The sequence below is a fragment of the Octodon degus genome, unplaced genomic scaffold (genome assembly GCF_000260255.1).
Source record: "Octodon degus isolate 3935 unplaced genomic scaffold, OctDeg1.0 scaffold00003, whole genome shotgun sequence".
Lineage (NCBI taxonomy): Eukaryota > Metazoa > Chordata > Mammalia > Rodentia > Octodontidae > Octodon > Octodon degus.
The window spans coordinates 20,096,982-20,151,710 of NW_004524579.1; the positions used below are offsets into that span (position 1 = coordinate 20,096,982).

General features: G+C 36.0%; 1 protein-coding gene across 2 annotated transcripts; it reads right to left on the reverse strand.

Annotated features, from left to right (window-relative positions):
- Nucleotides 1-6,914: 6,914 nt before the first annotated feature.
- Syt4 (synaptotagmin 4) lies at nucleotides 6,915-14,422 on the reverse strand. Of its 2 annotated transcripts, none has more exons than XM_012514797.1 (4): nucleotides 14,179-14,422; nucleotides 10,578-11,338; nucleotides 8,769-8,889; nucleotides 6,915-7,516 (listed from the first exon to the last, which is right to left on the reverse strand). In XM_012514797.1, the coding sequence occupies exons 1-4, from the start codon at nucleotides 14,210-14,212 to the stop codon at nucleotides 7,209-7,211; spliced, it is 1,224 nt and encodes a 407-aa protein (XP_012370251.1). In that variant the 5' UTR covers nucleotides 14,213-14,422; the 3' UTR covers nucleotides 6,915-7,208. The 2 variants fall into 2 exon arrangements, with proteins under 2 accessions (XP_012370251.1, XP_004623672.1); XM_004623615.1 differs by having other exon boundaries at nucleotides 6,917-7,516; nucleotides 10,578-11,392.
- Nucleotides 14,423-54,729: the final 40,307 nt, after the last annotated feature.

Sequence of the window (54,729 nt, forward strand, 5' to 3'; positions counted from 1 at the left end):
AAAAAAATAAATAAATAAAAAATAAAATAAAATAAAAAAATTAAAAAAAGAAAAGGTAATGCTATCTCTTTTTTTAATCTTTATTTATTCAGTACAAGGTCTCACTATGTAGCTCAGACAGGCATGCCCACAATTCTAGGGATTGAACCTGGGTCCTAGTGCTTGCCAGGCAGGCACTTAGACCACTGAGCTATCTCCCCAAGGTATAGTACTAGGAATTACCTTGGGTAACTACCTTGGGTACTCCAAGGTAATGCTACCTTGGAATAAAAAGGTAGTAGTGGAAATGGAGATTTGTTTTTATATAGAGGATGTTTGGATAGATCTGGCATCATAGAAGGAGCAATTTTGATTGGGTGTGTTAAATTTGAGATAGTAATTAAATATCCAACAGGAAATCCATAGTAGACAGAAGAAAATGCTAATTGAACACATTATATTTCTCAGAGAATGAGAAGGAAATTACTTACATGTCAAATAATGTTTTAAAAAATCTTCATCTGCAAAGTGTACTTAAAATGTTTATTCAATAGTCCAAATAGTAATTTTGAAAGATATAATTAATTACAATTATATTAATATGATTAAAAGTTGCTGTGTATCAAAACTTCATGATAGGATTATATATTTACTTTTGTGATTTTGTCTGTTGTATATTTCTATGTTTGTTCTTAAAACTCATTATAGAGTCCTATATGAAGTCTTCTAAGACAGAACCCTATGGAATGTGACTTCTTAATCCATCATGCTAACAATAGAAGACCCACAACTTTTTCATATCCTTCCAGTTTTGAAACTAGTTTCACTTGTCCTTGGGCCCATCCTTCATATCAGAGCACCCTGTCTTGTTGTTCAAAGTAAACTCATCAAATTATATTAATTCATTTCAATTCTTAACTATATAATGCTTATCAAAGAATCTTAGTTGGTCTTAAGTAATGAAGCAGTTCGTCCTAAAGTAGCCGTTTTGAAGAAAGAATGACCTCTATTTTTATTTTTTATTTTTTTGTATTTTAGGGAAGAGACTACAGGGTGTTTAGGGTTTCACTACTAGATCAAACTCATAGTGATTTGCCTGTTTGCAGCCTCCCAAGAGCTAGGATTACAGGGTCGCGCCACCACGCCCAGTCTCAATTGCTGTCTCAGCCCACCCTAGGGGCGGGGCTGTCATGGCAGGACCAGGGATTGAACCCCTGGTCCCTGTGCCTGCTTGCAGGTGATTTAATCCACTGAGCTATTTGGCCGGCCCTCAGAATGATCTTTAAATATTGAAGAATATGTAGGAAAATCTGAAATCGTTCCAGATGGACACTGATTGGCTAGAAGGCACTTTAAAAAAAAATAGTGTTTTGAAAGTTACACTCTGCTACAAGAAAAGTAGCCCCTTTTGCCCTCAGAAAAGATCAGCCCCAATCTGAAGAACCTGACTAAGGGAACCTGGAAAAGCAGATGTCTCAGTCAACCCTACAATAAGGCACTTGATGCTTTTAGGTTTTACGTGTCTTGAAAGTTAAGCAAGAATAAATTTTGAAAGAGGAAAAGAAGGTCCATATTAACCAAATGTAGATCTGAACTGCAATAATTATTTGAAATGCATCTTCTTTTTTTCAGATTGTTCTTCACAGAACTATGAAACAGATAAACAGACCTTATTCACTTAGTTGCTGTTTGATGTCAAAATAGAATTCACTTATCTAACTTATCTTACCCAGAATCAGAGCCTTCAAATAGTAGAAAGATCTGGACTTATTAACGCTCATAGGTAGTGTAGACTGGAGCCGCGATGTCCTCACTGCCAGGTCTACCTCAGTGAGGCACTGAGTCACACTGCCTGTTAGTATTCTCCTTATTATTACTTCTTATTCATGTATTTGGTACAGAGTCTCACTATGCAGCTTGGACTCATGGAAATCCTCCCTTCTCAGCCTCCCCAGTACTGGAATTACAGGAATGCACCACCACACATGGTTTTGGGACCTGCAAATGCACTTGGAGTTGCAGGGCCAGCACAGCATGGGGTGCAGGGTATCAAACTTGGGTTCTTGTGCTTGCCAGATAGGTGCTTAGACCACTGAGCTAGCTCCCCAGTCTGCCTCTTCATATTTCTGGAGGATAAATTCCTTTGAGAGTTAACATGATAGTATTGAGAAATTTATTTTTTGATGCTTTATAGCTGATTTATTTTTATTTTTAATTCATGAAAAGAATGTTTTGTTCTTAATAGTAATGAAAAAGTCAATTACATATACTAGTATAGTATTTGTGTCTCCTTTTCTATTTCAATAAGCCTATCATTGATATTAAGAATAATTTCAATAATAGTTATAGTTATATACATATATAGTTATATACATATGTTTATATGAAATATCACAAAATATGTTTTTAAAATAATGTTATAATGTGTATACATCTTTATTTTAGTAAGCTTGACTGTCCATGTGGATGGATTGTGGAGTAAGGAAAAATTTTGCTTTCCCTGTACATCAAGAGAAGCAACAAATAGAATAAGAAAAATCTTGGTACCAAGATTTGAAAAAGTTCTACAAGGTAATGCTCGGAAGTTTTGTTTCACATACTGTATAAAGCAGCATTCCCATATCGATAGATGGAATAACTTTATCTGCTATGAGGTAACTTGTGTCCTGCCAAAATGAATGTATTATTGATCTCCTGACCCTACTATCTAACACTGTGACTCTATGTAATAAATACTAAAATATAATTGCTGGATAATGAGGTCAAATATGTGCTGAATCTAAAGTAACTGATGTCTGTATTAAAAGAGGACACCACGATGCAAGCATACACAAAGCAGATCATCTGTAGATATCAGCTACAGCCCAGGTAAGAAGTCAGAACAAACCAGCCCCACGGACAGTTCAATCTCAGACCGCTTGCCCGAAACCAGGTTTACCTTGTTCAACCCACTTCAGGGTATGACATGTGTTTGAAAACCCTACAAAATTATAACATCTATGGTACATTTCTCAGAGCGCAAGCATGTTTGTTTTTTCACATTGTCATTTCTTGTTTTTTACGTGGTTTCTGTGTACTTTCATGATAATTATTTAAATAAAATTATATAAATGATACTTGATGTACATCTTTACAAACCTACTGGAAACATGTTACTTAGCATATTATTTTCACAGCTTTTTAAAATATATTGAAATTCTGTTTTACAATATTTGATGTTTCTTTTTAAGAAAGCATCTAGGATACTGTATATATCTATTAATATGCATTTATAAAGGAAGAAAGACATCAACACAGAAATAAAAAAGGTTAAACAAAAGTATGGGTTTCAATGCAATGAAAGCAAAGCATATTTATAAATGTAATAATATCTACTTCCTTTCTAAACTCCTGTGTCATTCTGGCTAGGGCATCATTACTAGTTTGCAGGTTTTCTAATTCAATAAGTTTTTCTCTCTTTTCCGGGTATTTTTACTGTGTCCTAATTTAAAACTATACTTTTTCTGAAATTCTTGCTTCCCATAGCTCTATCCATCCTTTCCCATTCCCCAGTTGTCTCTACTGATAAACTGCAAATGCTAACCTCTAATTAATCCCTATCTCTCAAATGATAAAAACGAATATTTTTCTACCACTTTCATAGATATTTTTCTGGTGGAGTTTAAATATTAAAATGTATACACACTATGACGGGAATTGTAGCCTTAGACTTCTAGAAGAAGTTGGAATAGGAAATGATATCAATACCCATTTAAAAAGCCTCACAGTTTAATTTACTGGATTTTCTTTTTTGCTTCTTTAGATCCAAAGAAATTCAATACACATTTTCTGAAAACCAATCTCCATAAAGAACTAATGACTTTCATTCCCATCCCTCTGTGCAACTGGGACATTTTGCTATGGTAAAATTATTATCAGTCCTTTTAAAGAGGAAGTCAAGAGACACACATAATGTTTAATAATAACAGAGCTTAAACAGCTAGTAGCGATGAATGCAATGATTTACACTAAAGAGTCTAAATGTGGAGGTCATATAGTTTTTTCACAAAGGCATAGTATTATTTTAATTAGAGAAATTGGTTTAACAAAATGATTTAATCAATTTTCATTTTGCCAACATAAAAATCAAGATATATATATATATATAATTTTACCTAACGAAAAACAAATAGAAATGTTTCTAGTGAGTTGGAAAAGCCCTTCCCAATTCATAGATAATAGGGTTCATTACATAACTATTATGCTGTGATTTAGACACATAATCTATTTCAACACTAAGTTTGATGTAGTTATGTATAACCTAGTAGTACTACTAGGTTAGCACTGATATTTAAGCTGGTACGGAGGGGTCATTTCAGCACAAACCCGCCAAATATGTGCGTTCACTGAAGTAGATGATAGTTCTTGAAAACCTTTGGTGGAAAACCAATAAGCATTCAATTCCTGGTTATATTGCTTCCTTTTTAAATATCTTGAAATAAATAGACAAACTCCAACAGCATGCTACACTGACTTCTTAGAATAGCACTGTACAGTTCAGTATACAAGCAGGTACCTGACATTCAGAGAGACCTAGACCCATTCATTGAAGGTTTCAAATAAATCCCATTCTGAGTTTTATCTTTTCCACAATACAATCTGGGGAATACTACCTACATGCTATGCTGTACTGTGAATTAAGGTGACAAAGATTGGAAAAAAATGCTTGGTCCTTAGCTAGTCACTGTCAAGTGGTCAATTGAGAAAACTTGAATGTTCAGAGGGCAGCAAGAGAAGGCTTTGTTCAGAGTCCACTGACAGAAATTCTGAGGTTCAACGGGTTGGCCAAAAGCAGCGGTTTATTCATGTTTTACAAACGTGGTCTTACAAACATCATACAGAGCTGGCACAAAAGAACAGACACCATCGCGTACACCATGCTTCCTTCCAAGTCACTTCTACGGAGCTATGACATCAGAACAAGTTGGTCACTGAGTTACAGAGTTCTTCAAACGTGGATAACCCCCATTCGGGTGCTTAGATAGACTAATCAAACAAATAGTTAATTTACATGTTTAATACAGTGCAGAATTTGCAACAGAATTCAAGATATTCACACTGATATTGTCATAGATTATAAACAGTACAATTTTCAGAAATGATAAGATCATGTATCTCCCTGCCTGTTTTAGTTCCTTTCTCACTTTTCTCCTTTTTTGTAAAAACTGATTTGAAACAGCTTTACTTCACTTTTTACACTCGAAACACTTGAAATATTAAAACGAAGTAACTATTTACAAATTATCCATTGTAATTTTAAAAGAACATGTTGTTGGTTTTGTTGTTCCACTTTAAAAAGCAAAATCATCCCTTCCAATAAACATAGCACAGCTGGTATCAGCATTAGCCTCTGGCTGTTATGCAGGATGTTTACAACCGAGTCCTTGTATCTTTACAGAGCCCTAAAATACATTATTTCTATGGCCTGTGATACCAAGCATACATACATAAAAAGGCCATTTGGCTTCCCCAAGGTCCACACTGACTGCAGTTCATTTGTGTCACTTTCACGGAAATTCTGAGTGAACCAAGATGATGTGAGATGACTTCATAGTGGAATGAAGATCACGATTGGGGAATATTCAGTTTTTAATCCCAAAGTCATCATAAAGCACAAAAAGAAGTTGATTTTCAAACTTTATACACATAGAATGTAATACATTTTCATTACACTAGGCATAGTCATAAAAAGCATGTTAGGAAAATGCATTTTCATAGAATTTACAAACACTGTGATATCAAACACATTCTCAAAAACTGTTAAAGTACTGACACAAAACCTGACTTGAAATGTAAATTTTTCAGTAGACTTTAATCTTGCATATTTAATAATTCAGCTGTACCCGAGTTTTACTCATACTTCTCTAAAAACCCAAATATAGTGACATCATCGTTAGGTTCATAATTTTCAAATAATCACAGGCTACTGCTTTCCTCTAGTAGGTATAGTGAACCTTGGCACTGGAAAACAGAACAACACACAAGTCTTAACTGTCTTATATTCAACAGCTCAAGACAAGTGAGCCAAGAAAAGCGAGTGAAAAACACACTTTCTTGTACAAATTTCACAGTCTGCAGTACCGGTATACTGTTGTGAACATATGTAAATTATTATAGGTTTACTCTTTAATATTCAGTCTTTTTTGGTTGGTTTCAATTTGGCATTATACAACACATCAGGGGATTTTTTTTCTTTTCTTTCTTTCTTTTTTTTAATTTTTTTTTGTCTTTTTCAAACCATTTAATTCTTTCTTGAGGAATGTAAATTAAAGACTAACTTGGCCATACCCACTGCAGGTACAAAGGATGGCCTTGAAATTATGCTTGCACACTGTACATACTTCCTACAAGAAAACTGTTTTCCTACCTGACTTTCTAGCTGAAATGTATTTCTTTATCAACTAGCTAATTCAACAACTTCACAAAGGTAAACAAGGGTTTCTTAGGCCACACTGAGACTTGTGATAGGCAGTGAAGAATACAAGGCCATGGGTTTTATGTGAGGTTATATTTTACATTTTGACTCACATGTAACCTTAAAGGGAAGAAAATCAAATTTCAGCCACAGTGTTCTCAGCTCAGCCCTTTGAGAAAAGTATTTCTCCTCCTATTCACTGTCCTTTTGAAATGACCCTAAGTTTCTCCTCTTACGATAAAATTGTATCAAAGAATTACAGACAAAAGAAAAATGATCAGATATTTTATATGCAGAAAACCATTTGCACATGACATCATAATAAAAACATACTGGAAAACATTTCTCTTTATCTTTGGGTTTAAAGAAAACTAGTTCCCCAACCTGAAGAAAGATGGATTAATTTTCATAAGCATGATTTTCCTCTTTAACTACTAATCCCTTAGACTTCCAGTAACATACTCATTTCTGAAGTATTATCATAATTTGGATTATGGTACAAGGTTCATAAAAAGTTGATCTGTTCCTCTTCATATCACTGGTAATCTGTAATAGAAATTGAATATCTTATGAAAATTTATCCAACTTCTCTAATAAAGGGGGAAATTATCGTGATACACACTCATAGTTACTTTCTGGTCTACAAAGTCAATGCACCTCTAAACAAACAAAAAAAAAGTAGCTTGCTATGGCACAAGCTTACAATCACATTTAAGAAATAAAAAAACCTCCTTGCCTAGGAAAAACCCTTAAGCTCCAGCTCCTGGCTGGGTTGCTAACCATCACAGAGCATATGCCACTTGGCAATCTGTCTCCTGGGGAAGTCGCAAATCTCCTTCCAGTGCTCCCCAGCGGTTCCTTCTGCTGTTGCACCCAGGACCAACCGCCCAATTATCTCATTTTGGGACCCCCTTTCAGAATCCAAAACCAGAAATTCAACACTAATATCTTCAAGACCCTCACAAGGAATATCAAAAACAAACAGTTCATTGAATACTGCATTGGGGGTGCACTTCTTCACGTGTGTCTTCTTTTTGGAGATCCTCTTTTTGGCATGGTACAGGTTCACTTTGACGTAAGGATCTGCAATGGTAGGTGAGAGTCATTACAACGGCAAAGCCTGACAATGTTGGAGAGGCGTCCTCAGGATAGCTAAGCCCTTTGAGGTTATGGCAGACAGTACAATGTAGTTACAGTGGGAACAAGTGAGAACAGATGGTAAGGATGGGTAAAGTTTGGCTTTTTTATTAACAAAAGCAAAAATAAGAAAAAATAACAGACAAGAGAGGACAAAGTAGTTCTAAACCAAAGGCTACAGGAGAAATTGTAGTGGTAGAAAAAGATAAAATAAAAAAATATGAATAGAAAATTTTATGATAATTCTCTAATTATCAGAAAATTAGAACTGTAAGATTCGGGGTAGGTCTATGTCTGAACACAGGCTATTGTTTTGTTTTGTTTGCTTGTGTGTTTGTTTTCTGTTGAAAGATTTGCAATCACTGTCAAAGTCTTTGGATTTAGCTTTTCTGTGGTTCTTACGTCACTTGCTAGATTAGCTTTCTATTTCCCAGTAAGACATTTTCTATATCATTGTTAGTGTGAAGATTTAATATTCATGCTTATTATGTATTTAGTGATTTTACTTTGCCTTTCTTATTGTAATATGTATTTTCAACTTCATCATCAAATAGCTAAAGTACCAATAGGTAATTTTCAAATGAAGCACCTATTTCTAGCTTTCATCATGAAAAAGTCAGTATAACTATGTTCCATTCTTATAGCATTTTTAAACAATACACAGAAAAGTATTATGCTGTAAAACAAAAGCCTTAGGATTTCAATTTAGAATTCATACATCATGTTCTTTCTCACCTTACTCTGCAAAGAGGATGTGATGTCTTTTGTGAAGTTATTCACAAAATTGAAAACCTCTCTTTAAAATATTTCTATAATATATTAGAGAAAAAATAATAGAAGAATAAGTGTAAGTGAGGTTTTTAGAAACACTAAAATTTAAAGAATCTTCTAGGACTTAATTTTATTTTCTCCTCTGTGCTTCTGCCAGTGCTCTTTCAGGTACTCGTGCGTCACTCTCCTTTCCAACCTGTTTGATCAGCTACTTGCCATGTAGTGCTTTGTTTTAGCTCTTAGGACTAAGCAGATGCCAGCTATTGCACGTAGCTTTGATGAGCACTATTATTTTCAAAAGTGAAAGAGAAATAATTGCATAACTTGTGATTAAATATAGAGGTAAAACAAGAGTAGTCGTTCCCCATTGTTTTCTGTACACTAACCATTTAAATACTGCAGGTAAGTATTTCAAAAGCGTTCTTACCTGAAAGTCCAGACACGTCGGACTTAGGCAGGTGTCGCGCTTTCAGGACAACCACAGTGAGGGTATTCGTAGTGGACTGGTAGCAGAGAGAGATCAACAGCTCGCCCCGTCCTGAGGACTTCTAAACAAAGAGAAAAGCAGTATAATTACTTTTATTATTACTAGTTTTAGTTTTGAAATTTGTTCTTTCATCAAAAGCTTTATGATAATGTGATATTGTTGCTACTTAATTTTTTAAAAATTGCATTCTTATTTTTATATGGTAAGTAATCTAAGTAAGGGAAGGCTGCTTTGCGGCTTGGTCATGCCTCAAAGTGCTTCTTGCCATCTTGTGGTGCTTTTAGGTATTGCAGGATTTAAAATTGGAAGTGAACTGGCCACACCCATTTGTTACCAATGTTTTATTCCACGCAAGGATTTTTTTTTTTTTCATTTTGATACCATCTCTACTCTTTGAAACTATTAATAATAAAAAAACTTAACACTTGAATGGGTGGGTATAGATTGAGTGCCACACTTTAAATTTGATTTGATTTCAAATCCTTTACCACTGACAATTTGAGTTCAGGAAAAATTAGATTAACTCTGACCTCTGCTATACTCCCGGCTCAGTGATATAATAAAATTAAAGTTCTTTTTCTCTTCCTTACTTTCATGTCTCTAACCTAAGGAAAAATCTGAGTTTCAATGCTAGACAAGATTAGGAATTTTTTTTTTTAATATATTGGTTTTGGACAACACGATAAGGTCCTTTTGGTGTGATTCATACATTTAATTTATACTTAAAGACACCAGGTAAGAGGAATAAGAGCTCAAATTATAAATCTTAGTTGAAAGTATTTTAAGTTAGAACTTAGAAGTAAAAGGGATGACTTGGACAGAACTCAAAGCTGAAGTATATGTCCACAAACCTGACACAGACTTGTTGTATAAATTAGCACCTCAAGGGGAGTAACAGTGAGAGATAGTTACTTACTCCCACTCGTCATCTGACTTCTCAGAGAAGCTATATAATGTCTCCAGAATTTAACTGTAATTAATTTTATCATTTCAAGTGAAGAAGAGATCGTCAACCAACAGTCTAAAGTTATCTTCTGACTTAAAATAGCATGAGTTTTAAAGGAAACACAAATTACTACATATATTCTGTTCATTGAACTATGAAACTCAAACATACTTTATTCTAAAATACCAGCATTAAATCAAGTATGTTCTGCATTTAAAGTGGAAAAAGATTAAATATTTTAATTAATGTTATCAGTTTGCAATAATTCCCGAGTACCAAGTATTATAAATACAAAAGAGAGCAAGTCACTTGCTTTTATGTAACACCAAAAGGGGAGTTTATAATTCAATATTATGTGATGTTACCTCCTCAAAAAGCAATTTCTTATAAAGAATACAACTTTCAAATGCTCAAAAGGAATTGATTTAAATTTAAATTTAATTTTAAATTAATTCATGCCACCTTTGAAAACATTTGTTTGCTTGTTTATGATTAAAAAATGTTCATGTATGTTTTAAGTCAAATAATTCCTGCCACAACACTCACAAATCGAGTTAACAAAAAATTGAAATGAATGATATTTAGATATCTATAAAGAATGCCTGTATATTTCCTATCATTGTAATGCTTTCATTATTTCTGTTGTGGGATAAATTTATCTTCAATTGCACTACTTTGTTCCTATTTGATTATAATTAGTAATAATTAACAGAGGGTATACATAAAATTATCATTCTAATAAAAATCTTAGACACAAAAGATCACATTAAAGTAAAATAATTAAAACACTCAAAAATAATTACCCTAACATTTCTCTTGACAATCTCTCTGTTCATTAACATTTTTCCATCAGACAATTCGATTCCTGCAAGAGGAATAAGGACTTCTCCAATGGTGTCATCTCTTGAAAACCTATCAAAGCTCAAGACGGTGAAGTGCAAGGCCAACTCTTGGATCTGGGTGTAGGGGATCCCGTAGAATGTGAACGTCTCATCAAATGCTGGATCCAGGGTCTTTCTCAGCACTCTGGTTTTCACTTTGTGCTTCTTCTCTGGGAGGATTGTCATTTTGATGTATGGGTCAGAGGTCATAGACTGCTCATCCATGGCCGGCAGCCCGCGGGCCTCCTTGATATTCACCACAAATGCTTTCTTCTCAAAGTTGTACTCTAAGGAGAAAAAGAGAGTGCCCAGCTTCTCTTCTTTCTCTTCTAAAGTAAGGGAAGTGCTAGACTTTAAGCTATCAGGAGAAATTGCTTCTTTCTCTCCTTCTGGGAAGAACTTTGAGGTCCCGTTCTCCAGCTCAGAAGTAGTGCCAGCTTTGAGGTTTGTTTTGGGAAAATTGCCATTGAGATCTCTCTTCTCTAGATCAAGATGCAGTGAACTCTTTGGCACAGCAGGCTTATTCTTCACTTCATGTTTGTCATCTCCTCCAAACTTCTTTTTGCTATTTAGGTTTTCTGGATAAATATCAACTCCTTTGAGCACATGCACAAACTTGTAAGGAGGTGTCTTGTTAGATTTGGATGATTTTCTCTGACAGCAAATCCATGCAAAGAGAGAGACTGTGAAGACAAGGCCAAATGCACTGAAGATCCCCACCACTGCAGGGATTTCATCTGAAAAATAAAGTGACCAGTAACATACATTAAAGAGGAAGAGTAGACATATGAGCCTATTGGAAAACTATAATAGAACTAATAAGTTCTGCAGGTTGGATGGATTAAATTACTTCCCAACAGGTCTGGGAATAACTTCTGTTCACCTTTCACATTTATATTTAAGGTATACATATAAACAAGAAAGAAACTGATAGAAACTCCTTCATTTTGGTAGTTTTTCATAAATGAAATGAAAAGACTAAACTGGGCCTCTATCTGACATAGTGGTATGCTTAATAACCTTGATTTATCTTTGTTTTCTCATGTAATATGAGATAACTACAACGTGAAAGGTTGGATTAATTTCTTCTTTTTTCACAAATATTTTGAGGTTTTGTAATATATCACTTCATTCTAAATGTAGAACATTAAGTGCATATTCTTCAAACACTGAGAAATTTTACAGTGTTTATACTATGTTGTTTACTCAAGTTTTAAGCAGATAATGACTCACTGGATCACACAATTTTTTAAAACATGAGCTATCATCCCTCATTGTCACCTATTCATTAACATTTTCTATCCTTACTATGGAACAGTTATAAAAGAAATGCACATATAGTAGGGGAAAAAAGAACAAAAACCAAATCAAGCAGGTTGATAATATTAAATAATTTTTAATATTATAGTACTTTGTGTATAAGCTCAACATTTCTCAAATACTGTGTTATGCAAAATACAATGTAATTTAAATAGAACCAAAGCAGAACAATGATTATAAATAAATCTTTCCCTAACATGTAGTATGAACACTGAGTGGAGATAATCTAGAATTCATTTCTGTTCATATCTAAATTCCCCTAGCATATTTCCACGTGCAAGTAGTAAGCAAGTTGAAATTGGCATTGTTTTCTTGACTAAGGACACATTAAATCACGGACATTAAGTGATATTGATTGTACATTAAGTTTGTCATATTTCAGGTGTAAGCATATTTCTCAAGCCAAAGATTAACATTGTATAAGTAAAGCAGCATTGCTTCATCTGGGCCGAGTACAGCAGTGAGTAATATTTAACATAAAGTAAACACAACTAATGTAATAGTACCTACACTTCATTCTATTTTCACTCATTTTATTTTATTTTGGTACCAGGGATCAAACTCAGGACCTTGTGCTTGCCAGGCAGGCACTTCTGCCACTGAGCTATCTTCCCAGGACCTAACTCATTTTATTTTAAATAGTGCATAAAAATGTTAAAAGTCAGAGTCACCCAAGAGTTAAGACTTGTTTAACTTTGAGAAGATCAATCTTTTGTTGCCTCTACTTCCCTATTCTCTGAAAGATTTTGCCTAGCTACTTTGTAATTGCAAAAACTGACTTCAAAGAATACAGAATTAAATGAACAATAAATATATAAATGAGATCAAAAGCAAAAAAATTACAATAAAATTTCTGTAGATTGATGATAGCAAATAACTGAAACATCTAAAGATAAAATAAACAGGAAAAAATATATATATACATATAGTCAGTTAAACTGAGTATTACCTCCTCAGTTTTCCCTTTAATTTAAGTCTTTGTGGGAAAACATGTATGCTCCCTTTCTGGACTCTGATCATGTACAGTTAGGAAGCACAAGCTGTCATGAACAGTAGCAATTTTGTGGGAAATGTGAGAAGAACAATAAAAGCAACTGAAAATTAATCTCATCTAAGTATGCTAATAGTACACGCTAAACCGTGTTTTCACTAGCACAGTCTCTGGATATGTCTAAGTACCTAAATTTTTCTGATTTCAAATTAAGAACTGAATTAAGTATCAAGGAAATCAGCCCAATCACATAAATGAAAGGAGGTGAAAACAACACACTTAATACATATAAGATAACAAATTCCTTCTGCTTAATACCTACATCAGATGAAAGAAAACATTCAAAGTATCATGGGATGAACTGCAACTACCGTGTTTCCTATCAATAAGAGCTTAAGCTTTTGAGAGTAAAGATCATAGTCACTGTATTTATTTTAATAGCACTCATTTTAATAATCATTATTACTCATCTATATATATATAACTATGAAGAATAATCTGCTTTTAAAAGATACTTGTGAGATCAAGCCTTTGACACATAATTGGACCTAAAATATTTTTTATTTATTCTACAAAGTGCATGCAATTTGAAATATAGATAGAGATCTCTGGATTCAAGCATTAAGTATAAGAAAAGGAAAACTACATTGGGAAACAGGAGCCTTAGCTCAAGTTTCCAGTGGTTTTCAGTTAGCTGTGTATCCTGCGATGCTTCCTTCCTTCTCCGGCTTCTGTCGTCTCAACAGAGTGAAATACATGGTACATTCTCTAATAAAGTATATCTTTCAAATCCTCAGTATAGAAGTTATTTCGTGCCAGACTAAACTCTTATGTAACCACAGACATACTTCCCTCCTCCTAATAAAACAGAGATTTCCTACAAATCAGAACCGCCTACAAATTTCATGAAACCAGCATGCGAACAACAGACGCTTTTTCCTTAATTCACCTCATGCTGCAATTTACAGAGCTACCTGCACGTAGAGGAACTTCTGCAGGGAAAAAATCGCCTAACAGAAGGCAATTTAAAGAGAAAGATAGCAAGAAAAGGAGAGAACACAGAACTAAGCCCTGATAAACTGTTTACTGTTCGGACTTTTCTTTCAAATTAACTACCTTAAATCTGTATTCAACGTCTAATGGGGGGGGGGCACAGTTCGCCTTGGAGTAATCAAGGAACAACCGCAGCTGTAAGTTGAGTAACTTGCTTACCGAAATCTTCCCGGCTGGTAGAGATCGGAGCCATTTTTTTGCTGCGTGCTCTGTCCGAGGTGCTGAATGGAAAACTCCCTGGCTTGATTCACTTGCCTGGATCTGAAGCGCAGCTTTTCGGAGTGCTGAAAACAACAGCGCAGAGCCCAGGGGACCTGCGTCTGGAGCAGGGAGGAGGCAGAGAGGGAGGTCCACTCGCCCTCGCACAGTGATTTGCCACTGCTGTTCCTGTTTTGGGTCTTCTGAAAAGCTCGTCTCTCAGACTCCAGACGTGGCTGAAACCCGAATTGACGCAATCCTGACGCTACAGGGCTGAAATCAGCACCCCCACCCACCCAGTTAAGCCTCTCCTCCTCGCCCTCCGAGCTTCCTCCCTCCTCTTTTGAGGATTCAGCACACACTCATCAATTATTTTAACTATTGGACTACTAGATATTAGCTTGGCTATCCTAGGGGTCTCAGAGACACATAGAGATACACCCTGAAATTGATCCTTCTCAGTTCCTAGTACAAAAATCCCCTGATGATCTAGATGAGAAAAAAAAAGAAAAAAAAAACATGAATAATACAATTTGAGGAGGTAATTTTAAAAAATAATTAAAAATTCTGTATCATATGACCCATTATAAAACGTGAAAATGTGTTTTCTTGTCTCCTAAAATATTCTTTAAAATATTTTATGTATATTATAATAGTTATAGAAAATTCACTTAAAATTATCTATTTGAAATGATATAACCAAATGCTACCATAATGCTTTACATTCTAGTAACCATTAGGATAAATACTTTGCAAATGCTGTGCTCATACTGGTATCTACTCGAAATCTGACATATGACCAGCTGAAGTACTTAGGAAGAGATGGGCAGAATCCCTTCTGTGTTCAGAGTAATAAGACTAGTTCTGGAATGATACTTATGATTCAAGGCCCTGACTTCTAAAAGATCTATGAAAAACAATTACAAGAATCAGGCCAAAAATCTAAAATAACATTGTTTATTATTGGCTGCTGTAAAGGAAAACATTCCTTTTTTTCTGATTGACACTCTCTGGAGTGATGACCAAAGAGTATGCCTCTCAAAAACGTTGGGAAATTTATAAAGAAGAGAACTCAGGCTGTGACTCCAACTGTCACTTACTGCTCCACAAAGAACTCCATTGCTCTACCTCAACGAGGAAATGACATTCAGAGTGTGTTATGATAAGGGAGGAGGGGACCCTAGGGAAGTCTCTGAAAGCTACTGTACGAGTGGCAGCTTCCTGCACATTGGCAAGCAGCCACCCTGGGCGTCAGCACTGTGTCTGGGGAGAAATTGGCTTGAGTCCTTTGCATCATGGAAAATTTTATAAACCACAGTCTCTCCTTTCCCTTCCCTTTCTGCTTGCTCCCACACACTTGGCATTTTAGCATTCTTCTAACAGATTTTTTTTATCCCTTACATCTTTGTGCTATGAAAACACATAAACTAATTTGCTGCATTTAATCTTTCCACTGGCAGAGTCTGTGATCGCATCTTTATCACTCTGCCTCATTTAGATCACCTGCTCACTCAGTTGTGCATGCACCTGGTAGTATTTGTCCCAAGGAGTAAGCATTCATTAGAGGAAAGACAGAGTGTCATTTATGTGTGATGCCTTTTAAGGGAGACCAAATATATAGTGTGTGCTTTGTGCCTGTGTGTTTTCTAGTTGTGGTTGCTAACATATGGTTGAACGTTTTTATTATAAACATCAGTGTATTACATATATGTTATATATACATTAACATCTCATTAATTATACCTTCAGATGGCAAAATGCTGTCTCAAACCTGCCCTGATTATTTAGACTATGGTTTCCCAAAACTCCAAACTGCTGTTAATTGTCTCATTTTTGAGGACATATTGTGATAAGATTACTTCTTGCACAGAGCTAGTACAACTATAGTAACTGCTTCATTACATGCTTTATAAACTGAAATAAATGTTATTACTCAAAACTTTAATTTTCCTCATTTTCTTAAGATGAACAACTCTTTAACCATTATTCACTTATTTAGATAAGCTTCTAATATCCTCAGATGAAAAGTGGACCCCATACATAGAAAACCTTGCAAGTTTCTTATGGTTGAGAATCATGCCCTACCACAATATCGCATTGTTCTTTTTTTGATCCTGCAAACTAGAAATCAATTTGCTGACGTATCCATCTGATTCTTGAAGCAAGAGACTTAGGAGGAGGGATTGTTGCTAGGTAACCATCTTTTGGCCACCCAAGCCCCACAGCCTCAAACAAGTTCTTGGCCTGTGCAATACAGACTTCCCTAAATACAGTACTTCCCCCAGATACAGTAATTCATGCTGTTTCTTTCACTGCTGAATTAGTGCTGCTTTTTGTCTTCTTTTATTCTCAGATTGAAAACAACTAGAAAGATAGATAAATAGATAAACTTAGAAACAGTATACAGAATTCTTGAAATCAATTTTATGAAACCTAGTTAAATTTAAAAATATTGATAACTCATATACTTGTCAATTCTACTTTATTCATTGAATTTATTTGCACTAGTTCAGTAGATAATTTGATTTATAAAATGCATTTGTATATAATAATGTATTTTCATTTATTAGTTATATGACTTACTCTATATTTTAAACATAGCCGTGACTCATCCACATGGCTGACACTGACAAAGGATCTACAATCTGAGGTACAGGGTCTCAGGATAAACCCTGAGGGGATTTGACTGACCTTATCAGATCCAAAAGCTACAATTCTTGTTACATAGGTCTTGCTTTATCTTGGTCTTAACCATCCAGCAGAAAAGTATAAAAATGAAGTACAAGAAATAAAGCCATGTTGTTATGTTGAGCTGAAGGGGACTCAGGTCAACAACTTCTGACATTGCCAGTCAAGTGGAAGATCCAATACTATTATGGACTACTGGACTCTTAGAATATTTTGCTGAGTTCACACACCTATAATATTTAAATGATGGAACTAAACAGACTATGGGGATATAGATGAATGACCATTTTGTATCTATATGTTCAAAATGGTTAGGACAGATATATAGCTACATTCTCTTAATTCAAGGAATAGAGGGATTTCTTCTAATAGGGTTTGTAAATAGGGTACCATACCTGCATCTTGTACAACAAATAACCACTAGGAAGGCAGTATGCAAAGTGTTAATTATTGGAACTGTCTTACCAATTTGATTTGAAACTGTCTCATTGCTATTTATTTCTCAATAAAATTATGGAAAAAAGTATATCAAAACAACATTTTTTCTGAAACATGTTATTAATAAATATATTGAGAACTTTCTGCTAACCAAAAAGGTTTTTCAAAAGATTTGGAAATGTTAACATGTTGTTCAGTAACCTTTACTAATACCCAGACAAGTATTACAATATCATTTTGATAGTATGAAGGTGGAGAAGACTGAAGTATCTGTAAATGAAAATAGATAATTTTTTAATGTTTCTTGCATTCTATTAAGATTGCTGGCTTTAAGGTTAATGGAATAGATTTAGAATTCAAGCATATTCATGTTTACATTTTGCAAGGCAAGCTTTTCTTGTTCATGTCACAGAAATTCCACTACAATTCACTAGACCTGCATTTGTTTCTCTTACATTTACTGGGCACTTCAGTGTTTTGTGAATTACAGGATGTTTTTTATCTCAATTTTTTTTCTTTTTTTTTTTCAGAATCGGGGATTGAACTCAGACCCTTGTGCTTGCCAGGGAAGCGCTTATTCTACTGAGCAATCTTCCCAACCCTTAGCTCAAATTTTAAAAAGAAAATAACTTATACTATTTTTTTCTGTCTTCTTTCTTTCAATGCATACTTACTGTACTTCTCTTAATTTCTTGCCAAATGAATGAAAGTTTACATTTATATTAGTCCAGATGTGGAGTGCACTGACCACAGCTGCAATTGATACACTTTCCTATAGAACTGCAGAAAATTTTATTAGATCATAATTTACACCTAAGTTTTTCTACAGGGCTGGAAATATTTTATTGGATCTTAATTTGCCTTTATTATTTTTTGGCTAGTATTATCTTTTTTTCTTTTTTCTTTTTTCTTTCTTCTTTCTTTCTTTCTTTCTTTCTTTCTTTCTTTCTTTCTTTCTTTCTTCCTTTATTGTATTTTAGGACAGGGCTTATAGGGTCTACAAGGTCTCACTGCATAGATAGGACTCATAGTGATTCCCCTGTTTACAGCCTCCCAAATGCTGGAATTGCAGGCACACCACACCATACTCAGTCTCAATGGCCATCTCAGAAAGCTCTGGGGATGGGGCCAGCACAGCAAGCCTGGGGATTGAACTCCTGGCTCCTGAGTCTGCCTAAGCAGGAATATATTTTCTTCAGTGGAACAGAATCAATGCAAGATATATGATTTGTTAATTAGGTGGGAATAAAAAAATCATATGTTCACTAATTGACAAAGTCTCTGTGCCCACTGAAGAGCTGGAGGATCAAGTAGTTGATGAATCCAAGGAGATGGAAGTCACAGAAGAGGGGTCAAGAATATAGACACAGTGTAAGGTCAGAGGAAGGCCTGTAAGTTCACTAGAGAGGTTCACGTGTGAGTCTGCCCTGCAAGGCCTAAGGAACTGGAAACATGGAGGCTGACATCTATGACAACAGATTGCAACAAAGGATATCTTGCAGTCTGAACAACTACTCTGCAGATAACAATGTGCAGTCTAATAACCATTGTTAATCTACTCTCATCTTGTTTGGAAATTCTGTATCCATTTAATTGTTTTCTTTTTGTCATCTCTTTTAAAAACCAGACAGATTCCTTTCTTCTTTTCTTTGTTTTATTCTATTCTCACCCAGGAATACACGAGTTTCCAAGCCCAAGTCATCTTACTGGCTTACAAATCTATCACTCACGGAAACACCTAGAACTGTGCTTTACTAATCCACTAAGTGTTATTTTTCCTCAGTCATGTTGGCACTTCATAAATAACAGTCACGGCCCACACTTATCATCTTGGCAAACAGACATAGTTCCTTAAACCATACTTAATCTTCAAATAAAATAGCAAGCTCATATTTAGGGAAAACATGAAACAATAGTCCTGTGTACAAATGGAAATTTAATAGTTCCCTCCCCAGAATAAAAGACAAATTTTTTCTTTCTGTGATGCTTATTTTTTCCTAATATTCTGCCTTAAGTGTTATAAAATAGATTTAACATTATGTACATATTGATGCTAAATTTATCAATATTATGTTATACAAAACAATACCTGCTTAATATTTGTATTAACAAAAGAAGTAATATTCTGACAGTCAAAATTCTCATTGCTGTAAATGATCATGTAATCATAGTATTAATAACTACCTTTTTTAAACTACCAATTCATTATTCCCTTCACTTTGAGCAAACGCATCAGCTGGTCTTGATTTTTACCTGCAAAGTGATCATACCTTTCTTACTGAAACTTCTTGGCTGTTGTCATTCTCCCTTGGTTGAGTTGTTTTACTTTTCCTTTGACCTTAATAACAGGGCATACATTACTAAAATGCACACTAAGCCATATCCTTCACTCCAAAGATTTATTTATCACCTGCTTTGCAGAATGGTGATACAATTTCCATTGGTACTCAGGATCATTCACAGACTCCAATGCCATAGCTCCCTTCTTAGGAGCCAAAAAATCTAAGAGTTTTGGTGTGTGGGAGTCCATGTTGCTGAACATAACTGTCATCCCTGCTACCATGAGCATTTTGTGCATGAGCTTTTTGGCCACTGACAAAGTTGGCTGAGAAAATAAACTGATGACAATGAACATAATGGACCATTTTATCCACTTGATTATTAATTTAAGTCCTCTAATGAGGATACCTTTTAGTGAGTATTTATGTATGACTGTATCTTCATCTTTTGCCCACATATGGAAGTTTCTTCCACATACTTATTTTTCAAATATCTTTGTTATCTATGTGCCATTCATATTTCTTTCAAGTCTCAGACTACCTAACCAGACCATTGGTGATGGTCCATGAGTCACTACAGACTCTGTATTTGACCATTTCTTCTTTGTGTCAAAATGTCAGACCAGGTCAACTGCTGTGATCTACAAACTGTGAAGCTTTTCCTTCAGCACAGCCCATCATAGATGTACTGGAAAGAGGTGGTTGCTCATTCAGTAAATGGGATGGAGCAACACATCCAAGTGAGGAGTATTTTATCTTCAAAATATCAATAAACCTAGGTATGGCACTTATTCTTGATTGTAGGAAGGACCAGATGCAACAATTCATCTTTCATTTGAGAAAAGGCATTACTGCATACCTTGTACCAGTAGACTCCCACAAATTTCAATGAAAGTGATGTCTTAGAATTTTATTTGCACTTAATTTTTGTCCTCTAGTACACAAATATTTTACCAAATATCCAATACCTCTTGCTTTCTTGGTCGAGTTAATATAATATCATCAATGTAATGGGTCAGTGTGAGATCATATGGAAGAGAAATAAAATTAAGACCCCTGTAAACTAGCTTGTGCCATAGGACTGGAGAGTTGATATACCAAAGAGAGGGCAGTGGAGGTATATTACTGCATTTTCTAACTGAAAGAAAATTGTTCTGGTGCACTTTATGAATAAGACACCTTCCAAAACAACGGCTGCGTAGCAGGTATCATGAGACGGGTTAAGCTGCTCAAGCAAGGAACCCACATCTGGAAAATCAGACACAATTAGTGTCACCACTTGATTAAGCTAATGGAAATCAACCAGAATTCTCTAAGATCCATCTGCTTTATGAACAGGCCAAATAAGTGAGTTAGATGTAATGTTGTGGTATTCTAGTCAATTTTCCCATTCCTGGGATATAACACCTGAAACCCACAAGTAAATGAGGGGAAGTTTAGTTCAACTCACATTTTTAAGGAGTTTCAGTCAATGAGCAGGCAGTTCCATGACTGAGGAAAACTGCTTAGTTCATTCTCACTGGGAAGCAAAGCAGGGGAACTGTATCAAAAAAAGAATGACTTAAAGACAACTTTTAGTATCCAAGCCAAACCTCCATAATCTACCCAGGAAAATCCAGAATTATGTGCTCTTACTTGTGTCCACATTTTTTAATCCAATGAAGCTAATATATCAAGAATAACAGTCACAGTTCAGTAATTGTCAACCTCACACACACGCATGCCTCCTTAAATCATGATTGTTCTCTGAAAAAAGAACAGCAAGGCAAAAGTCACAACTTAACATATAATCATCGCACATAACACAAGAAGAGCAATACTTCCTTTCCTAAAATACCAACAGTTATATTAGTTTTCAAAAGGACAAATTCAAGTCTCCTCTGATGCTCCAGGTAAACTCAGCTGTTGACCTTTGTAAAAAGTTGTAGAGAAGATAAGTAATCTCATGGAAAAATGGCACAAAGTAAAAAATTATTATTCTAAAATTGAAAAATAAGGAAATAGAAAACAATCAAACCAATGACATACTTAAAGGCAAATATTAAGTCCTGAAGGGCCATAGCTGGTATCCAGGGCATAAAATGCTAACATATGAGTTCTCCAGGGCTTTGAGTAACAGTTCTTATAGTGTTGCTTACTTCAGCCTACACAACCTCTAACTTTAATTGGCCTTAAGCATGACCTACAGTTTCTTCTGTGACATTCCACAATGCTGGCATTTGGGATCTCCAACTTCTTGGGATCTCCACTGTACCTTTGGCTTTTCCCCCATCATTTCATGCACTTACCTGGCCTCCTATTCCTTTCTTTGAAACCTGGATGAAAGCCTCACTGACTCTACAACTTTTTCGTTATGCATGCAGATAAAACCTGCATCATGTACATGAAGCCAAGGTCTGCTACCAGTGGAAGCAGTAGCTAGGCCTCCTTGGAACATGACCTCAGCACACTCCAGGTGCCTGGATGGCTGAACAGAGTAACATGATACCTAGGGAGACATTTTCTAGAGATTCTTCTTGAGAAGTCATTCCAGAAACTATTATCAAATGAAAAATTGACACTTTAGCACAGATGAGGCTGAATTGGTGACATCTTTCTGATTCTTGACATGCCCCCACCTTTCTTTTTTGTCCCAGTACAAAGTACTTGATTTCCTTTTAATATTGCTATTTTCTTTAGCAAACAAACTTTCTTTGTCCACAATTTTACACATAGCTCATTCTAGTCCAAAATTCAAGTTTTCCAAATTTGTACTCCTTACACTTGCCTTCAATTTTCACCATAAATCTTGCTAAATCTGGCCAGTAGTTCGAATGACTTAGGCTGAATGTTTGGCTTTCTTGGAATATTCTCTGCCAGATTAATTCATGTGCCATACTAAATCTCAATTCCTTCTAAGTTTCAGGACATGGACAAACATGTTCAGAGTGCAAAAAACACATCTCTCATACAAATTCCAGAGGAGTACATATTCCCACGGGAAACCTTGTGGGCCAGGCCATCACTGTACACATTTCAATCAATATTTTTGTCTTCGGAATTCTAATCAGAAGCACCCACTGGACTCTCATTATAGTATTGTGGTGTTTTTCTAACCCGTATCTTTAAACATTTTCAATCTCTCCTACAAATTTGTTTCAGGCATCAAAGGAAACATGGTCAGGTACAATCACAGCAACCACCCAACTCTTGCTACCAGTTTTCTGGACTAGTCAGCTTCTCATTTCTGGCACACACAATGCAACAAAAGAGAAGTTTAAGTTAGCTTACATTTTAAGGAGATTTGCTCCATATTAAGTAGGCTTCAGGGATGAAGCATCTGGATGAAAGGGCACACTGGAGCAAATGTACGTACTTGATGGCCACTGGAAGGAAGAACAGAGGCACAATGTTGGGACGAAATGGGCAAAGTATCACACACAGAAACTACGCCTCGTGGCTCCTCAGACTCACTCAGAAATATGCTCTACTGATCTGATATGCATTTCACAAGCAAACAAAATTGACATATTAAAATTATTTGTCACAGTGGGAATCACAAGGCTACACATTTCAAATCCTTGGTGGTAATAAACTTCAAACCTTCTGGGGATGAAATACTGGTTTGGATTTACTGTTTTCCTGGGAAAAGGCAATGCTAATATTTCCATTTGGGTTTTTTTTTACCATAATATTCTTCACTGCACAGGCCAGTGGACTAACATTGGTTTTATTCCAATTATTAATTATATCTGTTCCTATTATGGGTTCTGGAACAGGAAAGCTTAGCATGAGTTGCATTCAGAGATGTACTGGATTCACTTTTAGTTAGAACATAGACACCTATTCTTACAGGAGAATCAGAATTTTCTAGAATCACAGTTGAGCCCAGAAGTAGCATACAGTAGTCTACAAAGTGCTTAGTGATTTCATTTTCCATGACACATAGGACTCTGGAAGAAAATCTATCTGAGAAGGATAGGAGGAATAAGTACAGTATAATTTTTCTTAGTACCCATGGTCTTCTCCTCCCTCCTCTTTTTGCAGGTGTCCTGAATCTGTAACCAGGCTCAAGTCTGAAAATGATTGTGGCACCATCTTCTGTTTCTAGAATTTGAGGTAGAATTGTGTTCATTTCCCCTAAACTTTTTCTGTTCATATAAATTCAATAAAATTTTAATAGGCTCCCTTTCTATTTAACTTCTGGAAACAATGATTATTTGAGAAGTTCCATAAATCTGCACTTGTCACACCAGTCTGATCGTGTCTTTGCTTTTAGTGTCCTACAAGGTAAATGCACCAATATTGCCTTTGACTGGTGGTGGAATATTGCCACTTGTTCTCTGCCATCCTGGGACCAAATTATAGGCATCGTATCTAAATTTCCCAAGTGAGGGACTGTGGCTGTCATTTAAGGTCTTGTACACAGAGAAGAGCAGGGAGGGAATTCTTTAGAGATTCTGTTCTTCCCATCACTGATCTGATTCTTAATGCATTAGTGCATTATATGGATCCTTCTATTAAGGAGGAGTGGGTTTTATCTGGCAAATCCATTCCAGCATTTCCATTTTGGTGACTGAATGCTCTCATTAATTATAAACTAAGGAATATCTAGTATATACAACTGATTCAGATTGAGCTTTCTTTTGATCCATATTTTAACCAGCAAACCAAATAAAGTATTAACTAAATTATTAACATTTTTTGTAAATCAGGAACTGTGACATTGTACCAAGAATCTCTGCTTAATGGACCCCCAAAATTCAGTCTAATCAATATTCATTTGTTTTTTACTATTATACCATACTCTTAAAATCTTCCAATGCCTTCCCCAGACCTCTGATTGTAAGCACTTGAAAATTCATTAAATTCTTTTGGAGTATTCGTACTTCCTCATGAGTCACTCTGTGTACTGTACCTTCGGAAGCATTGTGAAATTTGACTTGATTTATATAGGCCTAAAGGCAAAAGGTGAGTGGTGGAGGTGACTCCTGAGGAGAATCAGTATTGTTTTTCTTGGAAATTCCATCAGTGAAGATCATTAATCTTTCCAGAGGGAACACAGGATTAGTTTCTTCAGGCAGAGGTGGACAGGCTCACATCATAGGGTGGGGGTGGAATGTCACTGCCACTAAGTGTGGACAAATCTCTCCCTCTGGTGAAATAGCATCATCGGAATTTAGGAGTTCAATGTCTTAAACCTTTTCAGATTCCTGCTAAGTGTCTCCATCCCAAATTACTGGATCTCATTCTCTTCTGATTAGCACCCTCAATTTAATTGCAAGGATGGTGTTGTATATTTCTTTAAAAACTTTAAATTCCTTTCACAAAACCTGAGGCTGTACAGCAGGTTTATTTGCTTCTTCTTTCCCTTTTCATTCAATCCAGGTTACAAGTCTGTTGGTTGGTGTCCAACGAATGGGATGGGTCTTTCTTCCTCAGGTTTTTGGACTGAGTCTCAACTCTCCATTGACAGACCAAGAACTCCTTGCTTTACTAATGTACAAAGCATTTTCTTACTCCAATTTGATATATCACAATTATGCTATCATTATACTAATCCAGTTAAGAATTAGTACTTTTTAAATATATGAGATAATATTTTTCACTTGCTTGAGAAATTTCATTAGTTTCTCTTTTATTCACTCAGATCACGTTGTCTTTCCTTTACTTCCTAGTTTCCAAATAGCACTTTTCATCTTTCACCTTATCTCGTGTATCTTTTAAGCTCTTTCCTAAAATTTCAAACATTTAGGAAGTCTGTGCTTTTTGCTTGACATTGTCTATTCATTTTCTTCTGCTTCACTAATCCCTTCTTCAACTATTTTATTCAGTTTTTCTTTTCTTATAACCACTTGTTCCTTGCGGTGCTTACTCATAATAATGAGCACCAATACACCAAGCCACTGCAACGCTTGGAGTGTTGGAATATGCAGGATGAATAAAAATAGTGGCAGCCCAATGTCTTCTTGTCTGATTTAAACTACTTTTGTTATTATGAATCTTTTGGAAAAAGTGTTGGCAGTAGCTATTAAAAGAAAGCATGTACATATATGATGGTCTGGTAATTCTATACTGCTAAAGCCTAAATTACATAAATCTGTATATATGTTAATGATAGTATTATGTACAGTTGTAAAAATTGGAAATAATCAAAATAATTTTCATGTGAATACCAGATTGGGAAAATAAGTGTATATGATAAAATACGTAAGAATGAAAATCAAAACCAAAAGGCCATTCTATATAACACATGTGCATTTAATTAAATTGATTAAATAGAAGAAAACGCCAGGATATATATATTGTCTGATTCAAAACACAAGAAAATCTGATCAACATTGATACAAAGCACATAGAAATTGCATTTATAAGAAGTGTTAGTTAGAATTTATCACCTAAAATACTTCTGGGGTATTAAGCTTCTATGGATTTGGGCTGGCCAAATAGCTCAGCAGATTAAAACACCTGCTTAGGCAGACACAGGGGCCTGGAGTTCGATCCCGGGGCTGCTGTGCTGGCCCTTCCCACAGGGCACACTGAGACAGTAATTGAGAATGGGCATGGTGGCAGGTGCCTCTAATCCCAGCTTTTGGGAGATTATAAACAGGAGGCTCACTACAACTCTGATTTACACAGTGAGACCCTGAAGACCCTGTAGACCCTGCCCTAAAACTACAAAAAAAAGAAATCTTCTATGGCATGAACTAAGCAATACTATATTTACTAGTGTTTTTGTTGGTGTTTTTGAATTCATTGATTTGTTCTAATTTGTGTGCTCTCATTTACACCAAATATATCAAAATGTATTCAAAAATTAATCAAACTCAGGAAAATATTCTAAAAGAGTCCAGTAGACCATAATAGCATTGGGTCTTCTGTTTAACTGGCAATGTCAGAAATTATTGACCTGAGTCCCCCACAGCTCAACATAACAGCATGGCTTTACTTCCCATATTTCGTCTTCATACTTTTCTACTGGATGGTTAAGACCAAGGTAAAGCAGGACCTATGCAACAAGAGTTGTAGCTTTTTGGTCTGAGAAGGTCAGTGAAATCCCCTCAGGATTTATCCTGAGATCCTGTACCTCAGACTGTAGTACCTTTGTCAGTGCAGCCACGTGGATGAGTCACGGCCATTGCTTGGCCAATGTGCTCTCTGTGAAAGCCTGAGAGTGCTTTCTCCCCATGTGACTCTCCTTAGGCACACTCTACATTTACACACCTATAATATTCAATAACAAAACTTAGAAAAAATAGGGCATACAGATGAATGTCCATTTTGTATCTGTGTATTCAAAGTGGTTAGGATAGATATATAGTTCCATTCTCTTAATGAATAGAATGATTTTTTCTAATGGTGTTTGTAAGTAGGATCACAAGTCTGCATCTTGTACAGCAATTAACCACTAAGAAGAATATATGCAGTGTGTTATTTGTTGAAACTGTACTTCTGATTTGATTTAAAACTGTCTCATTGCTATCTGTTTATCAATAAAATTTTCAAATATAAAAAAAATTAATCAAAAACTTTTGTCTATAAAATTGCTACATTAATAACAAGAGTAAAGATATTTTTATTTTCATTTTTTTCCCAAGCCAAACTGTATCCAGCATTATTAAAGCTTTTCATAAACAATCATAGTATTTCAAGCAGAACATGGGCACACAGTCATTAACAGTATACAACAACTTTCAAACTCCCTTCTTGGATGGCTTATCAAAAATCAGAAAGCCACTATAAAATCCAGTGAAGTAGGCAATCCTCCATTTGAAGCTCTGAAGTAGGGAAGTATAGAAAGAGGGATGACATTTCACATTTAGCATGTTGTTTAACAACTTCTCACAAGCCAACCCTGACTTTCAGGAAATGAAAATACCAGAAGTATCACTCTGAAGATCTACAGTCTAGAAAGAGAAATCAATTGCTCTTGTGGGACACCATCTCAACATTACTGGCAAGTCCAGATTGCCTGACACACTGGTAGCATAACTTTTGGGAATCAGATCCCAATAGGTCTCTGGGCTTAAGGGAGTTAAGCCTATGCTGATGGCAGAGGAAAGGAGGACATAAAATGAGCTGGGAGCTGTCTCATACCACAAGACATTTATGCCAAGGTGGCCACTTGTGTCGTCATGGAATCCCTCCTCCTGGAAGCCAAGAGGAAGTCTCTCAAAACCAGCAGGGAAATGTGCCTTCCCTACATCAATCCAGCTTTGGATACATTGTACTACTGACATATGCTCCTTCCCCCCAAAACAACAATGAAGTGTTCTGTGAGCTAACAACATACCTTAAAAAAAGTAAACAAATTCTGCATTTTTATAAAACTTGATAAAAACTGCACAGTCACCAGAAGTACACAGTCGTCAAAAAAAGTACACACTTCTCTTGACATCTCCAGCACCTCCAGCTTTTTGTGCCTGGTCTGTTTTGGCATCTCCATTTTTGCAGGGTTATTCCCATCCTTGCTGGCATCAGCTTGTCCCTTTCTCCCTTTGGGCACCTTCTCTCCCTTCCTTGCAGTGGTATTTTCAGGCTTGGGCTCTGGCTTTGGAGGAGCTGGTTTAGCAGACAACCTCGCAGATCTTCTCTGTGGCTCATCCTTCACCTTGGCTTTATCACGTTTAGTATCCCCTTCAGCTTTTCCCTTGGACACGGTGGTGACAGTGGTGGGTCACAGGCACTAGACACAAGATTCAGTGGCACCCAGCTTTGGGCGGCCCCGGGATCATCCTCCCTTCTTCTTCACACTGCTCCAAGATATTTTTAAATGATTGTATAAAAATTAAGATAAGTGTCTTATGGGAAGAAAATATGGAAATTGAATCTAGGAAATAATGATAAATGAATTGTGCACATATACTTTTTATTCACCAAGTGAATATTTTTAAATATCAATACTCTACTCACTTGGAATCTTTAGAGCAAAAACTCTGCCATTCTTCTTTTAATTTATAGTCACACATTACCTCTAAGTTGTCTCTCTTACATAGAGACATCGTAAGCAGAAGAGTAATAATTTGGCTGAAAAAGAAAAATCAGTCCTGCACACAGATTACATGAAGAAAATGCATACAAAATTGAGATGAATGTAAATTTCTAAATACTCTTCCTAATGGACTCAGCATGGTCAAATGAAGTGTGAAAGACTAAAATAAATCACAAATTTCCTTTTCCCATTGTTCCTTTTCTCTCTTCTCTTCTTCAGTCCCATTCATGTTTGAACACTTGCTTCCAGTTTCACATGAGAGAGGAAAGAGTAGTTGAAGGTTGGGGAGGGAAATGGGGAAGAAGGAACTAAGATACACTATGTACAGGTACAAAGTCCTTAGAATGAACATGGTCAATAGGTAGGACAAATACATACAAAAAATAAAGCTAAGTGCAAAAAGATCCACAGATTTCACCTAGCAATCCATATGCCACATGTGAGGTGCTTCACTGTGCTCATAATGCAAATAGAGGTCAAGTTCACAGAGCTGGAATCATTATGCAGCATCAGGCTATCGGTGTAAGAATGAAATGTTCTCTGACACCATGACCTGTAAGCTTTCTTTCAATTATTACATGCTGAAAATTAGTTCTTTGCCCTGGAGAAAATAGTTCCAACCTTCAAATTATTAAACTGACTCTGAAACAGGTACCTCTTCCAGTGCCCCAAATGCACGTGTAGCAATCAATATGCCTTTACACTACCCACTCAAAGAACTGAAATGTTACTTTGACCTTTGCTTTATCCAATTTTGTCTTTCCTTGTAATGATTGCTTCTTTACAAAATTAATATTCACTTGATTATCTTGTCTACCTGTGTCTTTCATGAATTAATACCTACCCTTAGGTAAAAATAAATAAATAAATAAATAAATAAAGATGTTTATAGTTCACCTTGTCATCAAAGGTATTGTAACTGCCCTGTAAAAGACATGTATCTTATAGACTTGCATGTGACTACCAGGAAGTTTTCATATATTAAAAAAATCACCAGAATCCCTACCTAAGCCTCTATTTCCCTCAATGTTAATGAGGATTTAATCCAAAGTCTTCACACTGTATAATATCTCAAGCTTACATTATTATTTTCTTTTAAGGCAAGGTCTCTCTACATTGTTAAATTGTCCAAGGTTATCCTCAAAACTTGTGGTTGTCCTCTCCTGCCTTCCCGGAACGCTGTGATTACAGCCATGCAGCACCATCCCTGGTTTCCAAAATCATGTAAAGATTGTATGGTTTATCTCTTTCCACAGTACTTCTCTTTAGAAAACAGAGCACACATTCATGTGCAATTTTGGGGAAATTAAGATCAAGGTTTACAGATGGTGAACTAAGGAGGAGAAGCAAGGAAGAAAAGCACAAGAAACAAAAATTAATTTAGGGGCCGGGGAGATAGCTCAGTAGAATAAGCACTTCCCTGGCAAGCACAAGGGCCTGAGTTCAATCCTTAGTTCTGCCAAAAAAATTAATTTAGCAAAACTTTATATATATATATATATATATATATATATATATACATATATATATATATATATGTATATATATATATATTCAATGATAGATTTTTGAGGTACTGGGGATTGAAACAATGATAGATTAATCAGTGAAATTAAATGTATTAAAATGTTTTACCCTTAATCTACAATCCATACTATTAATTTTAAATTCTGAAGTTTATTTCATCAGGTTTGCACATTTCCTGATACTCCCCATCTTTTACTAACCCTGTTCTCTTTTGGTAATGACATAGCACCTATGATTTAACTCTTGAAACTAATTGCATTAAGCCCATTTGTTATGCAGCCATAGTTCATGAAATTCCTGGTTATGCCTACTGAAATTATGACAAATTTTTGATTATTATTTGAGGTGCAGTTGTTACAACTGTCCATGAGCCAATGAAGTAAAAGAAAACAAGAAAGAGAAAATGATAATTGGAAGAAGATAAAAATCAGAGAAAGGATAGAAGCATTGTAGAGCAGAATTTGAGCAGAGATACAAGAGAAGAAGGAAAGAAAGAGGCTTGGAGGGGAAGAAGGAAGGATGGAATGGAGGGAGAAAGGAAGACAAGGATGGAGGATGGGAGAGAAGGAAGGGAGGGAGGAAGACATGGAGGGAGGGAGGGGAGAGGCAGGAAGGCAGAAAGAGCAGCAAGCAAAAGGGAAGTAATCTTTCACATACTTTTATCTTTCAGGATTGCTGCCCAAATGAGACAAAATAGTGGGTGGATGGTTGCTTGCTATGAAGCATCTCATTGACTGATTGGACAAATCCTCAAAGTCTTTTTCAAAAGTAATCAAATGTGAGAATGAAAGAAGGAGGAAGCCGGACAAGAGGGTAGTAAACAAAAAGGAGAGTGAGAGAGGGTGATGGTAGCTAAAAGAGGAAAGGAAGCAGAGCAATAGGGCAAGCAAGAAAGACAGGAATGTCTTTGAAGAGACGTATGAATAATTTACTGATCTACCAACAAATGAGTAGTCAGTAAAAATGAGTTTTGTTTGACTTTGTCATCATTTTCATTTTTGCTCGTAGTCTCTTTTTGTCTATTGCTTTATATCATGAAAATCACTTTTATAGATATTTTAAATGTGATATTTTAAATTATCATACAATAAGATTGGTTTCCTTTTTCTCTTAAGTAAGGATCTATGAATTCTAGTATATTTAGACATTCGTGTAATCTCTAACCTGAAAATGGTTTCACTATCTCTTTAAAATTCTTTTCTTTTTTACATCCACTCCCTACAATACAAAACCATGGAAACCAATGAAATGTTCTCCGTTGTCATAGTTTTGTGATTTTTGACAGTGTTACAGGAATGAAGTCATTTTCTATGTACTATTTTTATGACCTTCTTTCACTGACTATATCAACTTTGAAAATTATCTAATATGTTGTACATTATTAGAAGTCTGATCATTTAATTGCTGAATAGTAGTGCATCACATGAATAAACCAGGATTTACCATTCTGTTACAGCTTGTCTCCACAAACCTCCTGCACTTATAGATGGGGCTTTCCAGAGGGGCCTTTATCTAGGCTGTGTGAATGTGTACTAACAGTGTTGGGGTATGGATTAAGGGCATGAGAATTGAAACAGTCCAATGACTGTTTTAGCACTGTTTTGGATGTGGACAATGGGAAGCTCCATCCTGGGTGTGTACGGCACTGGCAAAAAGTACTGAAGACTGGGTAGAATGTAAGTGGAACGATGGAGAGCAGGTCTGTTGTGTCTTTCTGCCTGCCCTCCCATTACTCCTGCCATACCACCCTGCCCTGGAGCCAGCTCACCATGGGTGGAAACCTCTGTAAACTGTGAGCTAAAATAAGCCTTTACCTTGTAGTTTTTTGTCTTATCAATAAGAAAATATACATGGGGCACATTCACAGAAAGGAAGAGAAAATAGGGTTGCTTCTAGTTTTTGGTCTATTAAAAAAAACTGCTAGGGACAGTTACACTTCTGATTTCATATGACTAAATGTTTTTACATCTCTAAATACCCAATGTTTAAGTGGTGATAAATTTGTGTTTCATTTGATAAGAAATTATTAAATCATTGGCCAATGTTCCTGTACTACTGTGCATTCTGATAAAAATAAATGCGTATGTGTTAATTTTATTAGTATGCTTTCGTTTATGCTTTCTGTGGAAATTCAAAGGTATGTAGTAATATTTCATGATTGTAACTTGCATTTCTTTAATGGCTAATGATGCTGTACATCTTTTATCATGTGTTTATATGTTATCTTTATATACTTTATGTTAAAGTATCTATTAAATATAGTATTCCTATTTTAAAATTGAGTAGTGTATTATTTTAAGTTTAGAGTTTTCTAGAAATTTTTCTGGAATGATACATGGATTTAGATACAGATATAGGTACAGACCATAGCCCATGTAACATGTGTGATTTATAGAAATAGTCTATTAATCCATAGCTTATCTTTTCATGGCCTAGATGCTGCTCTGGCAAAGCCAAAAGCTAAAATATAAAATTTTTATAGCTCATACTACTGGGATGTCATTTTTCAAACCACTTAGTCCACACTAAGTATGAAAACTTTCAGTTAAAATTCATACATGTTTACATTTTAATCTAGATCTACCATCCATTGGAGTTAAGTTTTTAATAAATTGTGAAGTTTAGCTCCAGGTCCACATTTGTTTATGTATAAATTTCCATATTGCCCAGCATCACTTGTTGAAATATCTTTTCTTTTTCCATTACATAGTTATTGCAACTTGGTCAGAATAAAATGGCCACCCCAATAGGGACATCTTTCTGGATTCTGCATTCTGCCCCACTGAACTATGCTGTATGTGCCTTGGCCAGTGTCAAACTTTCTTCACCTGTGTAGTGTGATTACTTCAATGGTAATAGATTTCCAAATTGTTTTAACTGCTCTTCTTCCTCGGACATTTCATATAAATTTTATGATAAATTTGTCTGCCTCTACAAAAATTCATCTGACATTTGGATAGGTATTTTGTTAAATCAATAAATCACTTTGTGAGGAATATAATTCTATGGTATTGAATCTTCCAAACTTTGAACTTGGCAAGTTTCACCATTTATTTAAGTTTTCTTGGTTCTATTTATGTATATTTTATAATATTAAGCTTATAAATCCTGAGTATAGCAGCGGCCGGGGTTTGAACCCTGGGGTGTCATGCTGACCCTGCCCCCGGGGTATGCTGAGATGCTGATTGAGACTGAGCATGGTGGTGCAGACCTGTAGTCCCAGCACTTGGGAGGCTGAACACAGGAGGATCACTACAAGTCCAGTCTACGTAGTGAGACCCTCTAGACCCTGTACAAATTACGAAAAAACAAATAAATAAATAATGAGTAAATAAATAAATCCTAAGTATATTTGGTTAGACTAATGCCTAAGTATTCTGTTTATTATATTATAGTTTATTTATTTGTTATTATTATTTTTTTTTCAGAACTGGGGATTGAACTCAGGTCCTTGATCTTGCCAGGCAAGCACTTATTCTACTGAGCCATCTCCCTGGCCCCTTACTTTCTATATACAGATACAAAATTGTCCTTCATTTATATCTCCTTTTTTTGTTTAATTTTGTCAGAGATGGATATTCCATTGCTATTCAAATATTGTAGGTGCATGAATTCAGCAAAATAATCCAATATAGTCCAGTAGTCCATATAGTTGTGGATTATCCATAGGACTGACAATATAAGAAATTGTTGACTTGAGCCTTTTACAGCTCAGCATAATAACATGACTTTACTTTTTATACCTCATTTTTATACTTTTCTGCTGGATGTTTCTCATGACTTTGTATTATGAGCTTAAAAAATTACATCCTTGCCTTCCATATTATAAGGATCTTTTTTGTTGTAGTCATCCAAAATGAATGATACAGGATTGAAAAGAATAGAGAATGTAAAAGAATAAGTTGATTATTTTCTCTTTTTTTTTTTTGCCTCAACACCCTCTATTAGATGGATTAAGACAGATGGTTTTGTCCAGGGATGGTTGTTAGTATAATAATGAAGAAGAAACTGTCCTCAGTACTTTTCTATCATTTTCTGCCTTTTTTCCATCTTTTCTTTTAATCTTCTTATAGTCATTAAGACTCTCAGAGGGCCAGGTGGATTAAAATAACTCAGTGGACTAAAGTGCCTGTTTAGCTAGAGCGCAATGGCCAGGGTTCGATCCCCAGCATGCCAGGCCAGCCCCGTCCCCATGGCATGTTGAGATGGCGATTGAAACTGGGCATGGTGGCTCCCATCCCAGCACTTGTTAGGCTGTAAACAGGAGAATCACTATGAGTCCAATCTGTGTGGTGAGACCCTGTACCCTGCAGACCCTGTACTAAATGCATAAAAAAGATGCCCCAAAATTCAAAATACAGTGTCCCATAGAATGCAAAGAATTTACCCAACAATCTAAAATTTGATTTCCTTATTTTCCTTCAACTATTTTTTAATTATCTTGGCTTTTACTATTTTTTTTCAGGGACTTATCTAACTAAATTTAAACTTATACTGCACCACAATGCTTTTTGCAGTTACTTCCCTGAAGAACTATTTGTAACCTAATTGTCAGTTTATTTGCAAAACCAACCAAAGAAGTCAGTAATATGAGCCCTATTGAGCGAATGGGTGGCCATGGTAAGGAGATGTCATCCAAAATCTAATAGGCAATTGTTTTTGTAAAGATTGCCCTACGATGAAAAGCCCTCAAATGCTTCTTTCCACTGACTTCACTATATGACCACACTGTGTTTTTCTATGTCAGGACATTCTGAAGTCCAAAAGCATCTAGAAAAAAATAAATATTGAAAGCAATGTAGTTTTTAAAATACTAAGGACAGAGGCAATTTTCCTTTGTTGACTTTGAAAAACATTCAACAACAGTGAATTCAAGACTGAAACCTTGATACAGAAACCGAGCAATTGGTTCCCAGATACAAATTAGGCTTTTTGTACACAGGAGGGAACAAAACAAACGACTATAAAAATACTTGGGCTACTTGAAATGTGTAATGTGCTGACTGTTGTTCTGTAATTTTCTATGTACAGTGAAAGTACTTGAGCTTGACTAAATAAATGTCACTGAATTTGAAGCATGATGTGCAATAATTGAAGTATGTGTTGGGAGTGAGTCCCTTACTATAGGTGTGTAGGGGTACTGTGACCACTCAGAAGAGGGTTATTAAATATTACAGGAAGGTAACACTAAAATCCTTCTAACCTGTTCCTTGTGGCTTCTCCTGAGTATATTTCAGAGTCGACATCCAGCCTCCCCCTGTCATGGGTGCCCTTTGTCAGTCACATTTGCCACAGATTCCTCCTTAAGATAAGGGTGTCCTTACGTAGAGATTCAAAAATTAATTTCATTTTCATCCACTTGAAAATGCATTCTGAACTTGGAAAGGCAGGTGATAAAAATTCTTTTTCCAAAGAAGGTCTGCTCATGCGTATCCATCCACGCTTGCCCCATGCTTTCTGCATTTTGGCTATTTCTACACTTTACATAGCATTTTTAAACACATAAATAATGTTTCCTTGCTTGCCTGGGCAGCAGCTTACTTGTGTAATGTGATTCTTTGTTTGTATCTGCACTTGTACCATGAACTATATTACTCTCCTCTCAAGTCTTTGAGGATTCAAAAAATATCATGTAGACTTCTTATCAGTTTTACAAGTGCTGTGGTGTTGTAATGTTTGCTTTCCTTTACTTTGGATCATTATTCATTGGGATTTCACTACTATGCACAGTGTTAGGAAAACAAAGAATAAGTGTGTGCTCCAAATACATTCTTATTTTTCTGCATTACTAAGCTTAAAAAGGATGGTGCTGGCATTCCATCCCTCAATTCTTCTATACATGTAATCTTACTATGTATTTCATTTACTATAATGTGGTTATCAGAATTCATTTTTTAAATATGTCACATAGTACATCCTTTATGTGGTGGTTGATGCATTGTGTCAACTTGAGGTACCGGAAGCTTTGCTAGATCTACTTGCCAATTCCATGCCCTGGGACATGGGTTCCCCACAGTGACTCAGCACAAAAAGGGTATACAAAAGGGTTGAGGAAGGCTTCTGAGTGCACCACTTCCTTGAAGAAATTCTGATCTTCGCAGCGCTACTTCTTAGCTCCTCCTTCGGAGGAGCTCGGATCTTCTAGCAGCCAATGCCACTGTCTCAGAGGAGCTCCAGTCTTCACAGTCCACAAGGAAGGATGAGAGAGAGGCATGATGGATGCCACAACTGCTGCTCCTCCTCTGCTCTTTGCTGTTTTGTGTCACAATGAAGTGTTGCTCTCTGCCAGGCGCCACTCTGCCCGGGAGCTAACCCAGTATGGACTGAACACTCCACAAACCGTGGGCTAAACAAACTTTTCCTTCCTTCACTTTGAGTGTTGGGTATTTGTCCCAGCAATGAGTGAAAAGTAACTGAGATACCTTATAACCCGTAAAATGTGTTGTGGATCAATACATTAAAAATCTAACATTGCCATTATCTTAGTCACTTCAAAACATAAGCAAGTTATCTGAAACAATCATACATTTATATTGAAACCCAACACACTTAGGATGCCTTTATCAACCTGAAATGAAATTATCATCTTGTTTACATTAGAAATTCTTTCAAAATACAGAAACCAAGCAATATGATTGCCACTGGGTTTTAGAAGTGTTTTTAAGTATCCACTGAAGACAAAGGGTACAGGGAAAAACCACGAAGCTGAAGGGAGCCAGACGAAATATTTGCAAAGAGTTTCAGTATGAAATTGATTTAATTCTATTATTTGGCATTACTTAATCTTCATTACATTTGACATTTGTAAAAGAATATTAATAATTCCTTTTTATAGATGAGAATCATAAGATTGCAATGCAGTTGTAGAAGTTCTCTCTTTTGTTGTTGAACTAACTTATCCTTGGCAAATATGTTTCACATAAGATGAAGGAACTGATAATTCCCTGGAGGCTCTGCTGTAAAAACAAAATAAAATGGTATAACCTGGGTTACAATTATAACAGCATCCAATTTCTTAATCCTCTGACCTTGTGCTGTGTTATTGTGGTACTGGATTTGCTTGTAATCTGCCACAGGCACTCTGGTAGCAAACTCACATGATATGAGAGAAAAGAAAATGAATCAAATATGACATTTGAAATCTATGGCAGAATGTCTGGAACCATGAGGACCAAAACTCCTTAAAAAGGATTATTATGCATTGTTATTCCCAAATATTTGAAATCAACTGGGTCATAAGGACACAATATTTTTGACAGTAGTTAACAATTTAGCAATAAGAAATGTTAATTCAATTTCTATTTTTACAAGGAACAATGTCCTTTTATGATAAGTGCTTTCATTATTTTTTCTCCTCAGGCACAATTAAACACATGACTCATAATTGAGAGTTTTATGCAGGTTGCATCATCTGATGGCTTTGATTGAGGGTGATGAGGCAGAATGTGTAACGTGTCTGCCTCAGTCAGGGCATCTGCAGATGGAATGACTGGAAAGGAGTGAGTCATTAGCTGTGACTTCTGGATATCGTGAGCAATTTCAGTTCCTGCTTGAATTGATGCCGTTTCCTCTCTCCCATTAGCTGTAGACTTTAATCAAGTAATGAGGTTATACATTTCTTAGAGTGGGTAGAGAACTCACAGATTTTGGACTCTCTTCTATTAAATCTAGTGATGGTACAAATATTTTGTTTAAGTATTGTGCTTGAAGTCGTGTGGCATGGTAGTAGTCTGTCACAGTCTTATTTTTTTAAATTAAAGCATGTTCTGCATATTTCAAAATTGTAATTTATATTTTTAATGTGTTTGCAGAATGAAATGTAGGCCATGTGTTTATTTTTTGTTTTCTTACTCTTGACTTTTGGTACAAGGGACCTGAACCCAGAGCTTTGTAAGTTCTAGACTATTACAGCCTTACCCATAATCTGTCACTTCGATTGATAAATATTCAAGAAAAACGATATAGTGTTATCTCTATATGTAATATCCAAAAGGTGCTTTGCTTTCCAAACAAAATATTTAAAGATTATGTACTATGTACTTCACAAAACTAGACAAATTCTATAATTAGTGTTTAATATTATGGGTTTTTTTGGGAGAGAAACATTGACTTATTTTTACAGGTCCCTCTTTGATATTTCTTATGTGACTAAAGTGAACTGAGTAAATGGAAAAATCCCCATGACATTGCATTAAAACCTACATCTTTTGTCAACCAAAATGAATATACTCCTGCTCAGAAGCTCATTTCTTCTCTGCATGCACCGATATTCATGGAATCAATATGTAATTTAGTGTCAGTATGTTTAATCATAATCAGCTAAAGTGTTGTGTTTAGTTGAGCCTAAAAAATGTACTATAATGATTCTAAAATGTTTAATTTAAGAATCACTGCTTTTGCACATATGAATCAGAGACCTGTGTTTGTTGATAGCAATTAGGACTAAGAAACAGACAACACCATCTGGTGGTAGAAATGATTCTCTAGCTGTCCTTTCACTCTTGGTTCTAAAATAATGCATCATTGATTGGGCTCCCTGAGATGGAAAATTGGTCTTCTTTATATGCCTCCAACTATGAAATTTCTGTTCCTGTAATCCTCACAGTATACATAAGCACAACCATAAGCACAACAATAGAACTTGAGGTGCTCAACCAGGTTTCAGCATCATAATCAGTGTCAAAAGAAATTCTGCAGTAAGATTCCGTAAGCTGCATGCATGCCATGAATAATAATATGAGCCATGTTAAAATATTTGAGCCTTAAAATCAAACATTCAGAACAAAAACCAGTGTTCAATATAAAACAATGATAAATACCAAATACAATCCAATTAAGCAAAATTTTCATTGAAAGAAATATAATGTATGTCCCTGACTGCATGTGTGTCCTTGTGTGTATACATGCCTTTGTTTGTGTCCATGCATGTGTGCATGCTTTGAAGTGTAGTTTCCAGACCACCTTTTACCTAATGAAGTTTAAGAAAGCTTGTGAAATGAAAGCAGAGATAACTAGTATGATAATTCTTCAAAGGATGCAACATCTTCACCAAGTAAAAAATACATTTGCATAAGTAGTATCAATCCACTACTTAAACCCTACATAGAAATATATCACAAAGGCCCCACAGCTAGCACCACCTTCTTCCTGTTCTTCTGAGATCTAACATAGCCCATGGACTGCACGACATACAAGCAAATTTGAGTTTTAACATAGAAAGTTCTGAATTCCTTCAGTCCTTGGAGTTGTAGAAATGGGCTCATGCAGCCCAATCTTCAGTCCTCAATTCCACTAACAAATAGCCTTTCCCAGTGCTCTTCTGACTGGAATCACATGATTCATTATGAAAATCCCACACCAGCTGACACCCTTGGTAAAACCAGGGATTGCTATTCCATCTCACTGACCAAAGTACAAGTGAGAAGGGGTTTTACCGCCCCCCCCAGACACTTCATCTAGTGGTAAATTGGTTAAATCATTGTTCAGGATCAAGCAGCCTAAGGAACTGTGGAAGAAGTTCTGGGCCAAGTACAAAAAGCACTGTATACAAATCAAAGTACAATTTAGGGGGAGAGGGAGAAAGAATAAGACTGCTCTCATATTTAGTCTCACACCAGTGATTAAACGTGATTGGATCTTTGCCTTCAACCTTCCTGGACTGCTTTTATTCATTTGAAGCTGATGTGTGTTTTGGTGAAGTGCAACTGAAAGCAGATCAGTGAAAGTTAAAGACAAACAAACAAAAAAGTGACAGAAGACAACTACAAACTGCACTGAAGTAGAGAACAGAGGAGTGTTCTGAAAACTAAAGCTCCACTGTAGCTCTGGCTGATTTGCCCACTCATAAGAAGACACTATTTATATAAGAAGAGGAAAAGGTGGAAAAATGAGAAGCCTCATCCGAGTTGTTAGGGATCAGTACAAGAGCCTAACTGAAGGGAGATCTGGGACAGTGGGAAAAGTAGGAAGAATTTCTGAAGAGAAGAAGGAAAGAAAAGCATCATCTCAGAAGTCTGGGTTAGACCAGTTAATCTAAACCCTATATTGTAATACTATGTGGACCAAGAAAATATCACAGCACCATCTGCAAGGTAGAAGCTAGGCAGGGCAGATCTGGGCACCACAATCAGATTTTATTGACCTCATCTATTTTTCACTGTATGGCCTATTTGTGATAATAGTTTTCATGAAATACTGTATTTGGTTTTTTTTTAATTATTTATTTATGTGTGCGTGTGTGTGTGTGTGTGTGTGTGTGTGACCAGCTCAGCCCACAGGGGGCGGCGCTGGCTGGCATGTGGTGCTGGGGGATTGAACCGCGGTCCCTGTGCTCTGCTGAGCTTGTTCTAAGTAGGTGCTTTAGACCACTGAGCCATCTCACCAGCCCCTGAAATACTATATTTGAATAAAATGTTGAATCATTGTCAAAACTGCCCTAAAAATGTACCTGACAAGACAACAAGATTGATAGGAATGCAGAGGCTAAGACTCTGCTGAGGCCAGCCAGCAGGGCTTATAGCAACAACGGCTGGGGACAGTTAGGTTTCTGCTCATAATGTGATAGGTTTGGAAAGCACGTTGTCTCTCTTGAAGACCATCATGTCAAAACAGAAGGCAGGGGTGGCTAAGATATGCAGAATAATCTGCAGTGGAGAATAATGAACAGGTTAGTTCTGTGTACTTGTATCTCCTGTGCTCTTACACACTAAGGCTATTAGAGAAACACAAATTAAAATGACCTGAAATTTCATATTACTCCAGAAAGAATGCTTAACATCAAGAAATAAAATAATAACAAAAGTTGGCAAAGCTAAAGGGGAAAAGGATCCATTTTACAGTGTTCATTGGAAGATGAACTAGTAGAACCCTCTGCAAATCAGTATGAAGATTCTTCAAAAAACTAAAACTAGAAATTCCACTTGATCCAGACATTCTCCTTCTAAATATACACCTGTAAAATTTAAACATATCACATTATATTGGTACATTATAGACCTATGTTTATATCAGCATAACTCATAGTAGCCAAATCTTGGAAGCACTCCATATGTTCATGTACTAATAAATGAATAAAGAAAATACTGTACCTAGATGTTCAGCTTCTGCTTTTCCATAAAGAAAGATGAACTCGAGTCATTTGTTGGAAAATGATGAACCTTCAAGCCATAATTTTCAGTAAAATAGATCAGACACACAAGCTTAAATCATGGATTGTCTTACATGAAAACCTAAACTAGAAGGAAACACTAAGAGCAAGGTAGTTAATAGAAAATTAGAGAAACAGATCTTTCACAAATGGAAAGAAATGGAGGGAAGCGGGGGAAGGAAAAGTGATTAGAAAAGGAACTGAGATACTTTATGTACCTGTACCATCTCCCAGGGAATGTAAACCTTATATACTGCAAATATATACTAACAAATCTAAATAAATTTTATGGAAATAGACTCAAGCTTCAGAAAATTTCATGTTCATGATCTCTGTTAGTTGGATGTAATTTGATCAGACTTCTAATTTTATAGGAAAAATATATCAATCTTCATATATTTCATGGATTCAACCTAATTTCCTTCAAGAAGTTAAAAGCATCACAGATTGATGTACTATTTTCTATATCCATTTCCCTAAACTATAGATGATGGTAGCTACAGCTGTTCATGAAATATTCATTCATTCAAGCATGGTTTAAGAAAAGTCAAGAACAATGACATAATTTCTTTGAGATAAACTTGTTCAAAAGGCCTTCCATATATTTTTCCAAAAATATTCTGGCAAAGGAGCTGAAGATGTTAATTTTTATTGTAGAGAAATAAAAAGTTTTTTTGTTTCTAGAATAAAATTTAATCATACTGCAAAAATGCTGCCAAGAGGAGGCATTTTTCATTGTATAAGGGAATCATTTTTGGTAACCCCTACATTTCATAGCAAAATCTCTTCTACTAAAATAATTTGTAAAAAATTCTTGCTGCTATAATATGTAGGAGTGGCTTTTGTGGAGTTTACATTTTAATATGCAATAAATATTCTTTTTAGATTTAATGAAAGCTCTTTATTCCTGTCCTTTCCCTCCCTGACTTACAATGTTGCCTGTGAAGTTATGATTGCCTCTGGAAGAGGTTGATGGACAGGTTAATAGAAAGAAGGTAATTTTTCCAATTAGAAGTATTATAATTGCACGTGAGAAGTTTTATATAACTCCATATTTAAAAATCAGATCCCATGAAGAATTTCAAAACTTGCATGTGAGGAACAAAGTCAAATTGTAATTTTTAAAAAGGCCAACTTCATATTTGTAATTACTTTCCATATCATTGTAAGTGGCTTCACCGGGGTCAGTAGGCAAGTCTGATATGAACAAAAAGTCAGTCATTGTCTGCATCAAGTTAGATCTATGGCTTTCAACGAATGATAACAAGATTCTGAGAAATTCCTGATATAAAACTTTATAAGAGAGGCACAGGAAAATAGTGCAAATTCAATGCTTTTTCGTTAGAGTGGATGATAAATAAATATACTAAAAAATTATGTCTTACCGAAAATGATGACAACTTATAGAAAAATATATGCTATTTTATCAGACATATTGCTAAAATTTTATCCTAAAATACTTTAAAAAATGGGCAAATAAATGTACTCTTAAAAATAATTGAACTTCAAGATTGGAAGTGACTTAAAGGTCATGTAGCCTCCTGCCCCACTATTTACACAATAGGCTGGTCACTGGCTCCTGAACACACCCAGGGGATCAAGAGGTAAATAGCATCATGATTAAAAGCTTGGCCTCAGGAGCCAAGCAGGCCCCTTACCAATTACACAGCTTGGGCAAGTGATTTGACCTCTCTCAGTGTCATTCTGCATTTGTAATATGGGTATAATAATGGTACCTTGATCCTCATTATTCATTGATTCTGTATTTATGCATCTGCTGTCCTGTAAAATTTATTTGCCATCTCTAAATCAAACTGAGGGGTTCTTTCCCATTTATTTACAGTCATGAACAAAGCAGCAAAAATACTGAGTTGCTTAATGTGTGTATGCTGGGCTGAGTTGAAACAAGGCAATGGTCTGTTTTCTGCTTTCTTTTTTCAGCTCTGCTATTATAAAAACCGCTCTTTCCATGGTATTTTTAGCATGATGTTTTATGCAGTTATGTGCTCTCTGTTACTGTTGCATTCAAAATGGCCCCAATCAAAATATCAAGTATTGTTTCATCTTTGTAAGAAGGCTGTGAGGTATCTTACAGACTAAATTGGCATTGGATCAGCTTCCTTCAGCCTTGGGCTATCGCACTTAATTGGTTGTAAATTCAAAGTTAACTATTATTATACAGTAAATACCTTTAAACATAAGTGTGCATAAACAATGCTATGTGTTGTTTGTGGCTGACTAATGAAAGTGTTGAGGAAAAGAGGTTCACAGGAACTAACTGGATTTTTCACTTAGGAGCAGCTTTTGACAACTCAGTGCTAACAGCAACCTTAGAGATGGTACCCATCACATATCCAAGACTTGACTGTGCTTATCTCCAACAGGAGAGAGCACACTATCAACTGCCCAGCGTTGGAGTTCCATATTTAGTAAATAAAAACCATAATCACTAAAAACAGACACTGTCATTCAACATGATATGGAAATGCCTTTCATTTTCAGGCATTTCACATTCACTAATATTTATTCCATCGTGACATTTGAAGAACAGATATGTACTGAGTGTTTACTGTGACAAGCATCTGGCTAAGGGATGTAGCAAATAATCATGGCCATAAATATTTATTTCTCATACTTCTGCAGACTATAACTTACAAGATGGAGGCATAGACAGGGTTTGTATCGAGTAGCAGTCCTCCTCCCCATAGATGCCTGAATTCTCTCTGTACAATCACATAGCAGAAAGTATAGGGGTCCTTTCTCAGGTTTCCTGCTTAAGGACACTGATCATGTTCATAATGGTTCTGCTATGTGCCCCATTTATCTAACAGCCCAGTGGTTTCACTTTCTAAGGCTGCTGCTATGGGGATTTAGGTTTAATGTTTCGGCATTTAAAGGAGTGTCGGCCTTTAGTCCGTTTTATATCTGTGTCCACACACACATTAAGGATATACATCAATATGGGCATTTCACTTGCTGAAGTCAGTGCATTTCTCAGCCTTCCATGTTTGCTGACACTGGAGGAGAAAGTGAGTATAAATCATCCTATGTATTAACCTTGCATAATTGAAAGTAATTTTGGTTAGTGTGGCAAAATACATTATCTGTTCACCAATCCTGTGAACTGCTCCTTCTTCCTGTGGACCCAACACTATAGTCTTCCCTAGCTTTGATGGATATATGTTAAGTTCTATCAAAACAGTGTACATAGAAAAGATGTGTGCCACATGTGGGCCTGATCCTTGAAAACCTATTATTTTCTTCTCTTTTAAAGTGGTGCCTCAGTTACTCTTGCCTCATTGCTGGGACAAATACCAGACACTCAAAATGAGGGAAGGGAAGGTTTATTTAGCTCACAGTCACTGGAGGTTTCAGTCTGTATTCAGCTGGCTCCAAGGCAGGGTGGCATATGACAGAGAACAACTTTTCCTGGCTGAGGCAAAAAGCAAAAGAGCAAAGGGAAGGGCAGCAGCTCAGGCAGCCTGCTAGTGTCTTTCCCCTCTTTACATTGTAACACAAATTGCCCACTCCAGGGTTAGGGTGTAGCATTCACTGCACTTCCAACATTAGATCAAGAATCAATCACAAACTCCACAAGCCAAGCAACCCCATGAATGCATGAGGCTTTGGGGGGACACCTATACACCTATACATGCCGCCCTTGGACCCCCAAAGAGTCATGTACATCTCTTTAGGCAAAAGACATTTTAGTCCATCTCTAGGAGTTGCCAAAGTCCTAAAAGTTTCTGCATCGCTGAAAATTCCAAGTTCCAAGTCTTCTCCAAGATCTAAGGCAAATTCTTAGCTGTAAACCCCTGTCCAAAAGAAAAGTTAAACACTTCCAACATTCAGTGGCACAAAACAAATATTACCATTCCAAAAGGTATACACAGCAGGATACCAAGCATTGGGACCACAGCAAGTCCAAAATCCAAAAGGGCCAACATTAAATCCTGTAGTTCCATGGTGAACATTTAAAGCAATCCCTGACAAATTGTGAGCTCCATGTGGCTCTGCCTCTGTGGCACTCTTCATGGTAGCTCCCATAGCTTCTCTCTTAGGCTGACTTTGCTCTCTCTTTGCAGTTTCCCTTAGATGATCCATGTTCCTGGCTTTTCCAAACTTCTATGGTTTTCACTGAATAGGCTTCTCCCTCACAGCCTTACACACTTCCCTCTCAGGGACACACTGCCTGGCCTCCTAGGCCTTCTTCCAAAATTGAGGTGGAAGCCTTCTTAACCCCAGAACTCCTACATTCTGAGTGCACCAACAACCATTGCCATGTTGATGATGACAAGGTCTTCTGCCAGCTGAAGCAGTAGCCAAACTTCCTTCTCTCCTGTCTGTAGGGGCCTAATGCCTGGATTGCTGATCATTCTGCCCCCGAATCTGAGGAATACATTCTCCCTGCCAGTGCCATTCTGGAACGTGGTATAGCTGTTGCTGCCATTCTGGAACGTGGGGCTTTCTGTGGCTTTGTCCTCAAGGCAAAGTCTTTCACTCTAGCAATTCTGAGGCTGCAAAGGGTAGAGACCTGCTGCCTCCTGTGATGCCTAGGCCATCCTTTCTATTCTCGTGTTCTTTCTCAGCAGTGGAAAGCCCCTCAGCACTATCTTTACAGTCCAGCTTTATTGGAGCTTCCTTTACAACTTTATTGGAGCTTCCTTTCTGGCCAAGCACACATTTTAAGTCATCCTATGGGAGTCTTTGCTCTTGATTCTCAACATAGATCTGGCTAAAATCCCTAACAATAGCCATACCACTCCCTCAATATTTGACTGCTTTGAGATTTCTTTCATAAGATTAGTCTGCCATGCTTAATCTCAGTCTTAGGCAAAATACCTGGACATGAACAAAATACAGACAAACTTTCTGCCAAGCCAAAATATACACTATCTGGAGTCCAACAACCAATGTAATCCTTCTTCCCAGTAGAAACTTTCCCAGCCTGGTCTTTACAGGTAGACTTTCTATCAGCCTTAGAAGACTAAAAGCCTTCTAAGCTCTGACCGTAATCTCCTACACAGAACAACTAAAGCTGTTCTAGTGTTTCTCTTATAGGCGACATAAGAGAGTTCATCTCTTCCCATAAGACATTCCCAAAAATTTATGATCCACATGGTCAGGTTTAGCCACAGCAATGACCCCACTCCTCTGGTACCAAATTCTATAAATACATGACACTCAAAATGAGGGGAAAAAAAAGGCTCATTTAGCTCACAGTTACTGGAGGTTTCAGTCCTACTCAGCTGACTCTAAGGCCAGTGGCATGGGACAGAAAGCAACCTTTCATAGCAGAGGCAAAAAACAAAAGAAAAGGAAAGGGCAGCATTTCAGACAGCTATCCTCTTTCCCCTTCCTACATTTTAATGCAAATTACCCACCCCAGGGCTAGGGTATAGCACTCACACCTGCAATCCCAGCCTTGGATCAAGAGTCAATCACAAGGGCAGGCCAGATAGCTCATCAGACTAAAGTGCCTGTTTAAGCAGAGTATAGCAGCTGGGATTTGATCCCCTGTGTGCCATGATGGCCCAACCCTGGAGCTCACTGAGACTTGGTGTGTTGGCATGTGACTGTAATCTCAGCACTTGGGAGTCTGAAAATAGGAGGATCATTAAGAGTCTGACCTATGTAGTGAGATCCCAAACACCCTGGAGACCCTGTACCAAATACATTAAAAAAAAAAAAAAAAAAAAAACCCTCAGTCATGAACTCCACAAGCCAAGCAATTCCATGACTGCATGAAGCTTTCTTCAGGACACCTATACACAAACCATAACAAGTGGCTTAAGGCAGACAGAAACAGTGACATTCTTTTTCATGTTCTTAGGTCATGGTTGATTCCACCACTGAGAAGCATCTGTTTTATTTACATAACAAATATAAATGAAATTTTAGTTATCATATATTTTAGCATTGCTTCAACAAACAACATTTCTTCATACCTCATAAAACCAGAACTTGAATTTCTAATACTTGAATTTTCCTATGGTCACTGCCATCTGAAGATAATGTGCTATAAGCACAGATGAGACATTTAATTTTGCCATACCTCAGCATCTTTATTCACCCAACTGCATTAATGATGCCTTTGCAACCCATCATACAAGATCACAAGAGAGTCCTAATAGTATAATAGATCTGCGAGGACACTGCAAGCATGACACATGACATGCGTGCAAGGCATTATAAAATAATCTGAAATGCTCCGGACCATCAAGTGATCAGTAAATTGAATTGATACATCCACTCAGTGAAAAACTTATCTTTCGTCTTCTACATGTGAATGATTTTCTGCTCAGCATCTGAAATTTTAATTAGTATAGATGGAACATCATGATTTTCCAAAGAGACAGTTAGCCCATGGTCCCATACAAGCCTGTCTCTCAACCAAGGTCTGGGGATACTCCCCTGTGTGTGATTGTTCAGAGTAAAAGCACTAAATTACAAATAAAGATCAATAAAAATCTAATCTATAAATTCACTCAGGCCTACATCGCATTAATCTCACTGAGTGTAGTAGACACACAAATGAAAATTTTATCTGAACAGGATATGAACCCTCCCCATTTTTCCATCTCCTTCTATCAGTTGTTTATGTGTATGGAACTTTGTATATCAACTTAAAGGAGAACAATGCCAATATATGCATAAAATTTTCAATAGCACAAATTATCAGGTTTGAAATACATATTGTTATAAATCACCTGACTTAGCAAGACACATTGTTTTTTGCCAACTAATTTATACCTGATGTGCAGTTGAGGCATGCTGAAAGTCACCTGTGTCATTCTAGTTCCCCTTCCCATAGACAAACATCAAAACCATGATCCAAGCTCTTATTTCCAAAGAATTACACTTTTAAAAGTGCATGAATTTTTAAGTTTTTATTTTAAAAATGAAATCATGTTATATATAATATTTTTAAGAGAGCAGGTTTTGGGATCTTGTTCAGTGGCATGAGAACTGCCTGTAATGTACAAGGATTTGAGTCCTGGAACCAAAAAAAAGAATTGAGGATACATCTTTCAAGTTAATATTTCTTTGCTAGACTTCACTGATATGATGCAATGTCACTGCAGTTCATAGCTTTTGTTGACTCTATGTTGTGGTAGGCGGGGTAATGCCAATCAATCACAACCTTGACTTAATCCTAAAATTTGGTAATATCTTAAATTGCATGTACAAGGAAATTAAAGTTGCAAATGGAATTAAGCATATGCATGCAGAGATTATTCTAGTTTATCAAAATGTGCCCATTAAAACCCCAAGTATATTTAAAAGTGGAATAGGCCAGAAGAACATTATTCTATATGAGAAGACTTCAGGGGGATTGGTGGATTTGAACATGGAAAGGGAGAATTTCCATGTTCTTAACTGAGAATTCTCAAATGGTGAGAAAATGGAGCCTAACTTAGAAAGTAACACAGTCCTGCTGACACCTTGACTTTGACCCTCAGATACAATCTCATATTTCTCAACTTTAGAAGACAGTAAATTTGTATTTGTCTAATTAGTGAAGTTTGTTATATTTGATGACCACAAAAAGATGAATAAATACATGTGCTCTTTCCTTGAGTGACTATACAAATGCCCAGTACTTACTCTCCTCCTGAAGGGTGAGTGGGCTGTGTCCCTGCTCTTGTTATTGTGAACAACTATTATGAGAACTTTCTCATTCATGTCATGCTTGTACTGGTGCACATTATTCTCTTAGATATTTATTTAGACATGAACTTGTTGTATCTGGATTTAGAAATGGTTGAATGTAGCCTTATATGGTGGCAAATGCTTGTAATTCCAACATTCTAGGAGGTTGAGAGGAGAATCAAAACTTTGAGCCCAATCAAGCAACTCAGTGATGGTCTATAAATAAATAAACAAACAAATAAATGTCATATATAAGAAATTAATTCTTAAATTTTCAAGTAATTGAGCTAATTTACATTTTTGCCAAAAATGTAGCATGCATTCTATAGTTCTGCATTTTTTTCTTTTTTATTTACGTACTTGTTTACTCATTTGTCTGTTTACTTGGCCAAGATGAGGACTGAAGCAAGGGTCTCACACTAAGCGACACACCTCATCCTACTTTTTTTCTAATTTTGAGACAAGAACTCATTAAAACTCAGGTAGGTTCAGATTTGCAGTCCTCCTCAGCCTCTTGAGGATCTGGAATTTCTGCATCATTTTAGTATTGTTTAAATTTTGTTTATTTATTGTTTTACTGAAAAGATTTAAAATGCATTATCATTGCAATTTTGAGATTACAAGTAAAATTAATCAGATATTATTTTGTCTTATGGTCAAATGTGCTCTCCCATAGGAAAGCTTATGTAGCCTATTTTAAAATTAAGTTATTAGTGATTTTAATTGTACTTGTTAGAATTTCCATACACCTTTGATAGTAATTATTTGCCATTTACATAGGCTAAAATTTCTGAGGATTTGCATAACTGACACTGTGTCAGCATGAAATTGTTGCTGAATATAACTTCTAGTTTGTAACATTTTCTTAATAATCTGAAAATTATGCTCCATGTTGCATTAATACAGTCTTAGTATTTGTGCCTTTGAATACAATGTGCTAGTTCTGTAAGATTTGGGGTATTTGTACAACTTAAGTGTTCTTAGACTTCATTATTATATGCTGAAATAACTTGCCTGAGTGAATGAACTTCTCAAGAACATTTTCAATTTGAAACACATCATCCATTTATTTTAAATTTATTCCCATCGCTTATTTGGGTTTTTCTGTGTCTTTATTTTCAAAGTTTTTTTCTTTTTTTTCCCACTGTTTTTCAGCATGTTATTTCTGTTTTCTCTATACCTCAGCCATGTTTTTCAATTTCTTTATTGTTTTTGTTTTTATTAAGTCTCATTTTAAGGTTTCAAATCTAATCTTTGGTTTTTACATCCATTCTTCAAAGCTATATTTTTTTAAAAAATGTATTTTAGTTACCAACTTTTCATACATTTTTATTTGACTATTATACTTTCTTGAGTTAATGCTGTTGATCTTTATACAGCTGTTTTGAACTCAGTAGAAGTCCCAAGTCATTGGCTGAAATACACTTTCTTGACTGGATCAAAACACCCTACGTTGTGAGGCAAATAGAAACTTGACTCTTCAAAAGTATGCTTAAAATTTTAAAATGTGGCAAAAATGTATTTATAATTTATAAGATACATGGACTGAAAGATATCCCATTGTACCTTCTAATTCCTTGACTGATTTTGGAGTCACCAGAGCTCTTCTCAAGAATACCACACAGGAGGAGATATTTTGCGTTCCATCCCTGATTTTAAAAAAAGGTAGGGGAGGGGGAAGAAGGCACACAATAAATATTCACTTAATAAATGAACAAATAGGCATGTTACGGTTTGTGTGTAGATGTTCCCTGAAAGCCTCATGGGGTCTCAGGAAGTTTTCAGAGGCGGCTGAAGCAAGACTGTGTAAGGCTTCAATTAAGGGTGTATGGTTAGTAAATCAGTCAGCTGATTGCTTTGGCATAGATCTGGCTAGGATTCAGAGTTTGAGTGCTTCACCTGCCTCAATACAAAAGACAGCAAGTTTTCTCTGCTCAACTAGCTGGCAGAGGCTTGGAGTCACTGAGCTCTGTCTCAAAGGACACAGGTTTCCTCGTAAGCTGTTCCATTTTACAAGCCCAGCTGCACTAGTTATGGGAGGGTAGCTCATGCAAGGCCTGACCTCAGACACTTGGCGCTATGTTTCCTATGACTGGAAGTCAGTGAAGCCCCTACCTCTGAGTGCCAGGAACCTAAGGATTTTTTGTTTGTTTTTCTGTTTTCATTTTGTTTTTGTTTTGTTTTGTTTGCATTTCGAATGTGGGATTAATCAGTGGTGGCAGTGAAATGTCAGTAGAACTTCGGAAAATGATTTGAGTCTCAGTTTTTGTGTGTAAAAAACATAAGATTTTGACTATAATAAATGCCAACTAAAGATTTTTTATAGAACATATATAAAGTTGATGAATAGTACCCTATAAAAAACAACATTTATTGCCTTATGAAAACCTGTTATGGATCAAGTTTTCCCAGAATTTACGACATCAGTTTAAACCAATGGTAAAGAAGGCTTTTCTGTGCAGAACCACAGTATAGCTACTGTTCAGTTTTGACAACCGAGTGGTGTCTCTCTTGATTATTTAATTCTGACTTGAAGTATGTCAGTATACAGAGTGAGCATCTAGATGGAGAGGCATGATTTATTTGCAAAAACATTACTTGGAAAAGTTGGTGAGAACTCGGGTATGGTTTACAAAATATAATTTATAGTTCACTCACCGCTTATCTATATGTTTCAAGTAATCACAACCCTTAACAAATCCATCAAGGCCAACTACATCAGATCATTTTCAAATTAAATCTGGCGTAGTATGTTAGGGGTATATGTAAGAAGTGGCAACATATGAATTTCAGTAGCTATCTAAGGTCTAAATCCTGGAATATCATTTTGTTCAATTCTAAAGAATTTGAACTTTAGCTGCACAGAATCCCTGCAGATTGTATGAAGGGAAATAGTATACAGACATCCATATTTATTGAATAATCATATAAGTGTGAGAGAGTTTATGTTAAAAAACAATCAACTCTTCTGGAGAAATTCCCAGGATGGGGAATAGCTGGACTGAATGGGATTTCTAGTCCTAGGTATTTTAAGGAGTCACCACACTGATATCTATAATGATTGCACCAGTCTACACTCCCACCAGCAGTGGAGAAGCGTTCCTTTTTCTCCACAGCCTCTCCAACATTTGTTGTTGGTTGATTTCTTTATGAGAGCCATTCTTTCTGGGGTGAGATGGCAAATCAGTGACATTTTAACCGGCATTTCATGTATGGCTAGTGATTTGGAGCATTTTTTTTCATTTATTAGCTTCTTTAATTTCATCTTCTGAGAAATGTGTATTCATCTCAGATGCCCATTTTTGGATGGGGTCTTTAAATTTTGGGGTCCTAAGTTTTTTAGTTCTATATAAATTCTAGAGAGCAGACCTTTGTCTGAGTGTTTATTAGTTAAGATTTTTTCCAAATTTGTGGGTTGTCTTTTCACTTTGTTGCTAATATCTTTTGATGGGCAAAAACTTCTCAATAAGAGGAGGTCCCAGTTGTTAATTGTTTCAAGTGTTACCCATGCAATTTGATTTTTGTTCATGAACTCTTTGCCTACCCCAATGTCTTCAAGTCTTCTTCCTACTTTCTCTCCCAGGAGATTTAGTTTTTCTGTTTTAATGTTTAGATCATTAACCCATTTTGACTTTCGCTTTGTACATGGTGATAGATCTGGGTCAAGTTTTAGTTTTCAGCATGTGGAGAGGAAGCACTTCCAGCACCATTTGTTAAAGAGGGTATCTTTCTTCCATAAGCACGTTTGGCTGCTTTGTCAAACACAAGTTGGCTGAATGTGGTTTTAGTGGCTTCTGCATCATCTAATCTATTCCACTGATCCTCAAGTCTATTTTGTTGCCAGTACCATGATGATTTTATCACAGTATCTTTGTAGTATAATTTCAAGTCAGGAATTGAAATGCCTCCTGCATTGTCTTTGTTGCCCAGGATTACCTTTATTATTCTAGGTCTTCTCTGGTTCCAAAAAAAATTTTAGGAATGATTTCTCTAGGTCTGTTGGTGGTAGTTTGATAAGGATTGCATTAAAGCTACATAACAATTTTGGGAGTATGGCCATCTTCACAATGTTGGTTCTTCCTATCCAGGAGCACAGAATATCTTTCCATATCCTGAAATCCTCTACTCTATCTCTTTTCAGAGTACTGTAATTTTCACTGAATAAATCTTTGACTTCTTTAGTTAGATTATTTCCTAAGTATTTGTTTTTCCTTGGTGCTATTGTAAAAAGTATTGTTTCTCTAATTTCCCTCACAGTTTGTTTGTTATCTGTGTAGAGGAATGTTATTGACTTTTGGGTATTGACTTTATACCTGCTATGCTACTGAATTTCTGTATTAATTCTAGTAGCTGCTTGGTGGCGTGCTTTAGAGATTATGGGATCACAGAGGAACGAGATCGATGATGTATAATGTGCCTAAGGAGAGTCACATGGACAGAAAACATTCTCTCAGGCTTTCACAGAGAGAAAATTGGTCAAGGAATGACCATGACTCATACACAAGGCTGACACTGACAAACTATCTACAAACTGAGGTACAGGGTTTCAGAGTAAATTCTGAGGGGATTTGACTGACCTTGCATATCCAAAAGTTGCATTTCCTGTTATATGGGTCTTTTTTTATCTTGGTCATAACCATACAGCAGAAAAGTAAAAAACAAGGTACAAAAAGTAAAGCTATATTAATATATTGAGATATAAAAGGCTCAAGTCAACAACTTCTGACATTGCCACTCATGTGGACAACCCACTAATATTATGGACTACTGAGCTGTATTGGATTATCGTACTGAATTCATGCACCTATAACATTTAAGTGGCAGTGGAATACCCATCTCTGGAAAAATTAAACAAAAAAGGTGATATAAATGAAGGACCATTTTGTGTCTGTATATACAAAATAGTTAGGAAAATATAATGCTACTTTCTCTTAATTCAATGAGAACAAGTATTTGTAGTAAATAGTGTTTTGATAAGGTATCATGTCTACATCTTGTATTATGAATAACTACTATGAAGACCACAATATGCAATGTGTTAATTATTGTAACTGTCCTTCTAACCTGTTTTGAAACTGTCTCATTACTGTTTGTTTCTCAATAAAATTAATATTTTAAAAAAACAAACAACTAAGGAGTTGAACATAGACAAGTTTAACAAAATATAAAAGCCTAACTTGAAACCATGACAGTAGTGACAATATGAGAATGGTTCCAATTAGACTGCTGTTAGGTGGTCAAATTCTTAGGATTTATTGGATTTTGAGGTCCAGAATTAACAAGAGACAATATATAAGAAATAATATGAGCTTTGTATATATTTAAGCTGGTTGTGTGCTGGTCCCTTTACTAAAAGGTTATAAAATATGCATGCGATATAATTGAGTAAAATGATTAACTTGTCCTACCAATAGTCATCTGTGACATGATTTGAAAGCAACTCTTTGGAGTTACTCAAAAATCATATTGTTTACCATTGCAAGAGTGATGAATAATAATTCACAGCAAAGATGAGCATGTCTGAGAAAGCCTTTCACAAATATCTCACCTTGTCAGCTTTCCAAATATCCTTCCTTCAGTACCATTTTTCTCTTTGAATACATTTTCTCTTTCATATCTGTTTGGAAGTATGAAACAGAAGAACTTTTCAGGAGGAGCTGCTAAAACAAAAACATCATATAATGTTGTCCATTCAAATATCATAACATAATTCAATAGTGTATGTTTTACAACCTTCTGACAACTGTATTCAACAAAGTTATGATGCCTGATCCCAACTAGATCATCTGCTTGGAGATTATATATATATA

Bases quoted from the DNA above. Each gene is read 5' to 3' on its own strand.
- Syt4 (XM_004623615.1), bottom strand. From the start codon at position 14,212: ATGGCTCCGATCTCTACCAGCCGGGAAGATTTCG. The intron at 11,393-14,178 runs GTAAGCAAGTTA...TTTATTTTTCAG, and splicing joins TACCAGCCGGGAAGATTTCG to ATGAAATCCCTGCAGTGGTG. The intron at 7,517-8,768 runs GTAAGAACGCTT...CTACCATTGCAG, and splicing joins CGACGTGTCTGGACTTTCAG to ATCCTTACGTCAAAGTGAAC.